This window comes from Orcinus orca, chromosome 2 (genome assembly GCF_937001465.1).
Source record: "Orcinus orca chromosome 2, mOrcOrc1.1, whole genome shotgun sequence".
NCBI lineage: Eukaryota > Metazoa > Chordata > Mammalia > Artiodactyla > Delphinidae > Orcinus > Orcinus orca.
In genome coordinates, this window is record NC_064560.1 from 73,651,364 (window position 1) to 73,723,452 (window position 72,089).

The window sequence follows — 72,089 nt, forward strand, 5'->3', positions numbered from 1 at the left end:
TTTTTTTTACAATTGTAATCATTGCTAAAGCCATACCAGCCACTAGAAAATTTATTACACTGGTATCAAAAATATATGTACATTTGAAATTTTTCATAACAGAAAGCTTTTTAAAGTATTATGTAAATAATAATATTTTTAGAAATTTAAAATCTAGAGTTCCTCAATAAAATATTAGCAAATTTTTAAAAAAATGTCACTGTCTTTATAAAGCCCATCCTTTTCCCTTTAAACAGTCCAGAAAGGGGTCCTTCATTCCTGTAGTATTCCCACCTCCTCTACATTGTATCTCAAATGGCATTGCCACATTTTTTGTTTAAACATATGTATTTGCCACAAGATTGTGAATCACACATGGGGGGGCCCTCAATTTTATTCAACTTGGTTTATTCCAAAGACAGCTCAGGGTCCAACAGATAATAAGGTCTCAGTATCTGCTCAATGAATGAATGGCCAAACAATTCATTCTTAAAGAAGAGTTCCTTCACTGTTAAAACCTAAGCGGTCAGGGCACCTTCAAGATGGTGGAGGAGTAAAATGTGGAGATCACCTTCCTCCCCACAAAGACATAAAAACTACATCTACATGTGGAAAAACTTCTACAGAAAACCTATTGAATGCTGTCAGACAACCTCAGACTTCCCAAAAGGCAAGAAACTCCCCACATACCTGGATGCCCTCAGGTGACCTACATGCAGAGGCAGGGCCAAATCCAAAGCTGAACCCCAGGAGCTGTGTGAACAGAATAGAAAGGTAAATTTCTCCCAGCAGCCTCAGGAGCAGTGGATTAAATTGCCACAATCAACTTGATGTACCCTGCATCTGTGGAATACCTGAATAGACAACGTATCATCCCAAAATTTAGGCGGTGGACTTTGGGAGCAATTGTAGACTTGGGGTTTGCTTTCTGCATCTAATTCGTTTCTGCTTTTATGTTTATCTTAGTTTAGTATTTAGAGCTTATTATCACTGGTAGATTTGTTTATTGATTTGGTTGCTCTCTTCCTTTTTTTAATTATTTTTATATAATTTTTTCCTTTTTCTCTTTTTGTGAGTGTGTATGTGTATGCTTCTTTGTGTGATTTTGTCTATATAGCTTTGCTTTTGCCATTTGTCCTAGCGTTCTGACTGTCCATTTTTTGTTTCCTTTGTTTTTTAGAATAGTTTTTAGTGCTTGTTATCATTAGTGGATTTGTTCTTTTGGTTTGGTTTCTCTCTTCTTTCTTTCTCTCCTTTTTTTTTAAATTTTTTTGTGGTACGCGGGCCTCTCACTGCTGTGGCCTCTCCCCTTGCAAGACACAGGCTCCAAACGCACAGGCTCAGCGGCCATGGCTCGTGGGCCCAGCCGCTCCACGGCATGTGGGATCCTCCCGGACTGGGGCACAAACCCATGTCCCCTGCATCAGCAGGTGGACTCCCAACCACTGTGCCACCAGGGAATCCCTCTCCTTTTTTTTAATTATTTTTTTATTTTTAATATTTTTTTCTATTTTAATTATTTTATATTATTTTATTTATTTATTTCCTCCTTCTTTCTTTCTTATTTTTTCTCCCTTTTCTTCTGAGCCATGTGGCTGACAGGCTCTCGGTTCCATGGCTGGGTGTCAGGCCTGAATCTCTGAGGTGGGAGAGCCGAGTTCAGGACACTGGTCCACCAGAAACCTCCTGGCCCCATGTGATATCAAATGGCGAAAGCTCTCCCAGATATCTCCATCTCAATGCTAAGACCAAGCTTGACTCAATGACCAGCAAGCTACAGTGCTGGACACCCTATGCCAAACAACTAGGAATACAGGAACACAAACCAACCCCTTAGCAGAGAGGCTGCCTAAAATCATAATAAGTTCACAGGCAACCCAAAACACACAACCAGACATGGTCCTGTCCACCAGAAAGACAAGATCCAGCCTCATCCACCAGAACACAGGCACCAGTCCCCTCCACCAGGAAGCCTACACAATCCACTGAACCAACCTTACCTACTGGGAGCAAACACCAAAAGCAACGGGAACTACGAACATGCAGCCTGCAAAACAGAGACCCCGAACACAGTAACTTAAGCAAAATGAGAAGACAGAGAAATACACAGCAGATGAAGGAGCAAGGTAAAAACCCACCAGTCCAAACAAATGAAGAGGAAATAGGCAGTCTACCTGAAAAAGAATTCAGAATAATGATAGTAAAAATGACCCAAAATCTTAGAAAAAGAATGGAGAAAACACAAGAAACATTTAATAAGGAACGAGAAGAACTAAAGAGAAAACAAACAATGATAAACAACACAATAAATGAAATTAAAAATTCTCTAGAAGGAATCAATAGCAGAATAACTGAGGCAGAAGAATGGAGAAGTGACTTGGAAGATAAAATAGTGGAAATAACTACCACAGAGCAGATTAAGAAAACACAATGAAAAGAACTGAGGACAATCTCAGAGACCTCTGGGACAACAATAAACATACCAACATTTGAATTATAGGGGTCCCAGAAGAAGAAGGGGAAAAAAAGGGACTGAGAAAATATTTGAAGAGACTATAGTTGAAAACTTCCCTAATATGGGTAAGGAAATAGTCAATCAAGTCCAGGAAGCACAGAGAGTCCCATACAGATAAATCCAAGGAGAAACATGCCAAGACACATGTTAATCAAACTATAAAAAGTTAAATACAAAGAAAAAATATTAAAAGCAGCAAAGGAAAAGCAACAATTAACATACAAGGGAATTGCATTAGGTTAACAGCTGATCTTTCAGCAGAAACTCTGCAAGCCAGAAGGCAGTGACAGGACATATTTAAAGTGATGAAAGGGACAAACCTACAACCAAGATTACTCTAACCAGCAAGGATCTCATTCACATTAGACACAGAAATTAAAACCTTTACAGATAAGCAAAAGCTAAGAGAATTCAGCACCACCAAACCAGCTTTACAACAAATGCGAAACGAACTTCTCTAGGCAGGAAACACAAGAGAAGGAAAAGACTTACAGTAACAAACCCAAAACAATTAAGAAAATAGGAATAGTAACATACATAACTATAACTACCTTAAATGTAAATGGATTAAATGCTCCAACCAAAAGACATAGACTGGCTGAATGGATACAAAGACAAGACCCATACATATGCTGTCTACAAGAGACCAACTTCAGACCTAGGGGCACATACAGACTGAAAGTGAGGGGATGGTAAAAGATATTCCATGCAAATGGAAATCAAAAGAAAGCTGGAGTAGCAATTCTCATATCAGAACAAATAGACTTTAAAATAAAAATTATTACAAGAGACAAAGAAGGACACTACATAATTATCAAGGGATCAATCCAAGAAGAAAATACAACAATTGTAAATATGTATGCACCCAATATAGAAGCACCTCAATACACACGGCCAATGCTAACAGCCATAAAAGGGGAAATCGACAGTAACACAATAATAGTAGGGGACTTTAACACCCCACTTTCACCAATGGACAGATCATCCAAAATGAAAATAAATAAGGAAACACAAGCTTTAAATGATACATCAAACAAGATGGACGTAATTGATATTTATAGGACATTCCATCCAAAAACAGCAGATTACACTTTCTTCTCAATTGCTCATGGAACATTCTCGAGCGTAGGTCATATCTTGGGTCATAAATCAAGTCTTGGTAAATATAAGAAAATTGAAATTGTATCAAGTATCTTTTCCAACCATGTTATGAGACTAGATATCAATTACAGGAAAAAATCTGTAAAAAATACAAACACATGGAGGTTAAATAATACACTGCTTAATAACCAAGAGATCACTGAGGAAATCAGAGAGGAAATCAAAATACCTAGAAACAAATGACAATGAAAACACAACGACTCAAAACCTGTGGGATGCAGCAAAAGCAGTTCTAAGAGGAAAGTTTATAGCAATAAAATCCTACCTCAAGAAACAAGAAACAACTCAAATAAACAACCTAACCTTACACCTAAAGCAATTAGAGAAAGAAGAACAACAACAAAGAAAAACTCAAAGGTAGCAGAAGGAAAGAAGTCATAAAGATCAGACCAGAAATAAATGAAAAAGAAATGAAGGAAACAATAGCAAAGATCAATAAACCTAAAAGCTGGTTCTCTGAGAAGATAAACAAAATTCATAAACCATTAGCCAGACTCATCAAGAAAAAACGGGAGAAGGCTCAAATCAATAGAATTAGAAATGAAAAAGGAGAAGTAACAACTGACACTGCAGAAATATAAAGGATCATGAGAAAATACTACAAGCAGCTATATGCCAATAAAATGGACAACCTGGAAGAAATGGACAAATTCTTAGAAATGCATAACCTTCCAAGACTGAACCAGGAAGAAATAGACAATATAAACAAACCAATCACAAGCACTGAAATTGAGACTGTGATTAAAAACCTTCCAACAAACAAAAGCCCAGGACCAGATGGCTTCACAAGCAAATTCTATCAAACATTTAGAGAAGAGCTAACACCTATCCTTTTCAAACTCTTCCAAAATATAGCAGAGGGAGGAACACTCCCAAACTCATTCTACGAGACCACCATCACCCTGATACCAAAAACAGACAAAGATGTCACAAAAAAAGAAAAGTACAGGCCAATATCACTGATGAATGGATCACACACCATGATCAAGTGTGGTTTCTCCCAGGAATGCAAGAATTGTTCAATATACGCAAATCAATCAGTGTGATACACCATATTAACAAATTGAAGGATAAAAACCATATGATCATCTCAGTACATACAGAAAAAGCTTTTGACAAAATTCAACACCCATTTACGATAAAAACCCTCCAGAAAGTAGGCATAGAGGGAACTTACCTCAACATAATAAAGGCCATATACGACAAACCCACAGCCAACATAGTACTCAATGGTGGAAAAAAAAACTGAAACCATTTCCACTAAGATTAGGAACAAGACAAGGTTGCCCACTCTCAAAACTATTATGCAACATAGTTTTGGAAGTTTTAGTCACAGCAATCAGAGAAGAAAAAAGAAATAAAAGGAATCCAAGTCAGGAAAGAAGAAGTAAATTGTCACTGTTTGCAGATGACATGGTACTATACATAGAGAATCCTAAAGATGCTACCAGAAAACTACTAGAGCTAATCAATGAATGTGGTAAAGTAGCAGGATACAAAATTAATGCACAGAAAACTCTTGCATTCCTATACTCAGAAAACTATAAGACACTGATGAAAGAAATTAAAGATGATACAAACAGATGGAGAGTGATACCATGTACTTGGATTGGAAGAGTCAACACTGTGAACATGACTATACTACCCAAAGTAATCTACAGATTTAATGCAATCCCTATCAAACTACCACTGGAATTTTTCACAGAACTAGAACAAAAAATTTCACAATTTGTATGGAAACACAAGAGACCCTGAATAACCAAAGCAAGCTTGAGAAAGAAAAACAGAGCTGGAGGAATCAGGCTACCAGACTTCAGACTATACTACAAAGCCACAGTAATCAAGACAGTATGGTACTGGCACAAAAACAGAAATATAGGTCAGTGGAACAGGACAGAAAGCTCAGAGGTAAACCCACGCACATATGGTCATCTTATCTTTGATAAAGGAGGCAAGAATATACAATGGAGAAAAGACAGCCTCTTCAATAAGTGGTGCTGGGAAAACTGGACAGCTACATGTAAAAGAATGAAATTAGAACACTCCCTAACACCATACTCAAAAATAAACTCAAAGTGGATTAAACACCTAAATATAAGGCCAGACACTACAAAACGCTTAGAGGAAAACATAGGCAGAACACCTCATGACATAAATCACACAAATATTCTTTTTGACCCACCTCCCAGAGAAATGGAAATAAAAACAAAAATAAACAAATGGGACCTAATGAAACTTTAACACTTTTGCACAGCAAAGGAAACCATAAATAAGACGGAAAAACAACCCTCAGAAGTGGGAGAAAATATTTGCCAACCAAGCAACGGACAAGATATACAAGCAGCTCATGCAGCTCAATATGGAAAAAACAAACAACCCAATCCAAAAATGGCAAAAGACCTAAATAAATATTTCTCCAAAGAAGATATACAGATTGCCAACAAACACATGAAAGAATGCTCAACATCACTAATCATTAGAGAAATGCAAATCAAAATTACAATGAGCTATCACCTCACACAGGTCAGAATGACCATCATCATAAATTCTACAAACAATAAATGCCGGAGAGGGTGTGGAAAAAAGGAAACCCTGTTGCACTGTTGGTCAGAATGTAAATTGATACAGCCACTATGGAGAACAGTATGGAGGTTCCTTAAAAAACTAAAATTAGAACTACCATACGACCCAGCAATCCCACTACTGGGCATATACTCTGAGAAAACCATAATTCAAAAAGAGTCATGTACCACAATGCTCATTGCAGCACTATTTACAATAGCCAGGACATGGAAGCAACCTAAGTGTCCATCAACAGATGAATGGATAAAGAAGATGTGGCACATATATACAATGGAATATTAGCCATAAAAAGAAATGAAATTGAGTTATTTGTAGCCAGGTGGATGGACCTAGAGACTGTCATATTGAGTGAAGTAAGTCAGAAAGAGGAAAACAAGTACCGTATGCTAACACATAGATATGGATTCTAAAAAAAAGGTTCTGAAGAACCCAGGGGCAGGACAGGAATAAAGACGCAGACATAGAGAATGGGCTTGAGGACAGGGGGAGGCGGAAGGGTAAACTGGGACGAAGTGAGAGAGTAGCATTGACATATATACACTACCAAATGTAAAACAGCTAGTGGGAAACAGCTGCATAGCACAGGGAGATCAGCTCGGGGCTTTGTGACCACCTAGAGGGGTGGGATAGGGAGGGTTCGGGGAGGCGCAAGAGGGAGGGTATATGGGGATATATGTATATGTATAGCTGATTCACTTTGTTATAAAGCAGAAACCAACACACCATTGTAAAGCAGTTATACTCCAATAAAGTTGTTAAAAAAAAAAAAAAGCTTAAGCAGTTTATTCATCACAGAAGCTCAGTATTCACTCCCACGTTGTTTTCCTTTCCCTGCTCCTCATTTGGACAAAATAAAGAAAAATGCATTTTTCACAAAATTCCACACACACACTTGCAGTTTTTTTCTGCTTGGAAATGACAGTGTGGGCGTGCAGAAACCAGTGGGATCTAGAAGGACATCAGTCACTTTCACAGCTGGAGTCATAGCACTTTCCTTAGGGGAAACTTTCTGCGGCGAGCAGAACTTGTTTCATCCTCACCAGGACAGGACAGAGGTCAGTAGTAGGAAGAGCCAGCATCCCACCCACGAGACTTTTATGCCACTCTTGGGCCTGGTGGAGAAGACTTAGTCTTCTACCCAAGAATGGTCTGTATGCCTCCATTTCCCTTCTGAATTCAAGGAGGAGTACAGAAAACGCCATGAAGCCAGCTCCAAACAGAACAAGGACTTAACTCCAATGTTATTCAAAAGTGGTCCCAAGGGAGAGTTCTCCAGTGGTCTCTCTGTCCTTCCTTCCTAGGTCCAAAATACTTGAGTTGACCTCTCAAAATGCAAAGAAAAGGAAATCCTGAGTGCAGACATCAGGTTCTAAATTACTGAACATCCCAAAAGAAGTATAGTCTTGCTTCAAGCTTTCCTTCAAATGGGAAACGATTCACAAATCACGAGGCCATTGGGAAGGGTTTGGGCAGACTATCACTTTCAAGCATCGAAATCATCAATCCTATCTGAGAGCTATTTCATTCTCGACAAAATCCTGTCACCTCCCAAGATTACACCTAGAGACAATGAAGCCACCAGCCCTTTGGCAGATGGCAGAATCAACCTTTACGGGCCAGGCACCGAGTGCTGGGCTCTAACCCTTCCTCCATGCACTACCCTCACTGACTGTTGGCCAGAGGCACATTCCACAGATGGGAAAAGAACCCACAGACCCATCAGGAGTCATATTTATATGGCCAAGAGCAGGGCCTTTGTGGACAAGTGGATTTTGATTCCAATCCCAGTTGCTTCTTTACCAGGTAAGTCTCAGTTTCAGCACATGGGCCTCTCATACACGGTTCATAGGAAGAAGATCAACTGGAATTGGAATATTTGTTTAATTATATGCCTAAATATAGTTTCTAATTACCTTGTTGAATAAAGGCCGTTAAGTCCAAAAGGAATCCTGCAAATACCCATTGGTGTTAATCAATAAATCTTAAAAATTCTGGTAGTCCAGAGAACATTATTTTTAGAAGAATACCATTGCTGTCTTATACAACTTCTGCTTGTCTGAATTTAGAGCACCCTAACATTTTCAAATCCTATTTCTAACACCTTCAATAGAAATGTGTGTAAAACAGGAGAAATCTGGGAGTACTGTGTGTTATCAGAGTCTGATTATTTCTATTTATCCTTTTATTTGACACACTAGGCGTTTTCAAATCCCAGCATAGGGCAATTCATCAAAGTGAGATTTGGAAGGGGTGAGAGGTGTATCTTTCTATTCGAAAGTGGAGAAGGGTTATTGCACATATGGACCTCTCAAGCAGAACGATTCTAGGGAAACACATATCTGAACGTGGGGGATTTGGAAATAGATTCCCTTAAAACTGTCTATAGATGTGAACTTCCCAGAAAAACTTCAGCTACCAGGAGTACACACACACCCATTTAAAGATTGCAGCTTAAGATACCATGTGCTTTTACTAGTCTTATAGTTGCCATTAAATCTGTTTTGAATAGGTTTCTCCCACTTACATACTTAGCAAATTCATGCTCACCTTTGGGGACACAGTTCAACTATTCCTCAGTGAATGGCCACAGTTAGTTGCTCCCTTTTACTCTACTTTCCACCCACCTTCACTTTAGCATGTACCTCATTGCCTGTTTCCATGCCTGTCTCCCCAAGGGTGGGGTGCCTGCTACACACAGCATCTGGAATACAGCAGATGATCGAGGGAAAAGGCTGTGACATGGATTCAGACACCACTGCAGAAATCTTGGCTAAAGTAATGGTCGTTTGGACAACATTGGGGATGGAGATGATAAGAAATAGCAGGATTTGCTCATGGGTCCTACGTGATTTGAGGAAGAAATAAGAGCTAATGATAACTACTAGATCTCTGGCTTCAACAACTTCTCTGCTTGAAGGTGGTACAATTTCTTGTTGCAGAGAAGACTAGAGTGGGGAAGATTTACCATGTTGAGTAGGCCATTGGCTATATTAGTGTGGAGGACAGGGCTGACAGGTCAAGACTCTAAGTATGAATTTAAGATTTAAAAGCATATAGAAGGTATTTAAAGCCAGAGGACTGGATAATATCACTGAAGAAGAAAACTGTACAGTAGAAAGAGATGAGAACCAGGGCTGGGAAATTCCAACCAGTTGAAAGAGGGTATCGGTAGGAACAACACATTCAGGTATGCAAGGCATTCACTAAGTAAAATATATCACATTTATCTGAGCTGGAGATATAGAATTTTTATTTTTTTAATGCTTACTCTTTACTTCTTTTTATTATTATGTTATTTGTTTATTTAACATTTTCTTCTTACAGTTAACCGTGGTTTTCACGTTTTTGCAGAGAAAACAATACTTTCATTCCAGTAAAGTAAATATCATTTTTCTCACTTATTGTCATGGTTTAGCCACAAAAACATCTTTCTTCATGCATATGTGCCAAACTCATACACAGGAATAGGCAGTCATGCGATTTTCTAACACCACCTGTGAACATTCATTATCAAATCATTACTCTGCCTACAACTACGTTCACTCTCCCATTCCCAAAAAGCAACAGAAAATAGCCTTCTGTGGAATTCTACTTATACTGCCTCCTTTTTTAGTTTGTTGTTATGATCTGCTTGTGCATTTCACTTTGAACGGCAAAACTTTGTCAAACGAATATTAGTCAGTTTTTCCCTTTGCCCACGGAGATGTCAAGGCTCCATGATTAATGGATGGTATTTACTTGACAACAATGTTTATTTAAGTCAGTGACAGATCCTAGTTTTGCTTCTTCAGATCAGGAAATCTTATGAAATCTAGAAAAGCCTTGGGACTTGGCTACAGAAGAATAGGTCTTCTGCAGATGACACTTCATCTTGGAAGCTGAAAAAGGAAAACTTATGTTATCAGTCCCCCAGTGGTTAATTCATATTGAGAAGAATCTATCCTTGTCCTCCTTTTTCAGATTCAGGTTTTGGAGTCCGAATTAGGACTACTGGATTGAGTTCCTTCCACATACCTCTCCCCACCCATTAAACGATTAACATTACCTGAGAGCTTATGAGAATCTCTGTGCTGGAATGGCCACTATTTGTTACTTTGCTGAGTTCTTCCTTCTGATCTCACCAAGTTTGAAAGCAGACATTCAGCAACTAAGGGTTATGTGTAAAGACTTGAAGTTAAAAATTGAGAAGTAGTCATTATCCATCAGTTGGAAAGTGATTAACTTTCCATTAAAATTATTTTAGATCCCCTAACCATTATTATTTAGATCACCTAGCACCCAGGTTGTGGTCTCTAAATACCACTTCCCATTAAAAAATAAACCAGGGTTCCTAATCCCAAGTCTGGAGCAGGAAATGGACAAAATGAACCTAGAACATTTTGTATCAGAAAGTTAAAAAACACTCAAACACCAATAGAATTGTGTCCAAAAGACACAGAAGCCAGCTTGAAGGACCTTCCACTGGCCAAGGAAGGTACACCTTAAGCATAAGAATAACTGCAATGGATTAAAAACTACCAAATGTATTAATATAAGTTCATAGTAATAATTCTTTCTTTAAAACTTACTGGTCATCTTTGGAGGATGCTTGGTCATTAACTCACTGTTTTAAATGTTAGGAAATAAAAGGAAAGAATCAAGTATTTATCCAACCTTTCTATATGAACGATACCTCAAGGTACTCTAATAACTGATAAGGGGAAGTATCCTTTTAAGAGGTATTCAAGCTGCTAAAAAAAAATTTTAACGATAACATTAGAACTACATAGTTTTTCAAACTCTGATGAACTAATAGATCTAGGTAACAATCATCAGTGGGCTGCTAAAATCACAAAAAGAGAGACAACCAGTTTTTCTGTAACCCCTAATGGAAATACACACCACCACTGACAAAGTACTTTTGAAAAACAAGTTTGAATTTGAAACAAATCAAGCCTTTAGAATTATCAGTTTGTGGGAAAAAAGTGGATACAGTAGAATATGTTAAATGACACTAAAAAAATGTAATCAACAAAACGCAGACTTGAAATTCTACAGCAATATTATTCAAAGTGTGATCTATTGACAATGTAGTCCATAAACTGTTTATTACTGATCTATGATAAGTATAGAAATTGAAAGGAAGCATTTAGAAATGTTTATAGCAATTTAACATTATAATCTAACATCCAAGCCTCTGGACAGTGGACTCATCTTATTGAATAGAGTATAGCTATATTCAGGTCACCCGAAATCAGATCTAACTTATATGATGAATCGTATGTACTGTGAACTATTTATTAGTCAGGAGCAATAGGACCATGTTACAATTTATCTCAGTTTAAGTATAATTGGTCAACGGTGACCCCAAAATGTATAAAGTCTGGAATCTATTTCTTTCACCCAAAGATAATTTAATGTCAGAAAACAGATCAGTTGTTGCTAGGGTATGGGGTTAGGGGGAGGATAGGATACATTATAGAGGGTACAAGGAAACTTGATTAATATGGTCATTATGTTGCCTATGAGGATTATTTCACAGGTGTACACATATGTCAAACTCATCAAATTGTATTCTTTAAATATGTGCATTTTATTGTACATAAATTATGTCTTAAAAACTGTAAACTTTTTTAAAAAGAAAAAAAGTTTAGGGATATCTGCTTCTGTTTAAGATTTAGAAAACTGCAAAGAATATTACTCCGACATTAAAAACAAGAAAAAAGCTGAATAATCTACAAAGGCAGAACTTTTCATGAACCCATCATTAAGCTGTGGTCACTAGGCAACCAACTGATCCATTTTTCACAAGTGACTAGTCCTTCCAAGGGGCTATGAGACATGTGAACTGTTCATATTTGGCAGTGCCTAGAAGAAAGAAGTGGGCACCACACAAGCCTGAAAGAAAGAAATCAAATAAATTTTAATGAATTCTTAAAGGCAAGTATGGATAAGCAGGTCACTGTGGAATGGCTGGGGGGCCCTAGACATAAAGAAAGTTTGCAAGTGTTCACAAGTGCTTCTCTACCAGCTTTTGATGAGAAAGATTGGGGTTGGGCAGGAGACTGGGGAAAGACTCCCTCAGTAGCATGCAGGCAGCAGGAGGTGATCAATGGAAGAAAAAGACAGGTAGGAAACCTCACCTTCATTCCCACACCTTCCCCTCCTGTGAATCAAAAGCCTAGGCCACTGGGAAAGGGGCATAAGCCCTTTGACTCACAAGGGCACAGACAAAGATCCATAGTTCTGGGAGATACATAGAAGCAAAATTTGTCTTCTTTGGGGGAAAAGATAGAAAACTCTTTCCAAAGTACAGGCAAAAATCCCTCACTGCTGGAGGAATGGTAGAATCAAATCCTCTACCCCTGGGAGGGCCAAGAAATATTCACACTCAGGATCTTACACTGATACAAAGCAGAGGGTTTTGGTTTTTAGTTTTTTAGGTTTGTTTTTAGCTTTTTTGTTTTGTTTTGTTTACCACTAAGGAAGGATTATCATACCTTCCCACTCAAGACTAATTCTAAATGTAAGAGGTAATGTGTTGGTAAAGGTTTAAGTACCAGTGCTCCAAGGCTAGAAAGTCCAGATTTGCAGTTTTGTGGGAAATTTGCCTGAGGATTTGTAGGAAATCTGGCCAATCTCCATGATGCAAGTATGACCATAATCTCCTGTTTCAAACTATGTCCTATGACATCACTGAACATGGAGTTAGAAAGAGAGGTGCACATCTGGCTTTCATGAGCCCATATGAGACAGCTCCAGCACATCACTGAATACAAAGAAGAGTTTAGAAGACTGCCTTTCACCCTCCCACCATGCTTCAGGGGTACAGAGACAACTTATAGCTAATTCAGAAGCAGGAACACTGAGAAAAAACCTCCAACACTCAAGCCCCAACACTAAACACAAAGTAAGAGCAACCTACTGCTACAAAAATTTGAAGCCTTAGATGCACTAAAGATAACAACAATGAAAAGAAAACCCACAGAATGGGAGGAAATATTTTCAAACAAAGCAACCAACAAAGGATTAATCTCCAAAATATACAATCAGCTCATGCAGCTCAATATCAATAAAACAAAAAACCCAATCAGAAAATGGGCAGAAGATCTAAAAAAAATTTCTCCAAAGAAGACATACAGATGGCCAAGAGGCATATGAAAAGAGGCTCAACATCACTAATTGTTAGAGAAATGCAAATCAAAACTACAAAGAGGTATCACCTCACACCTCAGAATGGCCATCATCAAAAAATCTACAAACAATAAATGCTGGAGAGGGTGTGGAGGAAAGGGAACCCTCCTACTCTGTTGGTGGGAATGTAAAGTGGTACAGCCACTATAGAGAACAGTATGGAGGTTCCTTTAAAAACTAAAAAGAAAACTACCATATGATCCAGCAATCCCACTCCTAGGCATATATCCGGAGAAAAATTCAAAAGGATACATGCATCTTAGTGCTCACTGTATCGCTATTTACAGTAGCCAGGACATGGAAGCAATCTAAATGTCCATCGACAGATGAACGGATAAAGAAGATGTGGTACATATATACAGTGGAATATTACTCAGCCATAAAAATAAATAAAATAATGCCATTTGCAGCAACACGGGTGGACCTAGAGATTGTGATACTGAGTGAAGTAAGTCAGACAAAGACAAATGTCATATGATATTGCTTATATGTGGAATCTTAAAAAATGGTACAAATGAACCTATTTACAAAACAGAAATAGAGTCGCAGATGTAGAAAACAAACTTATGGTTACCAAGGGGGAAACGGAAGGAAGGATAAATTTGGAGATTGGGATTGACATATACACACTACTATAAATAAAATAGATGACAAATAAGAACCTACTGTATAGCACAGGGAACTCTATTCAATACTCTGTAATGACCTACATATATGGGAATAGAATCTAAAAAAAGAGTGGATATATGTATATGTATAACTGATTCACTTTACAGCAGAAACTAACACAACATTGTAAATCAACTATAGTCCAATAAAAATTAATTTTAAAAAAAGATAACAACAGCAACAACAAAACTCAACTCCAGATCAAGTTCTAACTATATTGGCTCAACACCCCACACTAACAGCCTAAAAGCCTAGGTGTAACAATTTCCAGGCTACTATTACCTCAGAATTTACTGTTCTTCTAGACATAATGTCTAGCATTCAGTCAAATATACACAACATACAAATAAGTCAGGTAAATCAAACCATTGTCAAGAGGCACAGCAATCAATAGAACAGATGTTGCAACTACTGAACAGTGACTTTAAAATAAATATGATTAATATGGTAGTAGGCCCATTTTTAATGGTGGACAAAATATTAAAACAGGTAGGAACTTTCTATTTCATTATCCTCTTTTCATTATAGAAAAGAAAAATATCTTTTGCCATCAGTAGTAAAATATGTGTGTGTGTGTGTTTTCCCCCCTTCCTTCCAATTTCTGGTATTATTATTTCTGATATTATAAAACCAGAAATTGGAAGGAAAGGGGGAAAACACACACACGCACACACACACACACACACTTTGGCTTTGGAGCCAGAGAGGAATTTGTCACCACTAACTGTGTAAACTTAAGCAAGTTCATTTAACCTCTGAGAATTTCTTTTCCTTATTTCTGAGTTGCGTATAATTCAGAGAGTTGTTAAGTTAAAACTACATGGTACATGTAAAGTCTTTAGCACATATTAAATGCTAAAAAGAAAATGCACAGTAAACAGTGGTTGCTAATGCGGTCATCGTTAGCAATTACTGAGTTTGAGTTCATTAAAAAGCAGAAATGGTTGACTTGAGAGAATAAGTGCTATAGTCAAGAATATTAATATCACACATCCAGTTTGGAAAATACTGCTTTGTGTCCAATGAATTTGGTGAAAACAACACAGTTTGAGGTAGTGAGAGAATGGGCTTTATGTACAACAGATGTCCGGGGGAAGCCCAGCCTTCCCACCGACCAGTGGTGTGGTTCCGGGAAGTCCCAAGGCCCCAAGGCCTCCAGGCCCTTTGAGGATGCTGCAGGAGCAGGCTCAGTGACACACGTAACCCATGGTAGTGCCTCTTCTTCTTGCCTCCCCCCAACCACCAATCACCTCTGACCTCTGACTTAGCATGAATTGTAAGGGCCGCTCACCCTGACGGGCCCCCCTAAAAGACAAGCCTCTTCCTCCCTGAAGCTTATCAGTGGAGGACTAGATGAGAAAAAGGAATTTAGTCCATCCGGTGAACTGAAAAAAACACACAGATAAATGACAACTCTCAATTTTCTTATTAAAAGCAAAATCTTGTGTTTTGAAGTTTGATGAAATATCCACATGCACCCTTAAAATAACTGTGTTTACCCAAATGTTTCCAAATCCAAAGAAAACGTGAAGAGCAGTCACCTGAACGCTTTGATTTCTTTATTCCAAAGACTGAACTGATTCTCAACACTTCTGTTTGAAATGAGCAACTGTAATCCACCTCTAGTGGGCTGGATGAAAGGGGCCAGAAACAGTTCAGTCATCTCCAGAGATTGCCATAATTTAAAAAAACAAAACAAAACAAAGAACTCAAGATGTTCAGCCATGTAGGAAGACATCCTCTTGATAATAGAATGATCTCTGTATTTTCCATATGACTAATTTATAATTATTATCATGCCAGAGTATTATACTTCATCAGTAATAACAATTATAACAACAATAATAATAATACCAAAAATTGGAAGGAAAGGGGGAAACACACACACACACACACACACACACAGCTGTAAACAGCTTTATTACCTGATTTTTTTGGTTGTCTTCAAAACATTAATGATTTTTTTAGATGTCATGCTTTTCTCTAGAAAATGTTCTTAAGCATTTGGCGTTTGCTAACAAGCGCAGATAATAAAATGAAAGAATAAGCAGCCAATTAATTTAATAGAAAAACTCAGAAATATTAATTCTTAGAAAGTGTTGGGAGTTGCAGAGTATCTCTATGCACTTCTGGCTGACTTACTTTCTTCTAATACAATCGTTTCTAGTTGGTTGGAATTACATATGTTAATGTTAAATGGCCCCTCGGCCCGAAGCAGTTGGAAATCTTTGGACCAGACCTGGAGTTCACATTCAGGGAGCATCTCTACCAGAAAACTCTGCCCACCTGGCCCCCTTGTGGCCGCAGGAAGAAGCTTAAGAGAGGGAGGAAATGGAAATGGTGCTGGAAGCAGAAGCCTTATCTTCTTTCCTGCCTATCCTCCCTTCTTTCCCTACCTTCCCTCCCGCCTGGGAGAGGATGGAGAAAGAGCCAAGGTGAATGGGCCCTAATGCTGGGCCGCCTGGGGCCACCCCTGCGTCCTGACTCCCGTGCAATGGAGCCTGGCCCAGGGGACACACCCAGCCCGGCCATATATCACCACATTTTTGTTGTAGTCCACTTTGGTGGAGACTTCTGCCCTCAACTTTATGCCAGTGTCTCATAAAATTTAATTTAAAACCTAAGAAAATGAAAATCAATCACTAAATGGGAAACCTCACTTGACTAAACTATTCTAGTATATTTAACTTAATGAGCAACATCTTTTCATGAGAAAAACCAGACCATATATTAAAATGACCTTAGAAATTTAAAGAGCATTAAAATATAAGTGCTGAATTGGGGTTTTTTCTTTTAATTTCCTAATTGGAATCAGTTTTTCACTGGAAAGGGAAGAAAATCATATATATATATATATATATATATATATATATATTTTAGCATGCAGGATCTCAAAATTTATGAAAACTTTGAAGATCTACCAACAGTCTGGTCTACAACTGAGAAATGAGGAGGAAAGGAGGGCACACTGTCTAGAGTCGTGTCCGGGCCCTCCGACCCCCAGACACAGGCTGGTCACAGCACCTCTCAGAATCTGCATTCCTAAAACTAGAAGAGACGGCTTCTGTGCAAGACAGAGAACAGTGCTCCTGCTTGGGAGTCATCATACTGCTATGGTGGGAAATACCTACTCTTAACAGTCACTCGCTGTGCAACTCTGGACAAGACCATAACCTCTCTGAGCTGTTACTTCCTCATCTATAAAATGGGGAAAAGAGTCATTACAACATGGTGCTGTAGAAAAGATTAAACGAAATACTGTAATGGGAGACATATGGTACAGATCCTGGCATCCTGCAGAAACTCCATCCGTGGTTATTAATGACCCCTCCCTGAATTAAATAGGCATGGTGAGAGCAAACATCTTTGCCATGTCACACCTCAATCTTAATTATGATGTCCACTGTCAATTTTTCTTTGTTAGCTAGATTTTTGTTTTACAGTAAGGGAGCTGTCACCTCCCTATCTTACAAGATTGTTGTGAGAATCAATGAGAGCACTTTGTAATCTACAGGTTATTGTTCTTTAGTTATCAGCATTCATTAACTCCCAGGAAGCAAAGGAACAAAACAAAGAAGTATAGAACAGTCCATGCAAATACAATTGCCGAAATTATGTATCGCAAAAATACAAGTTGAGAATAGATAGCGATTATTGTTTTTACTAATTAATAAAGTGGACCTATTATTTCCTCCACTGGTGGCTATTGGAAATTGATGATCCATTCAGAGCCAAATACTTTTTTTCATCAAAGAATGTTGTAATTTTTAAAAGCCACTTTCTGTCAACCCTCCGCTAAAGAATACAATTTAAGGCCAAGTCAGAGTTAATCATTTTGGGGTATCTGGCATGCCTTTTCTTGATTCGACATTTGATGAGAAGTCAGTGTCTGAGCCGACTCTGCACAGGAAGAAATGGTCACCTAGTCCTGGACCTGATCTTAGCATGAGGCATGCTTTCCCTTTTTATCAGTCTCTATCTTAAGGCCATATTTTATCTCATTAGAGCAACATTCAAACTTGTCTACACATAGGAATTTAGTGTTTTCTACTCTCTCATTGCCTTGGTGAAACTTTACTTTCAAATCTATATTTTTTTTTCCCTTCTTACATAGTTGGTAACAAAAAGCTCTTCTTCCCTTAGAAGGAGGAAAATCTCTTTGATGTCCAAATTTTCATTTGTGATTCAGAAACCTCCATGGCCCCAAGAATACTTTTAAATTCAAAGAGAAACTAGTTTGATAGGATTTTGCCTGCTTTTGTGTGTGTGTTGGGGGGAAGGAAGAAACTTTTTTTAATAACGATCAAACACAGATATAAAACACTGTAATTAGCTAATTCAATACCATGCCATCCAAGTGGTGCTCGCTTTGAATTTTCAACCTTCATAAGGCCATATCTTCATGGCTTTATAAAATTACCCATTCTCACTCGAATATGCTGCCTTGATAACTAATTCTGCATGATCAGTGAAATCCGTCGTGTCATTACTGTGGTTATTAACAGGAAAGCATGCTAATTGGCAGCTGCAGTCCAGAAATGAGTAGCCTAATGAAAACAGGTACTAAAAGGTAAAAGAGCTACCTTTCTGATGCCGCCAGGACAAAGTCTGAGAAGGCAGTGGAGGGAGGTGACTGGAGCCACGACATCTCAGCAGCACAGGTGTTTCTGCTGGACCTGCCAAGGGGAACGTGTGCTTCCTGGGAGGGAGTCAGGGCTCAGTCTATGCAAAAGCTCTCCCAGTGCTATAGCGGGGCCCCAAGAGCAAGCCCTCCAAGCTGATGACGGGGGCCGGGGCTGGCATTGGCAGGAAGTACACACTGGAGGAAAGCAAGACACTGTGTGTTTCAGGAAGGTCCCTCAGCACCTTGAGTCTGGGGACAGTTGCTATTAACTGTAGGTGGAGAGACTAAGGATTCCCCACACTGGGTACCGAAAGCACCAAGAAAGCAATTCATGCACACTTAGACTTGCACAGGAGGTGGGTGATGACACAGAAGACCAAAAGAGTCTTGGCAGAAATATCCACCAGGCTGAGTTCTCAATGGGGCCAGGACAGTCCTGGAGCCACAGCAGGGACTGGAACTCAAGAGGGATCCATGGTTGATAACAGAAACAGCTAAGCACTTGGGGGCCCAATATTTGTTGAGTGGAATTTAGTCTGTTTTCTGAAGTAATAATTAGAAAGCTCCAAACTGCTCCAGGTGTTGACAAAAATAAGCGCTTGGGCCATCTGCCAACTGAGTCAGTCTGTTAACGTTCCCTTCTGAAAAATGTTCAGAAGGGACCTCAGGGCTTCCCTGGTGGCGCAGTGGTTGAGAGTCCGCCTGCCGATGAAGGGGACACGGGTTCGTGCCCCGGTCCGGGAAGATCCCACATGCCGCGGAGCGGCTAGGCCCGTGAGCCATGGCCGCTGAGCCTGTGCGTCCGGAACCTGTGCTCTGCAACGGGAGAGGCCACAACAGTGAGAGGCCCGCGTACCGCAAAAAAAAAAAAAGAAGGGACCTCAAATCCTGGCCTCTCTGGTTGTTTCGTGGGTTTCGAAGTCATTCCCACTGAAAGCTCCCTTCATGCTCCTGATGGTGGGAGCACAGGTGTCACCTGGCCCTTACTTTCTCAGCCAAGATTCAGACAGGATTCACGGGAATTAACCTTTCTCATAAACCCCTCAGGGAAAGGTCCACGGGAGGGTCTAAGCAGTTTCAGGTGGAGACCCCACACTGCAGGGGTCAGGGGGACAGCCCTGAGGAGTTGCCCAGTGCACGGCCTGACAGCCACCACTCCCACTGCACCGTCGCAGATGCTGGAAAGCAGAAGGCTCCTAATTGTAATGTTAGTACAGTTAGGAGGATTCAAGGGAGGTTTCAACGTGGACCCAGTTTGTGCCCATGAATGAATCTAGATCAGCCCAGAAGACAGTGCAGTGTCACGTGGCTCTAACCTGTTCAAAACCCTCATTGGCCTGGAATCAGCCAAAGGAGACACGCTTAGCAAAATTGAACGGATCTGGGAGGGAGAGGAAATATATAAGTGGAATAGAACCAAAATCCAAAAATGAATGTCCATATAGACTGTCATGATTGCATACAATGAAGTCTAAAATATGGATGAATACAAAGTTGTTCATGGGAATGTGAAAAACCAGGACACAATCATAGGAAGGGAAATGGGGGAAGGAATGGGGTCTCCAAGGAGGATGCGTGAAAAAGGCTCAAGGGCTTCTGATATTAGTGAACTGCAAATCTAATCATGCGACTTCCTTCTTACAAGGGCCTCCCTGGCTTCAGCAGAAGGCAGAACCCTCTTCTGAACTCACAGGCCCTCCCAAGGCCATGCTGGCTCCAGTCTCCTGCCTCATCCTAACTCCTCCCTTTGGTCCAGTTACTTCTATCCAGGACCTCTAGCCTTTTGTTCAGCACTCTCCACCCTTCCTCACCTCTGGAGTTTTGTACGTGCTGTTCCCTCCCCAGGAACACACGCCACACGTCACTTACCACCCCTGCTTCACCCAGTGAGCACCTGCACAGCCTGCAGGTCTCAGCTTGAACATTTATTCCTCAGGGGGTTTTCACGCTCCACGGAACCTCATCTGAGCCCATGCCCCGTAATCCCATCAATGCCCAGACCTCTCCTTCCCTAATGCCCATGACCGATTCCTCCACCCACGTGGATCTTCCTCGCCACACTGTGAACTCCATGCATGCAGGGGGCATGTTTGTCTTGCTTGTCTCATTACTTCCAGTGCCCAGCACTTCACAGGACTCAATTTAGAGGGAGTAGAAACTGATGATGTTGTTCAGTGCAATATACCTGGCAAAAAAATCAAGATGGTCTTGGGATACACTAAAAGAGGTATGTGTCCTATGACAAAGGAGGTGATAGAAAGGCCATTTTTGTGCCAGTCAGGTCACACACCAGGGTTCATGCTGGGTGCTACACCAAGATGATGGTTAAACTGGGGAGCTCAAAACCATGGCCTCCCTAGAACATTAAAGGAACTAAGCACGGTTAGGCTGGAAACAAGGCAGGGAAATTATGGCCAATGGATGCAGATATCTGAAGTGCTTTTACATGACAGTGCAGGTTGTCTACTCAGCAGAGAGAGGCATAGGTGTGGGATGATACAATAACACCTCCTGAGGCTCCCTGTTGCTGAAAGTGTTCAACCTGAGTCTTCCAGACACTTGACAAAGTTCCCAGTGTGGGCTGGTCTATGAGACAGTTTCTCTTTTCCAGTTTGTGGGGTCTATGCATTTCCAAGGTACTCCATTCTGGACCTCAAGATCTAATCAGCTAGATGAGAAATCTGGGCCAAATTCCCCCTGCAGTGTTCTCTGAGCTCTTGCATCTGGTAGGCAGTGATTGGGGATTTATAATCTAGCAAACTGAAATAGGCACTGGCCACTCAAAACTATCCCCACATTTAGAGGATCCTTTCTTTAAATGGCCCATTCGTATCTGGTTTCTGGGAATTAATATTTGAGGAAGAAAATGATCAATTTGAATCCAAATCTCTGACCAAAAAATGTGTCCCCACTCAACATTTGCAAAGCATGACAATGAGGGAAAGCGTTCTGTCTCTGTTACTTTCTGGCCTATGAAGATTTGGACTCATCCTCCAAATCCCACATGGACCTCCAAACTTAGAGGGCATCCAACTGAGAAGCCTCAAGGCAGAAGCCCAAGAACGCTCTCGTTTCCAAATCACAGGAAATTTCCCTGCAGCTTCCTTCACTTTTGCGCAAAAGATTGGGAGCGCTTGAAATCATATTTTGATTTCAAAGCCATGTTCCCTACCAGAGATCCAGTATTTTCCTCTCCCCAAAATGTCAGCGTCCATTTAAACCCTGGAGATTTGCTGGTCGGTTTTCCTATCTGCTTTGTCTTCCAGCCTGCAAGCCAGGCAGCCCTTCCTAAAAGCCTGTACACCTGACCCAGGAGATTTCTTTACTCCCCCCACCCCTCCCTGTAGTGTTAAAAGGCTACACTCTACTCTGAGACCCATCTCTCTCTTTTCCCCTCTTCAAGTACTTTCATCCCCATTTGTAACAGCCGCTAATATGCACTTCTATTCGATTTTCCTCACCCAGCTTGAAATCCTCTCATTCTAATTACCGTTTCAGTTTTCTTATATTTCTCCCTTGAGATGTCTCAATTAGTGTACTTTTTCATACCGCCTGTCACCTCTGAGCCACAAGGTGGGTCTAACTCCAACCAAAACCAGGCAGAAAATAAATGAGGAGCCGTTCTGGACGGCCGGGCCGAAGGTGGGGTTACTTTACAAACTAGTGCACTCTTAATTGATGATAAATGGACAGGAAAGTAACCTTATTAGTACGGCAGCCCAGATTCGGTTGGCATGTGATGTCCTTTCATTATTCAAAGGTGCAGGAGAGGCAGGCCACACTCAGTCCTGGGTGAGGAACTTCCATTCAGAGAAAGACAGAGCATGAGACTAATTAACATAATTCTGGTCAAAGTCAGAAATTAACTCACCTCTCTTTAAGACCACAGCTCCAAATGCCGTTTGTCTTCTCTGTAATTACACTTGCAGGTAATTATACCTGATTGTAGCACATAGCAAGTTAAATGAAGTGAGGGCTCCCCCACCCCACCTCCATCACATAACTCTTCATTCCAGCCCTGTCAAAAGACTAAACAAAAATAAAGGTGCCTGCCTTGGTATATTTCTTCCATTAATGAGTGCATTTTTGTCTTTTTTTTTTTTTTTTTGATGTGGACCATTTTTAAAGTCTTTATTGAATTTGTTACAATACTGCTTCTGCTCTATGTTTTGGTTTTTTGGCCTTGAGGCTCGTGGGATCTTAGCTCCCTGAACCAGGGGTTGAACCTGCACCCCCTGCATTGGAAGGCGAAGCCTTAACTACTGAACCGCCAGGGAAGTCCCTTGTTTTGTTGTCTTAAGGCTTCTTGAGGAAGCGGCAATTGTGTGGTGTTTATTCCTTCATTCCCCTGGGAGTCCAGAGTCCTTATCTGAACCTTTCAGAATTTAGAAACACACAGAAGGCAAGTTGAACTTGAAAGCATTTTCCATTCACTAATACTAAAGGACAAGGACCAGGAAGTTACCTTCCCTTCTGTCCGTGGCTGTGCAGTAATTAGGTCTTGCTGACATAGCATCTCTAACTGAAACCGGGGTACAACCCCTTCCCATCACCTTAACTCTCTTCTATTACTATTATCTTTCTAAGGATCTCTGAGGGGCCAAAGAAATGAGAATGTGCATACAGAGGAGTGGCATTTAGCCCCATTCCAGCTGGCTGTGTGCACACGGCCCTTATATCTAAGATACTAGTGTGGGGCTCATTAGCCATGGCGGGGCTCAGCCCTCCGAGAACCGTGGCTGGCAGGGTCCCACTCCCCATATGTCACTAGGCAGAGAGTGAGAGGCCCATTTAGAATTCCACAGCTCCCTAGAGGATGTGGTGGTATCCTCGACTAGTCCCACAAATTAGCCCCTCAAGAATTGAAAGGGTGCAGTTTCCAGTGGTAAATCCTCAGAAGAGTTTAGGAATGGGCAAAGGTGACTTTGGGGGCTCCCACATGTGTCTGTTTCCTGCCTATTTCACCCTCTCTTGCCTTCTCGTTTGTTTCACACTGTCAGGATTTCTTCCTCCTCTTGCTTTCCTCCTGCTCACCCACCCCTAGTCCCACCCAGGTCCTTTTTGGCCTCTTCTATACCATTGCAGATTCTGCCAATTGACAGTGAAGTTTGGGCTGAAAGATCAACTTGGGCTTGTCTAAATCCCCACTTGCTTTAAATGTTGCCCTGAAGCCACTTGGCAGCCCAGAGATGCCTCTGACTTTCATCTCGCTGAGCTGAGTGATTCCCATGAAGAAATCCAGAATTAAAAAATAAACATCTCTAGTCACACAATTGCTGGATAATTATATGTATGGCCCTCTCATGAAGCAATTTGGCAATATGTATTAAGAGCAATAAAAAATATTGACTGTGAAACTTTCATGAGGAAATAATCTTCAATTCAGAAAAGCGTTCAATACAGTGTAATAGTATTACACAAAAGCCGTGACAAAAAAGAAAATAACCTAAGTGTTCAAAATTGGAATATGTTCACTTAAGAGGCACATTCACATGATGGATTGTTATGTGACCATTAAAAAAGGATGATTATGGAGATTATGCAAAATCTGAAAAATTGGTTGTAATATTAGGTTTCAAAATTCCGAATAAAAATCAGAAAAAAAAAACCTGATCACAAAAGTCATACCAAAATACAAATAACAACTGGTTTAAAAGAAGAGGATTTCCCTTTCCTTTATTGTCCAAATTTTCTGCAATGTGTTTAATATTCCTTCTAATGGAAATATATATATTAATCTGGTATGAAAAAGAAGAAACTCCATTACTCTTGTAAATGTGGCTTGTGCGAGCCTGTCAAATGAATCTAAACTGAGGGGTTGGTTGATGTATCCATCCCTGAACTGGGATTGCTGAGACCTGCCTCCTCTTCCACTGACAAGCTGGGTGATTAGAGGGAATCATTTAACTCTCTGAGCTTCAATTTTGTCATGAAAAGGAACAAACTCTTCTCAAAGGTGGTTGCACCCTCTCTGACTCTCCCTCAACCACCTGGGCTGCCCCTTCCCAATCACCTTCATGGAACTCTTTCCTCTGTCTGCCTGTTAAAAGCTGGGATCCGCCAGGATTCTGTCCTTTGCTTTCTCTCGCTCTTCCCATGTCCAAGGTGTCACCAACCCACCACCCACAGCCCATCCACTCTGTCATCTCCTCTGTCACAGGCCTCCAGAGCATCAGACCTTAATTTCCAGAGGCCATCTGGCGATCTGCACCCAGCATCTTCAAAACCAAACTCCTGAACTTTCCCCAGCAAGCCTGTCTCTGACCTCACATTCATTATCTGATGACAGAACCACTACGCACTTTCTCATCCCACTTGGGTAAGCTGGGATTCCACTCGGTCCCAACCTCATCACCTCTGAGACAGCCTGCTGACAGTCACATCATGTCTGCCCCTCATCTATCCAGTCCTCTTCTCAACTGTCTCCAGAGGAAACCTTTCTAAAGTACAAATTGCCCTTGTCATTTACCACCCAACACCCTTGGGTGTTTCCTGATCACATGCAGGGGGAAATCCAAGGTCTAGGACACGACATCACAAGGCTCTTCCTAGATTCCCAGCCCTCCCACCTCTCACCTCTCAACCCACTAACCTGGATGGTCTCTCACCTCTCTCACCTTGTGTCTCTCATCCAGCTGGTCCTCCTGGTGCCCACCAAAGGCAAGGCAGTCCCGGATATTGGAGATAGTGCTGTAATGGCCTGGCCTCCTAACAAAGCCCAAGTGAGTACCCAGCCACCTCCCCTCCCCAACCCAGTACTCTTTCCCATGAGAAGATACTCTGCCCAGTCTCGCCCCCTAGGAAATACCATTGCAGAGTAGGTCTGTGCCTTCTCAATGACGTCACCTCTCTGTGACCCTGGGAATGCACCATCCCCCAAGGGTGGAATCTTCCCAGTGGTGCCTTAGTCAGAGAGACAGCCTGAGTGTGGTGGGATGCTCAACAGGTCCCATCTTCAGGGCGGAGCTTCAGGGAGTCTTCGAGGGGCTGGTCGACACAAGCGTGGGCCCCCCTTCTCCAAAATAATCAGCACAGAAAATGGAGAAACAGGAGGACTAGCCCCTTCCCTGTGACCTTTTCTGTACCCCAGGTACCTTTGCAATGAAGATAGGGCTTTACTACCTAAAATGCTTGGGCCAGTGCCTGGGGCAGGAGAAGGGGAGAATCTAGTCCTAGAATTCTCAGGTCACATAACTGGTCATTTTGCCACTTGGGTCTTGAATGCAATTCCATCCCCTTTCTAATGCCCATGTCTCTCTTCCTCATGACCCTGTTCTATTTTTTGTAGCACTCCACTAGGAGTGGCTCTGATAAAAACTTACTTACTTGTCTGTTATTCATCCCTATTCAGTGCCTAGTAGGGGCTCAAATATCTGTCTGTGAACAAATAGTCACTGTCTCCTGAAAACAGGCCACTCTCTGGTCACAAGCCTTCACCCCTATTGCTTCTTCTGTCTGATGTGCCCTTATTACCCACTCAAGAAAGTTCTACTCATCCTGGAGCAAACCCAGATCAACCCCTATTCCTCAGGGAGGCTTTCCCTGTGCTTATTCCCCAAACGGGATTCCCACTATCCCCTCTGCAATCTCCTGTCACCTACAAAGTGATACCCCACGTCTCAACCCGGGCCACAATGGTGGCACTTCAAACAGGGTATCATAACTCTTTACTTTACGTCTCACCTTAGGTAGACTATGAACCTTGCCGGGCCAGTGCGTCCTATTAGGATGTCCCCAGGACCTGGGGCACATCAGCCACAAAGCAGGTGCTCAGTAAATGTGGGTTGAAGGGGTTAACAGCTGACTCAGTTGGGGTGGCCACCTCCCCCTGAATGCAGGGTGCTGGGAACACTATCACTTTCCAGCTAACACAACAGAATAACAGGGAAGCGGTTGCCATTTGAGGTCCTGCTAAGCAACAATCACTGCTTTAAAAATATCCGTCCCTAGAAGAGTCCACCATGGCCACCCTGCTATCTACAGCATCTACACAGGGCCAATCTTTCCTTGGTAGGTGATGCCAAGGAAAACTTCAGCCTCAGCATGGTCAAATTCTCAGATTCCAGATTAATGAGGTCTTACAATGCACAAGGTTAATTACCTCCCTCCTGAAGATATTCTGTTTCATCTAACACATGCTTTCTTAGGAAGTGATCAAGTTCCCACCTCCTGTAGGACACAGTGTGGCTCGTGGAAATGGTGTGGGCTCTGAAACAAGACAGATTTGTGTTCAGATGTGCTACCTGTATGAGTTTGGGCAAGTTACCTAACCTCTCTGAGCCTGAGTATGTCATCTGTAAAATGGGGATAATACCCACTTCAAAGGTTCATTGTGAAGACTGAACATGGCATGCACTAATCTATGAGGAGTCTAACACAGAGCAGGTCCATGGGTGATCAATACAAGTCAGTTCTCAACATTTTCCTCGCTGTGCTAAATCTTTATTTTTTTCCTTCCAGAAAAGAGAAAGCCTAGAGCAGGGTTTCCTAACTCCAGCACTATTGGCATTTGGGGCCTGATCATTCTTTGTTGGGTGGGGGAGAGGGAGCCTGTCCTGTGCATTATAGGGCATTTAGCAGACTCACTGGCCTCAGTAGCACACCTCTCCCCAGCTATGACAACCAAAAAATGCCTCCAGACTTTGCCAAATACCCTTTAGGGGGAAAATTTCCCCCAGCTGAGAACCACTGGTCTAGGGTTCTCTAACTCAAATGTCACCTAGAAAGAAAAGTTCCTTGATTTTCCTTTAAGACCTGTTCTGAAGGGTGCTGAAGGCACATGTGATGGAGTCCCCACCTGTCAAACTTCAGGACAAGAAAGGATGCATTCTTGATGTCACTGCAGTAGGATGCCACTGCTGTCAACAGCAACATCATTTGCTATGGACTGAATTGTGTCCCCTCAAAATTCATATTTAAAACTCTAACCCCCAGTGTGATTATATTTTGAGATAGAGCCTTTAGGAGATAATTAAGGTTAAATGAGGTCACAAGGGTGGGACCCTGATCTGACAGGGTTAGTGTCTTTCTAAGACAGCTTGTTCTATTTCCATGCACACACCGAGATTAGGCCATTTGAGGACATGGTGAGAAGGTGGCTGTCTGCAAACCAGAAAGAGAGCTTTCACCAGAAACCACATTAGCCAGCACCTGATCTTGGATTTCTCAGTCTCCAGACTCTAAGAAGATAAATATCTGTTGGTTAAGCCATACCACATATGGTATCATGTTAGAGCAGCTCAGGCAGACTCAGACATCATCCTTTCAAACTGAAGATCGAATCACTCCATCCCATGTGTGCACCCCCAGAGACGGCTATATTTTGGTCTTACCCACAGGTTACTCCTACTCATAGTAACTAAGATAGTTACTAGAGACAAGAGGGTCCATCAGAGAAAGAAAAAGTCTGCATTGTCCCTGCACCCACCCTGCAACATGTTGGTGGTACCAAGCTGTCAAAATTATCTTAGGGAAAAAAAACTAAAAAGCACAACAGAGCACATGGGTGCCAGTCCGTCCTGGTTTATTCAATATAAAGAATATCATAACCATAGCTATACTGTTTTTTTTTAAAAAAAAAAAAAAGTGGAATTAACAGTTGGCCTGCTTTTGATTGGTGGGATTATAGTTGAATTTTACAAATTCATTATATCTTCATTGTTTAAAATGTCTACAAGGAGCATTATTTCTTATAATTAAAAAGTCTCATAAACTTTCTGAAAAGCAGGACGGGGTGGGGGGTTCTACCGTGTCTGGTTTGATACTGATTTATAACCAGAGATTCTCATCGATGGAGGAGGTTGCCACAGGAAGGAGGTGATTTACAACAGAGCTTTGTAATGTTTAAACATACAACATAGAAATGGAATTTTTAAAGCTTGAATTATTGGGTCCAACCCAGTGGAGCCATTCGAGCCAGCAGTGGGAAAACAGAGGGCACTTTTTAAAGTCTTTTGATCTGAAAGATTCCAATGTCTCCTTTTGAAACTATTGCAATGACAACTTAAAATGTAAACCCTTCTTAATTTGCAAATTATTGACCCCAGAGCGCCTCGGGGTTGCAGGGCAGTATCACAGACAGCACCCAGTGCAGGCTCGAGGCTGGGCTGGCAACCCCAGAGGGGTTCAATCCCACACATATCCCGCTTCACTCCAGGAACAGGACAAGGGAAGGGCCTCACCAAGCCATCTCCAAGCTGAGAGCCAGTATGCTTCTTTTTCAGGAAACAGTGTCGCTCCATACATACAGTAGCCATTGGACTCAGAACAGCTTCATTTTCTGTCCTTCTTTTCAACTGCAGATAACATTCTACTTCACAGTGCAGACTAAAGGATAAAAATGCACCCTCTGAAATACAGAAGGCAGAGGACAGAGGGGAGCACCGTCTTTGGCTTGTAACTTCTGTCAGTTTTTCTGTGCCTGGCCAAGGCGCTGTGCCTGTGGCCTGGGGCTGTAGGGCTCCTGATATCAGGCCTTTGGGGGTGACCCCAGGGCCAGGGTCCCCATGGTGGGCTGGGGCATCCAGGCTGACTGTCTTTAGGCGTATACTCCCCTCCCCCCACATGCAGTTCCAAGAACAGCTTCTGGGTTTACAGGCTACATGTGGGCAGACCCTGACCTCACCTCCTTCACCTGCTAGCGTCTGAGAACCCCACTGCAGGAGCAGCTTCTCCTCTCCACCCGAGTGGGGCCCTTGGGGACATCAGAACCCAGAGGCTCTGTGCTCTGTTCTCTGATTCCTGTGCAGCATCCCAGCTTCTAGTCTGCACGGGACTGTTAAGAACATAATTATTTTAAGAATAATTATGCATTTCACAGGAAAATATCAGTACAAATTATGTCAAGCTTTGCGAATGTTGCTGGCATGAAAGAGAGAAAAAAATCAATTTTTTTATTACTGTTTCCCATTTACCTCCTCATTTTCTCTTTTTCAGTAATTGGCCAAAAAGAAACTAAAATGAGCCCACTTTTTAAAGTTCTTCAGCTGTGATGTAAATTTCTTGCCAACCATTGCTCTTTGTCTCCCCCTGACTGGACCCTGATTATTCCTTTAGCTTTTTCTATAATAATACATTTCTGTTGACAACTCTCTAATATTTTTGGCTTTGTGCTTTTTTTTTTTCAAAAAGCATCCTCCCCAGAAGCTTTCTTGCAATCACTCTGAATCTGGTAGAGGTAATTTCTCTTAAGATCAACTGTCCCTTCCTCTCACACCCAGAGCATTTTGCCCCTAGAGCCACCGTCCAGTTCTGTGTGGCATATGAGTCATTTCCAAGGGTGTCTTTCCACTAAACCAGGAGATCCTTGAGGGAGAAGCTTCGCGGATTCTCCATGCCAAAAACAAGTTCTGATGAACAGAAAGGGCTCAAAAGTAGCCAAACGAACAAATGCTCAAAAGAGAGAGCCTTTGGATTTCCTTATTTGAAATTGACAATGTAGTGGATGCCATTTTGCTACAAACAGCAACGACAACAAAAGTCACGTTTTTAATTAGAAGAAGCAAGTTGAGATTATTGCCACCAGATGGAAAGGACTAAAGTGCTACCAGAGGAAATGACTCTAAACACTCATCTCAGCCTGGTAGTTCCTGCAACCACAGGGCTCCGTCCCCTCCACAAGGACATTGGATCCATTGCCTGAACTCGGAGGTTTGACCAGGAGCTCCAGTCCCAGCTCTCTGGGCAGCTCAGGATGGGGTCACACTGACTCCGTAGGAGTCCAGGCAAGTGCTAAGCCCCAAGCTTAATCCCAACCATAATCACTGAAGTTCATTCCTAAAAGCCACAGAGTGGAAGTGAAAAGAATAGAGGCTTGGGGATTCAGCAGATACAGGTTCAAATCCCAAGTCTACCACTTACAGAAGTGGGCCCTCTTCTCCATGCCCCAGCTTCCTCATCTATAAAATAGGATAACAATGCAGGATCCAACTTTCAAGAGGTTTCCAAGGGTTGGATAAACCATCACACTTGTCTGACATAAGTGTCTATTTCCATCCCATGAGAAGGCATCTGGGGTGAGGCTTGAAGGCTGAGTTATGAGGACATCAGGTAAACCAGAGAGAGAGGGTGCTTGACATGGCCCTTTCTGCCCCAGAGCATTTAGATCTGCACCAGTGCTGAGATGTAGGTGAGGACAGGGGTGCTGCCTCTGAGTAACTGGCCACAAGAGGATGTGCAGTGAGCACGTGGTCAGTAACTGACCCTCCTCCTGTTCACAGTTCAGAGGGCAAGACAGACAAGCGAGGGGGGATATAACACAGCACAGCGCGGTGAGGGGTCCAAGAACAGTCCATCACAGTGTCTGGTGGCCTTCGTTAAATCCACAGTGTCATTTTCCAACCTGTCAAATGCATTCTTGTCATACAGCTGAGGGTAGAGCTGCAATCACAGCCACAAACTTGAAACTGGTCCATTCATTTCATCATCATCGTGGTCAAAACGAATCACTAAACCTAATCTACATAAACATCGAGATCATTAAAACTGCCCATATTTTTTTGCCCAATAATTTTTCTTGTAGAATTCACCTAAAGGAAATAAAGTGTTCACTCAGAGATGTGTGTATAAAACTGGGTTTCTTCTCATCATGATTTATAAAATGAACCAACACTTGGAAAGAGCATATAAATGCCTGAAGTTAAGAGACTGATTTTTAAAATATTCCTGTACACCTCCATAGGAAGGAATACTATGTAGTCATCAAAAACTTACTTATAATAACAATACGTAAAGTTATATGACAAAGCACACCGCAACCCAGCACATAGGATATGGTCCTGAATTTGTAGATATGTATTATGTTTATATTCACTTTCAGAGGAAGAAAACCACATATTGTCTGTAGTCTCCCACAGAGATACTAGAGCTGCGTGGCTAAAAATGCAGGTTCCCAAGCCAGATATCCAGGGTTGAATCCTGACTCCATCACTTCTTAGTGGGAGACCCTGGAGAAGTTGTTTAACTTCAGTGTCTCGGTTTCCCCGTATTAAGAAAGTGGTTGCTAGTTGTTTCTACTTCATGGAGGGTTAGATTAATGTGCTAATAGAGCAATGGTCCTAGACAAAGCACGGCACCTACAGGCACTTGTAAATGTTATCTATTGTTATAAATTATTATTCATGGTGAGATTACTGGTCATTTCAAGTCTCTACTCTCCTATATATTTTCTGCATGAAACTGTATGACAATCATGGAAACGAAGGAACTTTTTAATCCATTTCAGTCAATAAGATGAATTCAATGAAGAGATTAGTGAGAACTACTTTGCAGTAATTGACACAACAACTGCTATTTCTAGGGCTAAATCAAATAAAATAAAGTCAACTTTTGATTCTACGCAAGGCACGTTCATTTATCTGCGGCTAATCTTGCTTTCCTGTTTTTACTGGCCTCATTAAACAATGGATAGAACATCATATGTTTCAGCTCTATCTAGCGTCTATTTACTTTCTCTCCCACAGCCAACAGCTCAGCAAGAGCCTTGCAAACCATTTCTCTTAATGATCTTTCCAGTTGGGGAAGGTGTGAATCAATGAAACAGGGAACTCGGAGGCAAGGCCAGCGGCTCTAACTCAGAGAAGGGTCGCTGTGGCATCAGTTCATAGGGTTAGGACAGAAGGCTGAGTGTGGCACTTTGTAGGCACCTGTCAGAGCCATCCTGGTCACGCCCACCTGGCCACACACAGCAGTGACTGGAGGTAAAGGGTTTTTAACTTCGTGCTGTATGGAGATAAAGATGGAGAGGAAATGATTGACCCCACAATCAGTGATGAAGCTCCACGCTATTTACAACACATGAATTTTTATAAAGCGTGTGTTAAAATGAGCAATTTCTACTGAGTTTCTGTTATCAGTGCTCCAGCCTTCTCTATTAAGTACACAGATCCCCTGCTCCTGGAGCAGACCTAGAAGGGGGCTGTTGCTTCTCATTTCAGAGCCCACATTACCGGATTTTCCATCTTTGTATCATCCACAATTAAGGTTCCCTGCAAAAAGAGTTTGCCTGGAGATTTACTTCCCTCCCTCCTCTCCGTCCACCTCTTCCTGGTGGAAGAGGCCAGCCCTGCATCTTGGCCCCCATTGCTGTTCTGTGTGCTGTGGAGATAAGGGAGGCTGTTCAAGACTGAGTATCAGACACACCACACTCTCCTTGAAGTCAGTATACACTTCCCCCTGGCTGCAGCAGCCTCGCTGGATTAACTATCCTCCCTCACAGTGCTGGGCTGAGCATCTCCTCTTGACAAGCAATAGAGACAAGGGCTCTGGAGACAGATAAAACTCACTGGAGATTTGATTCTTATGTTTGGTAATTGGTCCTTCACACTAAACTAGTTGTTTGAACAAGGGACAATTATTCAATCCCAGTTTTCTCAACTGAAATGGTAATAAGGACACCAGTGTCTCTGATACTGCTTGAAATAACACGAGTCAAAGCTCAGTGCCTGGCTCGTGGTAGATACTCCAGAGAAATATGGTTTTCTTCCTGGCTCTCTCCTAGTCAGCTTCTCACCATAATGTTCCATTTGAAAGTGTATTTGTTAAGAAATATTTGCCTACAAGTAACAGGTAACCTACTAGTGCTTTAAACAAATAGAGGCTTTCTTTTCCCCCATAATAACAAATCTAAAGGCAAGTCACTTCTGGGGTTGACTTGTTTAATCCATGGTCTCTCCTTTTCTCTTAGACTTACCCTCAAGGTTTCAAGATAGCTACATGAGTTCCAGGCATCACATCTACATTCAAGGCAAGAAGAAAGGGAAGCAGTGGTAGTCTTCCACATCTCTTTTAAGAGGAAAAAAAAGCCTTTCCCAGAAACACCCAACAGTGGACTCGTCCTTACATTATGTTGACTAGCTCTGTGTCACATGGCCACCCACTGCATTTATTTTGTTTCCTTAGTTTCTGTACTAGGAGGGGTCAAGGCAGGGAGTGGCTGTCAGGCTAGGCAACCTGCAGGGTCTTCCCAAAGGATTAGACATTTTCAGATTAGAATTACCCAGGTAAACGTTAAGTAAAGTAAAAATAAACACACAAATAATAAACATGTCAAAGCCGAAGTATATGGTTTACCACCTACCAAGTGGGGCTCTGTCCTTCCTTGTTCTCAGCTCAGGAAGTTCTCCAGCCAGGATGCGTTTTATAATCACCCGTGGAACTTGTAAAACTCACTCACGTCTGGGTCTCCTCTCAGACCAACAAACCCTGCGGGCATGGCGCCCAGGGATTGTGACTCAGCGTGAAAGCTCAGGACCATAGGTTAGGAGCCCACAGAGAGTGTGTAGGTGAACCACCAGAGGGCGCAAGAGATAACTCAGCCCTGAGGAATCCTCTGTCAAGGAGACTGCAGAGCAGGGATTCAGGTCCCTTGCGGCTTCCCATTTCCCTAGGGACAGTATCAAAGACACAAAAGGCATTCTAACCTACATAAATTCACCCATCTTCCAGAACCCCTCACTAAGTCTTACTGAAGACTTACTGAAGACTGGCCTGCGTTGCTATTTTGTACTTTTGGTCATTTGGTAAACTAAACCCAGAAAGGCTCAGAAGCCTACCCCACATGAGCTGGGGCATCAAGCAAGGGCTCCAATTAGCAGACATCCTCTCTTTGATGCCTCCCCTCCATCCCACAGAGAGCAGCCTGTCCCCTAGGTGCACCCAGCCGTGCCTGCTGTTCCTGGCTGCGTCCATCAGCTGCAGATTCAGCAGGGCAATGGGTGGCTTCCCTACACAAACCACCTTCATCTCCATCATCCCCACCTCCCTCAGAGCTAGTTTGCTAATTCTGCCTGGAAGCTCACCTCCCAGTTTCTAGGTGTAGTTTTCTCGAACAGAGAGAAACGGGTGGTAAGAAGCCTTGCTCAGCACACAGCACTGTTTCTGATACGCAGGAAGCTCCCAACACTTACGGTTTCTGTGAAGCTGCGAAGCCAGCATGAGAAGACCTAATTACCACGTGAATGAGTCAAAAAACAGATGCGAGGTTTACAGAAATATCTGCGAGTACTTAGTAAATGGCCACAATTAATAGAGATATTGCAAAGACACACTGGAAACAAAGGCTGGCTCAAGGCACCGTCGCAACCTGAAATGTGCTGTCAACAGAGGCGCACTCTCAGCCCCCACCCCCACCCCCAGTTCTGTTAAGTGAAAGAACTGGAAAATCGTCTGCAGGCAGCCATGTAATAGTCTGGTCCATGTGAACTGCAATTACCAACAACAAGCGCCACCCACAGACTCTGCAGGAACGTGTTCATGGTTAATCGATTCGATTGATCATTGTTTATTAAGTAAAAACCTGCTTCCTAAACTGTTCCTCCCTGAATGGTGTTTTTACAGGCTGCTAGAAAACAGGAGACTAATTAGAGCTTTTAATTTAAATCCAAGCAGAGGGATGCAAGAATGTACAATAGTAAAAGCTTTAGGAGGGGGGCATGGAGATGAGCACCACCCCCCAGCTCTCCAGAGTAGCAAGGCTAAAGCTGACACGCTTCCATAAAGATCTCCCAAAGCTTCCTTTCATTCTTCAGATCAAGAAGCCACTGTGACCAGGTCAGATGAGGACATCAAGAAGGCAGCCCACTGGTAATATAGATTATAGGAATGTTTGAGTTGCACCAGCGCTGTGAAATGGATCGGCTCCATTCAGCACCTTGCTAATCAAGATAGGAAATCAATGGTTGGCAGATGGGTAGGTGCCGAGATAAGTGCCTATAGAGTATTTTTGTTATCTCTTTACAGAGAGTAATGATCTCAGCCTCCTTGAGCTCTAAATCTAAGCAAAATATACACACAAGTCCAATCCAGGCTTGGATGTGACACAGAGAGGTCAGGGCGATTATGTGACTGTGGCGCAGTCCATAGTCTGGCTTGCCCATGGTGAAGGTCTTTCTAACTTGGAAGTGCATGTCCTGTGCATTACCTGCCTCTCCTGCGAAGTCCTCACCTACAACTCACAAAGCTACCACAGAGTGACAAGCTTCCGCTGTTCCCATTTTTTCTCATGAAGTTTGGTATTGAGGTCTTCGATGCCTGCCCAGCTTGGAAACCCCACCCTCCCTGAATGAGGATACTGCAAAGTCCCTCATATGTCCCATCCATCACAGATAGAACACTGATGAATAAGAGGCATTAATAAAAGGAAGCACAAATTTTTGCCTGCAACTGTACATGAAATTTCTGCAAGGACAAATACCCAAAACCTCAAGAATCCAAACCAGAAGCAATGTTAGTTACTCTGAAAAGGCTCAAACCAAAGGAAATTGAAATTTTCTAGTGATGCTGACGTAAGTATTTTAATTTCCAATCGATAAGCCGTTTTGAGGTTCAGACTCCCAACTTCAACCGCCTCAGATGCAAATAACACTATTCCTTATTTGAGATACTAGTAGTAGTGTACTAGTAGCTAGTCCAAAAACAGGAATGAGAAACTCTGAAATTTCTAGACCATTGTTTCCACACAGTTTGGTCCTCCTGGGGTCTTTGCCAGCCCATATCCAGAGTTGTATTAAATCCATCTCTACTTCAGTTTCATAAAGAAATATAAACCAAATTATCACCATTTGATATCAAAGTGACAGGTACTTTTCTCCAGCTGGAAGAATGAACATCAAAAAATCTGGAGGGTAAGGAGAGGAGCATCCTCAGTTAAACTGCCTGAAATGTGACATTTTCGCTAGGAAATTGTAGGGCTGGGATTGAAGTATACACGTCACACTAACCACAGTTCTGCCGGAAAGAGGGATACTTTCAATAGGAGAGAAGCTGCATCAAAGCAACTCATAATTAGGTACAAATTTGGCTCATGGTTCAGCAATTTATACAGATTAGCTGTGCTGACCTTCCCGGCCCCAGGGTGCTTACTTCACATCTGCGGTGGCACAGTGACCTCTAGTGTTAAAAGGGAAGGAATTTATTTTTAAAATAACATCCAAATTCACCATCTCTTACAAGCTTACTGTGCCTAGGAAATCTTCATAATGTACTAAGATAGAGATGTGATCTTTTCGTTCAGTGTTGAAATCATCTTTAGTTAGAGAATGTTCTAAACCTTCTGTCATGGAAATTTCCAAAGGGTTTGTATAGTTCTTAGAAGAACTATATAATTTTTTCTCTTCATGATGTGTTGAGGTTATGTGAAATTTTATGCTTATAAATACACATGCCTAGAGTACTGTGGCCTCCAGACAATTAGAGGCCTTATTATTCCTTCTTAAGGAGAATTGACACAGCTCTCACCCCAAACTAAATATGATGTTAAGGGAGTGTTTTGAAAATTCTCCTAACTCATTGAAAATAAGCGTGGAGTCGGGGTAATCACAGGGGAAGCTCTCCGGGACAAGGGAGACTCCTCTATTGTCCTGACCAGGCCTTTACTGGAAATCCCGCATGAAACAAACACTACTGTTTTCATTTCACTCCCTGATATGTGTACATTCCACCCAGGCTCTCTGTCTTTAATGAGTAAGGCAGGCTTGGAAGAAAAATCTGGTTTCCCTTCATGCCATAACTTCTCAGCACAAATGATTGGCTAACACAGCCAAGCAACAGGGGTTAGAAAGTGTATGATGGGTTCCTTGGCAGTTGGTGGAGAACATTCACCTCCTTTCTGTGTTCAAAGCAAGTTCTGGTTCAAACAGAAAGTGTGGCCTCTTGGAGCTGTCAGTGCCCCATGCACTAGGTCACACGTAGCAGGCGAGGGAAACCATTCCTTCCTTTAGCAACCTTGTCTGATAGCAAACGGTGAGAGTGGTCCCAATCCCCGCATCCCACCTGCACCTTGGTCCACCTGTTACTAAGCCAAAGAGAGAAGGCTGGCATTAGGTTCACCGGATAGACTAAATGACATTGCAGTGGATTCTAAATGAAGGGAAGGGACAAAAAAAGCATAAAAATACTGAATGCCTCTGGGAACACCAAGTGCCTCTTGGGAGAAAGAGACAGAGAAAGAAAAATCAAGAGTGCTGGGGGCAGAGAAATGACCAACTTCACCTGGGTCAGGTCCCTTTCACTTGCTGTTTTAGAATATACTTGGGATTTGTTTTAATCAGGTATGGTAAGACATTCAGACAAAGAAATGTTTGTCATGAAGAAGTTGTTACTCACGATTTCCTAGAAGGAGTGCTAGGTTTACTCACAACACACGGGGCCACAAGGGGAAGCACCAGGGTTGGTCAGGAGGCAGAAGGAACAAAAGGAAAACATGGGCGAGAGTCTTTACTGTGGTTTCTGCTACGAGGAAGGGGCGAGGTGGGGTAAGCAGTCTTAGGACTGGCTTGTTAAAATAATTTCAGGGCTCTGGGTGTAGGCCTGTCCCTAGCAGTCTGGCACTTGGCCCTGGGATGTTAGGAAACGTGGATAATGGCCCAGAGTATAAGAGCCTAATTGTTTGCGGGGGGCCGGGTGGGGGGTGTTCTGAATTGGTTGGTTTGCACATGAATGATGCACTCACAGGTGACTCCTCCACTATCTCTAGAAATTAGCTAGTCTTGGGAGAGTCAGGCTCCTCAGGGTCAAAAAGTCCCCAGATGTCAAAACATCAGAATAAAAAGACATGCTTGATATACATTCAGGGTGCCCAGGCATTCCCCCTCACCTGGCTCCCACTAACAGGCCATCGGGTTCTTAGCTCTGCCGGGGGTGAGCCCCTTTCTCTGGATCCCACTCCACCCTCTCTTTCCAGGTCCATGCGGTCCCTGGGCCCTGCAGACCCTCCTCTCCAGGACCCCCACTCTCCTACTGGACCCCACTGAGCTCTCCTTCAGCTCTTTAAACCCCTTCAAAATATCTCCAAAGCCACATTTCTTCCCACTCCCACCCAAGTACCCCTGATGCTACCAATAAGAATAAGGAAAGTGGGCTTCCCTGGTGGTACAGTGGTTGAGAGGATGCAGGGGACACGGGTTCGTGCCCGGGTCCGGGAAGATCCCACATGCCGCAGAGCGGCTGGGCCCGTGAGCCATGGCCGCTGAGCCTGCGCGTCCGGAGCCTGTGCTCCGCAACGGGAGAGGCCACGACAGTGAGAGGCCCGCATAAAGCAAAAAAAAAAAAAAAAAAAACAATAAGGAAGGTGCCGTTTTATCTAAATATCTGTTCAGGAAAATGTCCTTCTTCTCCTCAGGCTTCCATTATCTGTTTTACAGGTTCATGCTCTTCCCTTCTTCTGGGGTGGGGGATAAAGTTGGGGGGCTGGAGGAAGTAGAGAGGTGGACCTTCCATCGAGGCTGCCCCCATCCCACTGCATCCCATCCAAACTCACTCCCCACATACACACAGCTTGCTCTGTGTCAGCGTGTGCTGCGTGTGTATGTGTATGCATGTGTGTTACAGGAAGAATTCAGAAACAAAATTCTGTTCAAACAGTTTTGTCCAGCTGTCTCCACCACTGGCACCTTTTCTTATTTTAAGCAGTTCTACTATAAGGAAGAGATTCTTCAGCCACACTTTCCATGAAGGCAGCAGAAGACAGGGCAGGGCCTGGTTTTTAGAGTCGTCTTCCTTGGGTGTCTGGAGGGAAATGCAGGTTCATAGATGAATGGTGACTATACTGCTTTTTCTAGACAAGCCCTGATTTCAAATACACTGACCTATATTCTACATAGGTGCTCTGAGACCCCAAAGACCATATGCCCAACCTATGGACTCAGGAAATACCACCACTTTAGACCTGAGTGGGTCATTAATCTCTGTTTCTCACTGGAAGAGAAAGAACAAAGTGAATTAAGATCTGTGCACTATGAAAAAGTAAAGAATGCTACAAAGCTATGAGACCTCAACCAGCTTTCTGCTTCCGTTAGAAAAACATGGGAAGTAACTCTTCTCTATCCTGTAAGTTTAAAATGCTGGCTACAACACCACCAGTATTCTAATCATAGATTTGCACAGGCATTCTTTATGGGGCATTGCTAATCACAGTAACTGAAAACCTATCCCCAAAATAAGAATAGAATGTCACCAAAAAGAGGAAAAAAATGCCTCCAGCCATTTCCAACTAATGCAAACACACTGGTGTGTGTCCATCGATTGCATATACATAACAGAATTGTATCAAATTGTACTTGTTCTCCTGTCTTCTGTTTTTTCCCCTCAGCATTAGATTCTGAACATTTCCCCAGGTACATTCGTGATTATTCATGGTTATCCTGACTTACCATGATTTTCTTGATCCCCTTTAGTTGTACATCTTAGTTGTTTCCTTTTATTTTTTTCTCTTCCTCTCCATAACAGTATTACAGTACTACAATGAACATCCTTGAAAATGCTTATTTGGCAATCTCTAATTAATTCCTTAATAATAGATTCCTGAAGTGCTGGAACAAAGGGTATCAGAAATTTTGAAATGCCTTCTTTTTTATTGTTGATGAGGCCATCTTGGTAACACACACCTGACCTTCAAATATGGGTGATAAATACAAAACACATCTGGACTCTGACAAGTGGACCCAACAACCATGTGGCCCCTCCTTCTGACCCCAAAGTGCCCAGCCAAGTCCCGCTTGTAATTGGAGAGCTTGGCTCCAAACCATCACTCTTCCTTGCTCAGATTTGCACCACTGACTTGGAAACTTTAAAACCCAAACTGCAGGGGCAAGTGCCCCCAGTGCCCTGCAAGGAGCCCCTACTGGGTCCGATGGACTCTGAGATTGTCTCCCTGTGCCAGGGTGTGTGTGGTCAACTGGATTTGGTTTTGGAAAGGGGTAGAAGCATTTATAATTATATGTATATGTATAACTGATTCACTTTGTTATAAAGCAGAAGCTAACACACCATTGTAAGGCAATTATACTTCAATAAAGATGTTAAAAAAAAAAAGAAGAAGAAAAAGACAGGTACACATATATAGGGAAGTCCCCATCTCCTGAAGAGATGGTCTACCTTTCACCTAGGAAACCCAGAAGAGAACACCCATCACCCACAATGGTGGTCACTCGGCTTCTCCTTGGGTTATCAACGCCTGTAGTGCTGAGAGGCCAAGGTCACAGAGCAAAGAAAGAACAATGGATACTAGCAAGTGATTCCCTCCCTTAACACTCTAAGAGAAGGGATGGCAATGAGAACGCAGAGTATCCTCAGCCTTGAACTTAGGTCACAGGTTAGAAAGGGGATTCAGTCAGAGCAAGCAAAAGACAAATCACAAGCCAAGTGCCACCCATGCGTGGATGGAGAACCTTGGCTGGTGTGGATCTGCCCCCTGTTTCCGGAAACAAATTTGATGCTCCTCCCACCTCCCCATTCCTGTGCGAGGAGGCATCACTGAGAAGGGAAAGTGCAGCCCTTGAAGGGGAGCTGGAAAGGGAGAAGCAGGACACCTCTGAGCTGCGGCAGCAGTGAGGAAGATGCTTCCTGGTACCAGGGAACAGCAGGACATCATCACTTCTGCCTCATGGGAAATCTGTCTTCAGCTCAGACTTAATCTCACCAAAAAGACATTAGATACAGCCTTTCCATAATCAAGGATGGTGCGAACAGGTAGCACAGGGTGTTCACCCCAATATTGTTGGATATATCAAAAGTTTGGAGCCAACCTATATTGTCCAACAGAAGTCAGCTATGTACAAGCCTTCCATACAATGACGTGCTAAAAAATACAAGAGAGAAAAAAGATATCGCTACTTAAATAATAACTCCCCAAAATACAGTGGCTTAAATTTTAAATAAACAAATTTTTTAAGTAGAGAATGACCTTAAAATAGGCTCAAGATGCCACTTAATTGGAGAGAGCAGATTACCAGATGGCAGAATCAGCACGTGATGGAGACCAAAATGTTGATGTTTCTGATTCTGGGATGAGACTACAGAAGATACCCCTCTCCTGTCAGCTCATCTGTATTTTCTAACTTGTATAGTGCTTGTATTTATTACATGTATGCTAGTGTATTTTTTAGAACTGTGTAATTGTATTATCCTTTCAATGAGTGAAGGAAGTGGCTGGTTCTGTGTGTTTGCTTTGCCGTCATCCTCCCTTCACCCCCGTGCCACAGAGAATTCCACGGGCCACAACGCTGACCCGGCAGACGGCCCGGGTCAGAGCACAGAACTGAAGTGTCAGGCAGGTTATTAATAAGCAATCAGTGGCTGGTACTTCTCAGGGCACTTTGGAAGAAAGTAATGCCTCCTTGTAAGCCTCACACAAAAGACAGCAGACTTGGAACGTGGAGCAAGTTTGAGCACAGACATCCACAGGGAACCATCCAGCCTGAGAGAATTTGCTTCAATACAGAACAGCATGAAACCCGGGAAAAGAACCCAGGTAAGGGCAAACAGAGGGACCAGGGCAAGCCCTGCTCCTCTGAGAATACTTCAGCCGTGTCTTAGAGGGAGCCGGATGCTTCCATCAGGACCTGACTGCATGGCATATATGGTCTGTGGCATGGGCACCAAATGGATCAATAGATCTGCCTGATTTGGACAGTCATGGCTTTGGAACCCAGAATAAGTAAAGTAGGCCCTTACAGTCTGTTGCTTCAGCAAGAATTATTTCTCTCTGGATATACTATGCTTTACAAAAACAGTTTGTTAAAGTGTGGATTCTACATAAGTACAGTTCTCATTCTACCTTTATTTTCTATTTCTGGAAAAGTATATATTTCGCCATTGATTCTGTGTTCATTTGAATAGCAGTGTAGGAAGAGAGGGGTCCCCAAGCACCAGTCCAGCTTGGTGGGGGGTGATCCCCAGGGACTTGGACCCTAAACTGCAGGGGGCCACAGGGCCACTGTGACATTGCAGCAGCTCCTTGCTGCTTCAGAAGGTATCAAAGCCTCAACTCAGAATGCAGCCCACCCCAGAGAGATGATCAGCCCTGCAAAGTGATTGCAGTAAAATAAATAAAGTAAAATAAAAGAAATGCAAAAGGAAAGTGTGGGGCAAGGAAGTGGGGGCATCATTACAATGAACGTAGTCTTCCTGATTAGGTTATTCAAAACAAAATGGAAAAAGATTTCTTTAGCTATGCTTAAACCTCCCCAGAATTCCCCAAACCTCAAGGGAAAACTGATGTCCATGAATCCTCCACTCAACGATGCTATGATGGTCTGATTCTTCCCAGGATGGGAGGGACATAATTATCGTGGCTTTACAAATGGGAACTGGAACTCCCAGTTCCTTAACTGGAGGCGTTAAGGAACCGTCCCTGAGCCAAGGGCTGGGCTGGGACCCAGGTCTCCCAGACCCTAACGCATGGATGCCCAGGAGCTCAGAAACTAAGTTTCCAGAAAGAGCACCAGGGCTTCTCTGGTGGCGCAGTTGTTAAGAATCCACCTGCCAATGCAGGGGACACGGGTTTGAGCCCTGGTCCGGGAAGATCGCACATGCCGCAGAGCAACTAAGCCTGTGCACCACAACTACTGAGCCTGTACTCTAGAACCCGCAAGCCACAACTACTGAGCCCACGTGCCACAACTACTGAAGCCTGCGCCCCTAGAGCCTGTGCTGTGCAACAAGAGAAGCGACTGCAATGAGAAGCCCGTGCACAGCAATGAAGAGTAGCCCCCTCTCGCCGCAACTAGAGAAAGCCCACGCGCAGCAGTGAAGACCCAACGTGGCCAAAAATAAATAAATAAATTTATTTTTTTAAAAAAAAAAAAGAGCACCAGGTTTTCCACCCCATTCAAAAAACTTTTGAGTGACAACAGTATCACATTTTATTAAGTGATTTTTTTTAATGAGTTGCAAATAGTAGGCACTTGACCTGAAGCCTCAGAGAGACTCACAGATTCAAATCGCTTTATCATTCAACTCCTTGGGGTTTGTATGTTACAACTACCTGTTAACGGATTCTGTGACCTTCCACAGACCACTTAACCTACTTTGTGGAGTTTCTTCATATATAACAAAATCCCTGTCCATCCAATAATGCAGAAGCCTTGTGACCTAGACTGTTAGTGCTCCGGGACGTTGGTGTTTCAAAGCTCCTCTGAGATTCCTGCCAAAAATGCAGACTCCACCTCCCAGAATTTCTGATTCTGTAGGTCTAGGTAAGGCCTGGAGAACTGCATTTTTAGAATAAGTGTCTCTGAAAGTATGGATGCATGTGGTCAGAGAACTTCGCATGAAAAAACAATTCATGCCTTTTTCTCATCCATCGTTCTGTGGATCAACAAATTTGTAAACTATGGAGAAGAGAAAGTAACACAAGCGGTAATAACAAATCAACACTGTCTGCATAACTCTTTCATAGGAATGGTGAAAATGTATTTTGATAGTAAGTCATGAGCCTGGCAAACAATAGGAGTTCGATAACTGCTGAATAGACGAGTCTTCCTTTTTTAGTGCTTTTTTAAAACGTCCACAATCCCCTCCTCTAAAATACTAAATTATTTATCACCAGCAAAAGCAAGTTGAAGAAAGATTATGCAGGTCCAAGAAAAACAGACTGGATTTCACACACAAAAGCTCTCAAAGAGAATTTTGACCCAACACCAATGACCTAATCCCAGGCTGCAGTCTTCCAGCTCACAGGTGACAAAACTGAATGACAATATACATTTCATACACTGCCAGCAGTGAGACCCAGGCTGAAGTGACATGTATTTTATATCTCATGAAAACAGTCTTTTATTTTGTTATTATCAATTACATTGGGGTCAGCCACAGGGGAAATGCCACAAAACAGGATTTGAAAGGATAGGAATGGGAAGGGCCAGGATGAGGGTCCTTTGCTCTCCCAGACATCCCTGGCTTCTGACTTTTTTGCTAGAACGCTCAGTGGCTTGAGGAAGGCAGGGGAAGATGGGGCCCAGTGTTCTTGTTCTCTTCCTGGTATGACAGCTGTGTGGAAATAAAGGAAGACCAACCAAAGGAGAAGAGGCAAAGGCATTTCAGAGCTTGCTGTAGACAGTGAATCAGCCACTGTCACTTGCATTTTGGCAGAGGAGTGGGGAAGCTTTATGGTGGATAAAGGGAAGCTTTCAGGTGTGCCCCGACTAGAGTCTGTTGACGGGGAAGCTGGAGGCAGCTAACTAGAAGGGGGGCGTCCTACGTGATAGGTTATGGGGGCATATCTGCCTTTCCCTGCTAAGTCCTAAATTGGAAGCATCAATAAAATTAAGGGAAGCTGTAAGTTATTAATCATCTCCAGGCTATTTGGGGCCAGTTGTTCTGTATTGTCACTAGACATCGTTGTATGGCTTCCTGCAAATCTGACTTGTAGCAGGCTGGCTTCCTGGGCTGGTTACTATAGATGATAGGGTGGTCTCCTGGGCAGATTGCTACAGGTGGTGGGTCAGAGTTTTATATTTATAGATGGTCTGGCCATTGTCTATTTGTATTTTAAGTGGCTCAGCTATACCAAACAATCCTATCTGTAGCAAAGGCCCCTGGATAAAGTCCCAGCAGAGGGGACAGCCATCCCTAGACTCTACTCTGCAAACTACACCTGTCACTCAGGCAGAGAGTGAGACGTGGGGGAGCGTTAAAGCTGGGAGGAGACAGGGGTCAGCTTGCCATAGCCTCGTGTCATAGATGAAGTTCCTGGTCACCAGCTGGGGATGGCCATGCAGGACTAGAACTCCAGCCTCCTGACTCCCAGCTCAGTGCTCCCCAGATCATGACGTGGAGCCCGTGATTCTAACGAGAGAGGCCACTATTTATTCTGAGTATGTGTGGGTTATCTTTGAGTTCAGAAAGGTCCTTCTAGTGTTCCAGAACTCCAAATGAGCCACGCTCTGGAGAGCAAGCTAGGGAGTATTATGTTACAAACATTCAACCACTCCAACCCCCAATTTCCTTCTCTGGAAAGCTACATGGCTGAAAGAATACATTTCTAGGGAGCTTCCCAGGCTAACCTGCCTATTCTGTGATCTAAATGTGTCTACTGTGAGTGTTTCAAAGGAGATTCCTTCTGTCAGGAGCAACTAAAGGAGTTGCCAGTAGGACTAAAACATTCTACTCACCTATTGCCTCAACTCATCTGAGTAGCTGCCCACTTCAAAATGAGGCCATAAAAATACAATTCCCATTTGCCTTCCACTACTGAAGCAACTTCCAAAAACAGAGCAATTTAATATTCCATCCTAACAAGCCACACCTGTGGTCATGCAAAGACGAAGTCTTTCCCAAAAGAGCAAACAACAGACAACGTAAGAAAAAAAAGTAAAATAAAATAATAAAGGGCATCTCTAAATATCACATAAAACTTTGACTCTGTCTCTTCATCTGCTAGCTTATCAAAACGAGTAAATTTGACCTAGTATCCTGTTCCAACAGATCAGATAGTCAAGGAGAGAGAAGGTAGGTGTAGTTCAAGTTTAAGAGATTATCTCTGTATTTCATCCAATTGTTTTCCAATTCCAGGACCGTGGATTTTACTAACAGATGTTCACTGCGTATGAACTGAGAGCAGCTCAGGGTTACATGATCACACAGTCAGAGCAAGTTTTTATATCTTTTTCACATGTTTATATCTTGGAGTTCATGAATGTTCCTTTCATATTTGAGATGGCAACAGGGAATAAACCCACTTATTGCTTTAGGCAAATTCTCTGCTGGTCTTGGACCTTTACATCTTCTTATTCTTTAGGTTCTTGTTTCCTTCTCCCTTTCAGTTTTTACCACATCCGCATTTACATCCTGTTGTTACCCTTTCATCTTTTCATTCTTTTATCCTTTCCAAAAAAAGAATATCCTCCCCCCAAAATTGCTACAGTACAGAACACAAGCATTAAAATCTAAAATAAGTCACACATAAAAAATATTTAACAAGTGGCCATGTGGATAAATCTAAGTAATTGTAGATTGATTGACAATGATGGTGACAATGATGATGGTGATTCGGCTAATGTGGGAGATCTAAAATAAGGAGTTAAATCCTAGAAAGTGTAACATGGAAGATGAAGAAATGTGAAAGGAATTTAAAACATTCCAAGGTCTCTGTAGTCTTCAGGAGAAGGCAAGCTATGACTATTACCTTTAGACTTATTAAGTCAAATAGGCACGGTACAAAATTAAGGGTAGAAAAAAAGAAAATATATAACTTCAAGACAGATAGATGAGGAAAAAGAATTTTAAAAAATACTCAGCCTCTGGGCTTCCCTGGTGGCGCAGTGGTTGAGAGTCCACCTGCCGATGCAGGGGACACGGGTTCGTGCCCTGGTCCGGGAGGATCCCACGTGCTGCGGAGCGGCTGGGCCCGTGAGCCATGGCTGCTGAGCTTGTGCGTCCGGAGCCTGTGCTCCACAACGGGAGAGGCCACAACGGTGAGAGGCCTTCATACAGCAAAAAAATAAAAATAAAAATACTCAGCCTCTAATAGAAAATAAAAAGCTGTTCAAAACAAAGCATGATAAATAGATAACCAAAAAAATGTGGTAGAAATACATCTAAAGATATTCACACTAAATGTAAATGGGTTAAACTCTTCAGTTAAAGATCAATTTTTCCAGATTGGATATTTTAATTCACCTACATGTAAAAATGAATCTACTAGATTTACTTATAAAAACATTAATAAGTATCATAAATACAATGTTCAGTGAAAACAGCAAATTGAAAAAAGAATAGAGCCCAATTGTGTGCAATTTTAAATGTATTAAACAGTACTGATATGTTGTTTATAGATACATGGAGAGGAATTTGATGGTGAGGGTAGGGACAGATGTGAATTTTATCTGTACCTGTAAAGTTGTACTTTTTTTAATTCTAGAACAAACATGCAGCAAAATGTTAAAGTGGATTATATCTGGATGATGGGTTCATGGGTAGCTGTTATATTCTATATTGGGGGGTATGTTTAAAATATTTCTTGATTAAAAAAAGAAACTTTTTCAATAACTGAATAAAACAAAGATATATATATACATATATGTGTATATATATATATGTGTATATATATATATATATATATATATATATATATATATATACACATATATATATATACACATCACAATCCCAATTTGAGGTTTTATTTTCAAAGTGTTTTCTTGTTAAGAAAATATGAGAACATGGATGTTAGCTGAACCTATTGTGGTAATCATTTCACAATATATGTAATTCAAACCATCATGCTGTGCGTCTTAAACGTATACAGTGATGTGTGTCAATTATTTCTCAGTAAAGCTGGAAAGAAAGAAAGTATATGACATGATCCTTATACTCTTCTGTATTTTCTCAATTTTCCACAATGACAATGTTTTTTGTACATTTTAAACATATCAGTTTTAAAATACAAAACATCTTCTAGGCAGATAAAAGTTTTAACATATTTTTCAAACGTTTTCACATTTTATGTATAAAGACCCTTTATACTTAAAAATAACCATGGGAAGCAATTCATTCACTTTACCTCATCAAGACCAGTACCTTTACTGATGGTGCCTTGACCTAATACCTTTACTGGCCAGAAGGCGGCGGCGGCGCAATGGTCATTTTAAACCAAGAATTTAATATCCAGACCTCATTCCTAATGTGAAATAGTCTTTAGATCACACCCGATTTTTGTACCAAAGTTCTATGTGGCTTATATGTGTTCTCCCCCACATTCATTCGTTTCTCTATATTCTCTAAGAATGAGTGTTCCAAAGCTATGACTCTTGCCACTCCATTTGCAGAAAAATCTCCTGGAGAATAAAGTTTAAAAAAGCTACAGGTAATGCATCATAGAGCTCCGCCCACCTGGTTCCTTTAGTCCGGTGAAATGTTTCATCATTATTCTACATAAACCTGACCCAAAATAGTGTTGTCGTTTTCAATTCAACACTTACCAGCTCACTGAAAAAATATATGAAACCAAATCCAAAAACTGGTCCTATCCTTCCAGCATTCTATGAAAAAAATAACTCTTTTCACCGTCCAAACATCAACTCTGTACAGCATGAAGTGCCCAGATCAAGAATTTTATGGACCATTAAGTTGTTTAGTGTGTGTTTGACATGGGAACCTCTCAGTCTACACTTGTCTTGTGAATATTGCTAGCTCAGATCCCACATTAGCAGAGCTAACATGCAGAAATGCAGTGTTTATGTCAACCCAGAAACCGGCAGCAGAAGATGATGGTTCCCTGCTCTGCTCTCCCTGATGGGCTTCCTGACTGTGCAAGCAAGGTGCTTCCCCGTAAATTCTCTGTCCGCCCTCCTAGGGTCCTCCCAGAGACCCCTTCCACCTCCTGTCTCCCTAGCTCTTAAAGACACAGAGAATTTTAGACTCTGTCCCGGCCTCTTTGCACACTAACAGACCTAGAGGCCCAAGGCAGCATCCAACCAGCTTCCTCAAAAGAAGGGATTTTATGTTTGTTCTTATCATTCTCTCTCTACCTCTTTTCTTTTATCTCCCATTAGCCACGTCCAAGCTCCCTTGGGTCCTCTCTTTCTAACAACCTTCCCTGAGCTTCCTCCGATGGTAGTTTCCCATCCATAGAATGAGGATAACAGAAGTGAACCTTGTTTGCAACCACTGAAGCTGTTTTGAGCACGGTTGTGTGTAGGAGAAGCAGGTTATAGAAGTAGTTCACAACTGACAACCCACATGACTGGGCGACTGGGCTCCAGGACTCAGAGACCCGATGCAATGTCAGTGCAGCCCACGGATATGCCCCCCCATACAACCTCTTGCCCTTGGGTTCCGTATTCATCCTCCTAGCTGCTCTATGAGGCGGGTACTACAAGTATAGCCTACCTGAATCTCACTAGTAGAATATGTGTTAGAAAGCTTTGCAGAAAGATTTACCCAAAAGTCACTGTTTGATGCTCCTGCATCTAATAAGAGGATGTATGAAGCTGTTTGCAGTCATAGGACCGAGTCATGGTCACTCACTGATTTAATTTAAACATTGTTTAAATACGATGTGCCTTATTGCTATCATCTTCCTTACATTACAGAGCAAAAACGCCTGCTAAGAAAGTAAACAATTCTGTGAGACTAAGAGGTCTAGAAAAGCACATACATTGGACAAAAAACATGGAAGTGCAAGAAATGGACACATAAAGATATAACTCTGATCACATGCAAGCCCACAATGGCTTTATTTTTCTATGCACAGAAAAATAAAGAAAACTATAAAAGTGTGGTTGGTTGTGGAGAGCTTCACTATGCTACTCAGGAAATCATGATATTTTTGAGAAACTGGAAAAAAACAGGTGAGGGGCTTGCTGGCCACCATGGGATGGCAGAACATTCTGTGGGAACAACAGAAGAGGCTAAGCATCTTCAAAGGTCAGAAGAAGGAGAAAGAGCATTCTGTGAAGAAGCTGAGTTCCAAACCAAGGCCTGGATAGTTGGAAAGATTAAAGAAAGTATGAAATGTGAAAGAAAGGATATTTTTGAGATCACAGGTGGCAGCAGCTGCTGCGATGGTGAGGCTGCAGACACCCTCCCCTGAGAACGGCAGACAACCCTGAAGAAAGGTAGTTTACTGTAAAACAAAATTTTTATGTGGATGAAACTAGGTATTTTTTTAAATGGTTGACATTTTATATGTGCATTTCGGAAGACAAGAAAATGTGCCAGTTCATAAGGTCTCTAAAGAGAGGCTAACACTAATTTTTGGAGGAAAATGTAAGGCTTAAGCTCTGATTGGTGTATTCTTCCAACAACTCCAGTGCCCTTTAGAGCCATGTTGAAGAGAATGAATGTGTTGTCTGCCGTGAGGCATCTGAATCCTAAGGCCTTTAGCAGTAATGATGTTAGGAGCTTTCTGTCACCATCCACTAAAGACTGTTCGAAGAATGAATTTCTGCAATCGGCACCCTTTTATTGAAGGAGGTCACTCCTAATGCTGCTTATTATGAAGATAATGTCCAAGTCACTTTCCAGCCTATGGACCAAAAAGAGTCATTATATCTTCCAGACACTTCACACCCAAAAGAGACCACAACCTCTATCTCCCTCCTCTCACCTTCAAACCTTGCTCACCTTCAATCTGTATGACTTCAGTCTGTAAGGAATCATTTTTTTATTTGCCTCATTGTTTTTTTCACTATGTGTTTTTGGTATTTTTATGTGTTTTTACCATATTATTTCATTATTCATTTATATCAGCATAAACGTATGATGAAGTAATAGAGAGGAAATAATTCCTATAGCTGCAACATGTTTGGACAACAAACATACCCACAAATGAGTTAAGTGATTAAAAAGTGAGATAAATTTTTAAATACTTTTGCGTTGTGCAAAAATCATTAGTGCATTGTTATAAGGTGTTTGATTTTAGTGATTTGAGGGAGTCAGCTGGGATCCTCGGATAAGCTCGAAATGTACTCATTATTTTTCCTATTTTAAATAATGTGGTATAGGTTTCTGCTCTATGAATATTCACTGTCATATGATTTCAGGAACAAATTTGGTTTAGATAATAAGGCATGCTTGCACTATTGTCCTCTTTATGCAGTCAGTGCTCTACCCTGAGCTATACCCCCTCTGATCTTATCCTGTTTTTTATAATAGAAGAAATTAAAGCACAGAGCATTTTGTAACTTGTCCCAGATCACCCAGAGCAAGTGGTAAAGCCAGGATTTGAGCCGCACTCAACTGCTTCTACGGCCCAGGCTATTACCACTACACAATACTCGCTCCTGGGTAACAGGGAAACATTTGCCAGGGTAAGAAAAAAAAGTCAGAGTGATGGCCCAATCCCTCAGGACTCACCAGGTTAAGGATAGGGTCCATCTAGTTTAAAAGTTTTCAGTAGTTGAAAAACCAAAGTGACAAGCTCCTTTGCAATGGGCAGAAGGGATTTTTTTAAATCATTGTTTGTCCAAAGGATTTATTTTAAAGTGCCTTGCCCAAGCATTCCTGGTTTGTTTAAACAGTAAATTGGTTATTAAATAGCACTATAATTTACCACAATCTAACTACACAGAACTTTTAAATTTAAAATTTAGGTGAAAGTCATAACTAGGAAAAAAAATTAATTCCTATCATGAAGTTATCAAAAAGTCCAAACTTCAGAAAATGTCATGGAGTCAACATAGATGGGTTCTAACTTTACCTTACAAATCTAAAGGAGACAGCATTCATAGCTAAGATACCAGGTTCACCGAAGAAAAAAATAAAACATGCTTTGTATGCTTTAATTAGTATATCACTGGGGAAAGACCACATTATTTTGTATTTTCTACTTGATGTTAAATGTCACTGACCTCTCTTGTCCAGAGCCAACAGACACAGTGCCCGGGGCCCATAATACTTCTAAGGGCCATGAAAATATTTTTGTTTCTTTTAAAATCAGAAGAAAACCAACACAAACCTTTAGGCAGAAGAAAAAGCTTTATTATATAATATTAATAATGTCATCTGTATAGCAACATGTAGTGAAATACACTTTTTCATATTTTTTTAATGGAAAAAGAGTCCCATGAAGGCAAAAGTGCATAGAGCCCACAGAGTTCACATTGGACCCCTCCTCTTCTCCCCACATCATCTGCTCCACGTTCCAAGCATTTGGGGTCAGTCTCCATCTTACTGTTCCGGGCAGGAGGGAATAAGAGACAAAGGAAGGGAGTCATCTGGTGAATACTGATGCCCACGGGCCAGTGTCTTATAGTCAGCATCCTACGTGGGAGGACTGGGGAATTATCCAAGAAGACGAGTCTAGTGGGCCACGCTGCAACTGGATCATCAGTCTAAAGAAAAATTAGCCTTTTATATCCAGAAAAGACAAAAACTAATTCCATAAGATACACACACCCCAATATTCATAGCAGCAATATTTACAGTAGCGAAGATACGGAGGCAACCTAAGTGTCCATTGACAGATGAATGGATAAAGAAGATGTGGTACATATATACAATGGAATATTGCTCAGCAGTAAAAAAAAAAAAAAAAAATGAAATGGGGGGCAGGGTGGTGGTTGTGGGATGAATTGGGAGATTGGGACTGACATATATACACTAATATGTGTAAAATAGATAACTAATAAGAACCTGCTGTATAAAAATATAAATAAAATAAAATTCAATAAATAAATAAAATTCCAAAAAAATAAAATAAAATAAAAAAAGAATGGAATAATGCCATTGTAGCAATATGGATGGGCCTAGATATTATCATACTAAGTGAAGTAAGTCAGACAAAGATCATATGATGTCATTTATATGTGGAATCTAAAAAAAATGATACAAATGAATTTATTTACAAAACAGAAACAGACTCAGACATAGAAAACAAATTTATGGTTACCAGAGGGGAAAGCCTGGGGGATCAATAAATTAGGAGCTTGGGATTAACAGATACACATTACTATATATAAAATAGATAAACAACAAGGTCCTACTGTATAGCACAGGGAACTATATTCAGTATCTTGTAATAACCTATAATGGAAAATAATCTGAAAAAGAATATATATATATTTATATATATAATATATTTTATATATATATATAAATCACTTTGCTGTACACCAGAAACTAACACAACATTGTAAATCAACTATCCTTCAATAAAGATGATTAAAAATTTAAAAATTAGCCCGAGAGCAGAATGTCTGCCAGTGGGAAATGATATAGATATTGATGGGTACCTTGATTTGGGTGTAAGTGGAGGTATACACCGAAAAGCCAAGTCAAGTGGTCATGGACACCCCACCATAACCAGCCACTGCACAGTCAAACCCTTGGACACAAGGCAGGCAATGTGGACAAAAGAAATCCAGAGCCTTATCAGAAACTATTTGAGTCTTACACACCGTCTCCTCTCCTCACACACAGTTTTATGTTCTTCTTGGAGAGAAAGGTCTCGCGGGGCCCTCACTGCTTTTTCCGCCCAACGTGACCCACCCTGACTTGAGGCTCCATTTCTGCAATGTCACAGTTGACCGACTGAACATCAAACCTGGTCCCCACGTGGGTGTCAGCTGTAAGAGAAGCGTCACCCTGACATGGACCCCCCACCCATCGGCTGTGTGTGTCACCAGCCAGATCAAGCCCACTCTGCTCCACATGCTTAGAAACCAAGACTAATAAATCATTTGCCCGCTCTCAGCCCACAGATGGTAAAGTGTGGTTCAATGCAGGTAATTATTTAAAAAATGACTTTGGGAGCAAAAAATCAAAACTTGGGAGTCTGTGTCTAATAGAAAAGGCCTGCAAAGAGATTTGGGAGTTCTAACAACGCCAAGGAGCAGGTGAAAGGTCTCGAAGCCTGACAGTAGCTGGGCAGCCTGATTGACAGAATCGATCCTTCTCTCCAGCATCACCAAGCCCTGAATCTGTTCGCCTCTGGGACCCCGTGCCAGGCGGCAGGAGGCGGGGCGAGAGTATTCCCTCCTGCTTCAATGCGTCTGCAGAAAACAGCCCCACCAACCGAACAATTACCAAGACTGTCAGCGCGAGAAGGTGTTGGGACAGTGACAGGGTTACGTAAAAGCCTCAGGGGCTAAGTTGAAATGTTCCAAGGAGACACATTAAACCACTCTTTATGTTTCCACCCCCATCTTCCCTCCAATACCTCCCTTTTCAAAACAAGTATTTTTCTTGTCCCTTTAACTTTCACAAGGATGTTATGGTTTCTGCAAAAAAAGTAGCATGAATGACATGTCTTTATTATCTCAGCTGTCACTATTATGATCGGTCCTCCCCTAAGCTGGAAGCTCCCTCTCTGTTTCCCAACGTGAGCCGTTGGTTGATGCTTTGACCTGCCGCTATTTCATAATGAAACCATCCTCTCCTAAGAGACTTCAAGGATTCCCTTGCCATGTGAGAGGTAAAAGACTCAGCCTCTTCTCAGATTCCCTCTGAACATTTTGTTTGTTTACTGCAGAAGGAGATTTTCTGGATGTCATTCAGAGCTGAAATTTTCATATCAATTATCAGAAAGTTCTAATCCATTGTCTAGTAGAAAATGGCATTATGCCAAAGCAGAATTCAACCATGGTTCTTTGGGCCCCTCGCAATCGAACAGCTCCAACAAACATTGTTAACCAAGGTGATTGTATTTTCTCCAGAAATGGATGAATATCCCCGATGCCCAAAGCAGCCCTCAAGTAGGTTAATTCAGTCAACCAATGAATTATGTGCATAAAATTAATTCAATTGATTGTTTGACAGAACTGTTCCATCTTTACATCATTCAATAACTGTCTTTAATTTTCAAACTGTATATATTTAAGGTATACAATACGATGATTTAATATACATACACATAGTGAAATGATTACTACCATCAGGCTAATTAACATCTTCATCTCCTCACATAGTTACCATTCTTTCTTTCTCTTTTTTTTTTTTTTTGTGGTGAAAGCGCCTGAAATCTACTCTTAGCAAATTTCCAGTATTCAAAACAGTATTATTAATTATAGTTATCATTGCTGTACGTTAGATCTTAGACTTAGCCATCCTACATAAATTCAGCTTTGTACACTTTGACCAACACTCTCCCATTCCCCCCACCTCCCTGCCCCCGGTGACCACCCTTCAACTCTCTGCTTCTCAATAACTGTTGAGTGTCTGTTTGGTTCTGGTCAATGTGATAGGCATTCAGGATACAAGGATTAAAATGTTCCAGTCCCACCTAACTTCAAGGAAATCACAATCAAAAGTTTCACATCTATGTGGAGAACTTTGGCAACTTCTTTTAACCACAGCAAGAAAAATGGGATTCATGTAAACGGATGAATGGGATCTCAGAAAAATAGTGCTAGAACAAGGTACATTCTCACCCCAAGTGAAAGAAAAAAATCCTATAAATTCATGGTATAGAATTTACCTTGAGCTGTGAAAGGTATGGAGTGGTGTGCTTTAGAAACTTGCTGACACTACAAGTTATATTCAAAGGCATGGAAGCAAACCTAAGTACTTAGCTTCAGAAGAAATGCAGTCAGTGCCTGGGAACCAATTCCGGGGAGAATGTCATGGTTATCACCATCCAGGGGTGAGCGCACAGGGCCAGGCAGGGGCGTGAATTTACGTCATGTTTTAGACACTGATGAAATAGCACTCTCTTCATTACCATTCCCAACATTAACAGGGCAAGGTGAGGAAGGAAGTTAACACCTGTTTTCAGAATGCACATACTTCTCTGTAGATTCAGAAAATATTCAGATTTAGTGGGTGTGGAATTAGGACTACCACAAACTGCACAGCATGTAACTAACTGCCAAATTCCCTTTGAGTTGCTTCAGAGTCAACCCCATAGGTTGATTGAAGAACGTGTTGTGTTGATAAGCTCTAAACTAATTCTCACTGGTAACAATTCCTCAAAAAGCTGAAAACCAAACACACACACACACACACACGCACACACACACGCACACGCACACACAAGCTAACCCGGGTCTTGTGCGTCCTGGAGCCACACCAACGACAGGTACAATAATTGTAGCTTAATTAGCACCTTTTCATAGCAAAGCCTGTCAAGGTGAGGAGCAGAAGATGCAGTAATCATGAAATCACTCAGCAGTGCCAAGGCAACAGATGAGAGGGAACAAAGGAGAAAGAGAGAGGCTGCATCTTAAATGTGCCAAAGGAAGATGGCAGCAAACAAGCTCGAGTGTTTTTCAGGTGTATTATATGAATGGCACCCCAGAAAGAAAAAAAAACTGTATTAAACGGCAACAACAACAAAACAAGATCACATATAGACCAATCAAAACATTCTTAGGAAACAGCTCTCTGAAAACTTTTGAGATTTTCTTCTTGGCCACCATCTGGACTTAACCTGGGAGAGAACCAACCGTGGGAATGCAGTTGGGATTGAGCACAAATAATTAGGAGGCTGTGTAATTCACTCATATTGCACATCTCACCTCCGGGGTGGGAGGTTACCTGGTTCAAGACCTGGAGTGCAACTCAAGGTCACTCCCAGTGAGGTCATTCTCTCCCCTCCCTGACCATCCAGGTAGAAATTAAAGATCCCAGGATATTTTTCAAAATAGCACAGAGGATCACTTAGCTGCCTGGCTTCAGTCTCAATAAAACCCAACTTAATGTTCCTGGCTGGGAATGAGTCCTTCTTGAATATGGGAAAGTCTGTGTTCTAGTCCACAATTATTAAGCTGTCCTTCGAGCACTGTAATTACTTTATAATCCACAGAGGACGTTAAGATACTTGGAGAGTGAGGGATGCTATGACAGCATTCAATTCTATTGTAATTTATAATTGAATTTATCCACAGAGAAACAGTTGGTCACTAAATGACAGTGTCGTCTGGGGAGAAAATTTACAGGTGTAGGCTTTACAACTATCAGAGGGCTTAGCTCCAAGAAAATTCAAACTCCAAAATAAGAACTTTCAAGAAAAATGTAGCTTTTGTGTTGAGTGTTCATATTTTCAAAAACATATTCTCCAAAAGTAACATTTTAATAACTCAATTCCCTATTAGTTTGATATATACTCAAATTTGGGGGAAATAGACCTGATGTGTAATGAAGATAAACCTAAACAGTTTCCATTAATTTCTCCTATTGAGGAGAAGTTTATCCCTTGAATAACATTGGCTAGATGTATGTGCTTTGTTTTAAAAGAATTAAGAAAATTAAAAACCTACAAAATGCATTAATTTCATACTAACTTGTTGCAAGGAAAATAATAAGAGGTAATAAGTAAGAATGTCTTAAAGTAAAGTAACCTCATTCTATACATCAGAGTTCATATGAACAGCCATAAAGGACATGTTTAAACTTAAATATTGCATCTGTAATCCATCTTTCAACCTGCTGATCTGAAAGATATTTCCGTAATTGGAAATTAGCAGATTTCTAAGAGAAAAGAGCAAAGGATAAGATAATGTGGTGTTTTATCTGTTGATTCATGAAAAAATTATGCCAACACTTAGCAGCTTTAAACAGCAAGCATTTATGTTCTCATAGTTTCTGTGGGTCAGGAATGCAGGTGTGGCTTAGCTGGGTGTCTTGAGGGAGGCCAGGGTCTCTCACAAGATTCAATCAAGATGCTGGTCAAGATGTTGGTGTGGGTCTCATCTCAAGGCTCAGATGGGGAGGGTTCTACTCTCAAACTTGCTCATGGTTGTTCCCAGGACTCAGTTCCTCACAGGCTGTTGGATTGACTAAAGCCCTCAGTGCCTTGCTGGCTGTTGGCGAGAGGTCTCCCTCACTTCCCCGCCCCGTGCCATGGGCCTCTCCATAGGGCAGCCCACAACATGGCAGCTGGCTTCATCAATGCAAGAAGGGAGGCAGCAGGAGGGAAGCCGGAATCTTTCTCTAACCTAATCCCAGAAGTGACATCCATCACTTTCCAGAATTCTATTTACTAGAAATGTGTCACTGGGTCCAGCCCACATTCAAAGGAAGGGGATCACACAAGGAGGGGGGGATCATTGGGGGCCATCTAAGAGGCTGCCTGCTGCAAGCATGTACCTATGTAGTGAAGAATGAACTTTTCCCAAAGAGAGGTCTGGCTCTGTCCCAGCTCTGTCAGAGTTCATATGAACAGCCATAAAGGAGGTAACCTCTAAACCTGGGAATTACCTGAGTGACAGCAATGTATTTGTTATTCATGGTAGGTCCCTGGATAGTTTATTCTAAGAAGGTGACTCCGGATGGGGTACTGGCTATGAGAAGGACCAACCATGTGATTAGAGAGTTTAGGCTTTGAGCCACCTGATACCAGCAGGCCTTCCAAGGAGAGGAGGGGGCCTAGAGATTGAGTCACATGGTCAAGGATTCAATCAATCATGCCTACATAATGAAACCCTAAAAAGAACTCTGGACTCTGAAACTTGATGAGCTTCCCAGGTTGGCCATACTCCATGCATATTGTCACATGTGTTATCCTCCTGTAGGAGGATAACACATCCCTGAGGACACTGAAGGTTTACATGTGAGACATTCCCGGTCTCAGATTCTGCCCTATGTGTCTCTTCCTTTGGCTGGTTCTGATTGGAATCCTTTTGTTATAATAAAACTTTAATTGCAAGTATAGTCCTTGCAAGTATAGTGCTTGCAAGTATAGAGTTCTGTGAGTTACTCTAGCAAATTACCAAACCAGAGGAAGCCCACGAAGACCCCCAAATTTATAACTAAATGGTTTCATGTGAGGGTGGCCCTGAGGACACTCACTCTTATAGCTGGTGTCAAGAAATCTTGGGCAGACTTGGCAGTGTTGGAGGACCGTGCCGTTCACCTTGAGTTTGGCTAACTGCAGGTAGTACCTAAGAGACTTTTGCCATTCTATTATTCCAAAAGGAATTGTCTATTTTGCTTGTGGGTTCATTCGTTTGGATTTTGGCTCTGTTTCTGTTTTTTAGGACAATCCCCTCCAAAGATGTCCTAGGTAAGAAAGTGGGGAAACTATTGCTATCTTTTAAAAGACCCCCGTCCCATCGAGTGAGCATTCCCAGTCTAAGGGAGCCTCCAGGACACTGGTGACCACTGTGTCAGAGTAGGAGAGCTGGAAAGTGAACATGACAATGATATGAGTTTATCAATCCCACCAAACAAAATGGCAGCCAAATTATTGAAATGTTTGCCAGTTCAATAGCATAGTAAATATTTTGAGATTTCTATCTCAGTATATTTTACTGAATACATTTTAGACAATTTGAAATTTAGATTATTCCTTCATCGTATTCCCCCACAAAATAAATATTTACTGAGAGTTTTCTATGTGTCACGCACTGACATAGTGCTTTTCCAGCATGCCTCCATTTAACCCACAAAAATTGTGCCATGAGTTAGTTATTATTACTGTATCTTACATTATATTTTACGTATGAGGAAACTGAGGAACAGAGAGATTAAGGTGGCGAGAAAAATAACGTTCTAAATTCATACTGAAAAGCAAGTTAGCAGATCCTATACCAATTCTTAGTAAGATCATTTTTACTTAGGATGTAAAACTGATTGACAAACATTAGACTTTGACTTTTCATTGCTGTGGACAGATCCCTGTAAACTTAATTGGTTTTTACAGGCAATTGAAATTATGCATAAAATTTTTTAAAAAAATTTTTAACTACCTTCTTATAACAAAGATTGCAAACTCAGAGGATGCGAGGGTTGGACATATGATGTGAATGAGTGAGTGGGGCCTTGGTGAACCCAGGAATGCCACCCCATCTATAGGGAGCAAAGACCACATGGCCCCCCATTGCAGCCTGTAGGAACTGGGTCCAGCATTTCCTGACTACAGGTTTTTCAAGAAAGTCCCAAAAACCTGGAGTTTCCTGTGAAAACTTCTGATTTTTAAATGTTGCCAACAAATTCATTTTTTTAAAATTCTGTAAGCTAAGCAAAGCACATTGGTGGTTCAGAGTTTTGACCTAGAAAAATTAGCAAAGAGAAAAGAAAGTTATTTTTTGTTCATTTGATCCCTGTGAAGAATCAAATCAGATATCCTGGTCCAGGATTGGTGCCATAATAGCTTGACTCCATGGAGTGGATCACTTCATAGAGTAACTCTCCACCTCTCAAACGTTGCAGACACAGCACTGACAATGGAAAGACAGCTAAGAAAGGTCCCATGAAGTCATGAGCTCTTGAAGTTGGGAGAAATCTTAGAAGATGAGCTAGTCCACTGAAGGAATCCCTTCTACAAGTATTTCTAACAAATAATTACCCGGCTTCTTGAGTCTCCTAGGGGACTAATTTGAAGGCAGCCCATCTCACATATAAAGACCTGCAAATGTTATAAAAATTCTTCCTAATACTGGCTTGAAATGTGCCCTCTGCTCACTGGTCCTAGTTCAGTTTTCTGGAGCCACATGACAACGCTTCTGATATTCATAGACATCTGGTATACCCTAAGTCTTCTCTCATCTCGACTTAGCAACTCTCAGCCTTTCCTCATACAAATGCTCTGGGAATTTCTCAGTACTCTGGTCACCCTCTTCTGGGCCAACTTCATGATGTAAGTCTCCCTTTTAAAACAAAGTACCTAGAAATAAACATGCAGATGAGCTCAAACTGCCCCTCGAAATAACATGACACTCCATACAAAGCCAGGCTACAGTCCCAATGAGAAAAGCCTACAGCACACCGTGTGACCAATGTGGATATATAACTGAGGGGTCAAGATGAAATAGTCAAACATCTACCTCAAATTTTTAATTTTAATTTTGTAATTTAAGAATTAAATGCCATGCTTATTCTGAATCCCATAGTTTATTATAATAGATTCACTTAGAACTGTGGCTTCTAAGAATTCCTACCCACTTGTCTTCACAAAAATTATTCACTCTCCATTTGTATCTTTGACGTCATCTTTGCTACCACTAGAGCCTCTTTTGGAATCATGTAAAAAAGTTTCCCAGAGCACACCATCTTCTGTTCTAAGTTGTTCAAAATGAAGTCTTTTTAAAACATTTCACTGACATACAACATGCATATACAGAAAAGTACACTAATTCTTGTATGGCTTGTTGGTTTTGCACAAAGTGCACTGACCCTTGCACCCATCACATGGCCATCACCCCGGCAACCTCTCCCTTTCCCTCTTTCAGAAGGTGATCACTATATTGACTTCTAACACAGTTGATCAGAGCTGCCTGGTTTGGAATTTTATATAAGTGCTTTTTTGTGTTTAGCTCCTTTGGTCAATGTTCATCTATAGTGTTTCATTTTGTAGTTGTAGTTCAAGGAATATGGCACTGTTTAAATCTGTGTGGTGCATTTACTAAAAATGTTCACCCAAGCCACAAAAGTCCATTTGCATAAAATTAGGCAATTAGGCTTTTTAAATTCATCTCATAGGTTTGGGTGTGTGATTTCCACAATATAACCCCTTACAGGTTGGGTTTTGTAGAGTGATCTCTAAAACATCAGTGAAAGACTTGTTTAAACTAACATTCAGCTTTTAAAATTGTGAGGTCATACACCTGGGAATAATCACTAAATTGATGTAAACTTTCTTTGCCTCCTTTTTAAACTGATTCTATCAAGGGGCTCTGAAAGCATCAAAACTAGCATTAACTGAGGTACTTTTAAGGTAATATGTCTTCTTAATAATATTTTCTTCCTATAATATGAGAGACTTTGTTAGAACCTGAATATAAGGTGACATTTTTTTCTGATGGATAACTTTGGTAAGAAAAAAAAAAAACATGCATTCAGGCATAAATAGTGTCTCATATTGACCTCTTATCACTTGAGTCCCCCCATTGTCTCTTACTGAGTTTGTGATCAGTTAAAGTACCCAGATGTTTTGCATATGAATTCCTATCAAGCTATTATCCCCAAAGTATGTACATTTATATTTATACTCATACTTTTAGCTAAATATAAATTTTTACATTAAAATTTTATATTGAGATCATCTTGCATGTATATAATGCTTAGGATTTTTCAAAGCACTTTGAAATGCATTATCACAATTTGATGCAATAGCTCAGGGAATGAATTATTACGCACATTTTATAGATATGAACATAATTATCACTGCTAGGCTTCACTTTGTTTAAAGGGATAATTCTCATGTTTTATAAAAGGCTCATTCAAATGGAAAAAAATACTATATAGCAAAATCAGCAAAAAGTCACAGTATTTGAATATTCACCAAAAACCCACAAAGAGTAAGCAAGCGCATGGGAAAATACCATTGCTATAAATAAAAGAAAAGCAAATTGAAATAATGAGTGCCATTTCAGACCTAGTACATGAACAAAAGAATGAGGCAAAATCCAACACTGATAAAATTGCAGTGAAACTCTTAAGCTTATTACTTGCTGGTGACAATATAAATCAGAATAATTCTCCTGAAAAAGTAAGTTGACAATATATTTTTAATGTCAAAAAAAGTCATATCCTTTAATCAGTTATTTCCATGTGTAAAATTTATACTTTAGGACATAATTTAGAAGAAGAAAACAAGTTATTTGCAGGAAGATGTTCATTGAAGAATTATTTACAATAATAAGAAAAGGAAACGATAATATTGTTTAAAATATTTTATTTTAAAAATAAACAATATTTATTTCAAATAAATAAAACAAATAAAACTTTGCTCAAATGACCTGATCACCCTATCTCTCTCTTACCCATATAATTCTATACTTTGGAAATATAGGAGAAAAAAATTGCTGTTTCTCCATCCTACCACAATTGTTTGTGCCCAATATTCCCAAAGAGGAATGCACTGCATTTCATACAAATACTTTCTCATCAAACTTCCTCATCTAATTATGCAGTTAAGTTTGCATTTGTCTCAGAAACAGTCTCTGTTCAACTCCTAGCCGGAGAAGGCTAATGGGTTTCAAACCCACATGAGAACAGTGCTCCTCAAGCAGAGAGTGGGCAGAGATGTCTGCCCACAGACAAATGAATTGTGTGATGAAAATACATTGGCATGAACCTCCAGACACCCTGAGCAATTACTTATCCGATGACTGCACCCTCTAAACACTTCAGAGGCTCATCATGTGAGCATGCACCCAGAAGGGACCTCTCTTGTGGTGTAAAATGCACAGTAGCTTCCCAACACCTCACTCTTGGGGGAGAGAGGGCTCCATCTATACCATTCGTAACAAGCAAAGACAAAAGAGACATCATTTAGACTCTAACATGAAATTTGATTCTCTCCTAGAAGGGAAAATGTTTGGTTGTTTGGTATATTAGCTGGGATGTACAGGGACTACCTGGAGGAGGAAAGCAGGGTATTCAAGGGAGTTTTGCAACTCAAACAATCCAGTGCCTTAACTTCCCTTCCTTCCTAGGGCACAGCAGAATCCTCTCAGACCACGGAAACACTGTGCTCAAAGTCCCAACTGCACAGGTCTCTGGTCACATCATGACGTGTTGATTGTTCTTGACAGGCAAGGAATAGAGCAGGAAACTGCCACCTTGCACCCATCTGACTTGTCTCTGGGCAGACGAGCCTCGGTTTGGGCTTTGTTGAGCTCTACATGATGGCTGGAGCCCCGCCTTCTGTTAACCCCCCTCACATCTGATTCACTGTAAAACTCAGACCAGCAAGTCTAGGGCAGTTAAATATACAGCTTGGGTAATTAAACGGGTTACAGATGAATATTATTTAGTCTGCAAACTACCCTGCAAAAGGTTCCAGAGGGTTGTGTCTTGAGGGTTGTAGCTCATTTGTGGGGTTTTGCCAGGAAATGGCTAACACCTGCAAGCGTTTCTGTGCAGTTGGGCCCCTGGGACTGGCTACCTTGTATATACAAATCAGCCACGCCTCTAGGCCCAGGAGTCACGATAGTCTCACATGGCTGAGGATGGCAGTCAAACAGGGCCTTATTAGCAATGCCTTTGGAGAAAACAGCTCAGCTCACTGTGTGTGGAACTAGCATTTTCCACACATGTATGTCTTCAGGCAACCAATCTTAAGGACATTGGCATTAAAATAAGCCCTTTGCATGCTCCCTATCTACCCCAGGCCTTCTGAAAGTGCACAGGTTTTTCATGAAAAAGCTACCTCACAGACTGGACCATTTTCAGAGAACAATTTCTCTGTCCCTCAAGATCAGGGTTTCTGCCTACAGCATCTGGGAATGCTCCCTAAACCTGCAGGTAGAACTGGTATTGGGTATAACGATGGGGAGAGGTTCTGTAGCTTTTGTTTCCCAAAGACTGTGACTTTGCTCTGCCTGGTGTAAAGGCTCCAGTCTCTCAGAGCAGCGGGAATCTTATGAAAGACTTTAAGAGAGTGTGAGCCATCTCCTCCTCTTTCCGGGCATGCAGCAGACCCTGCTTCCCAGCATCCCTTGCTGGCAGGTGTGGCCACACGACTGGGTCCCAGCCAGTGCGATGTGGGAAGGAAGATGGCGTCTGACTTGGCCAAGGCTTTTAAGAAGTGGCTGACCCTCTTTCACATCCTTTCTCCTTCTACCAGTGCTTGGAGAGGATGGAAAGTGTGTAGGGCATGTGGAACCAGAAGGCAAAAGGAACTGGATTCCTGAAACACTGTGTGGAAGAAAGCTTCCTGCCAGCCAGGAACAGCTGCCTCAAACTATGGAGCAAAAAATAAAGTTCTAAGGTGTTGAGTCATTATACATGTTTGTATAGAGTAGGCTGATCTACTTTAACACAGAAAGTGAGCAACATGGTCAGATTTGCATTTTAGGATGGGCCTCACATTTCAAATATAGTTTTTGTGGTGAAGAGAGACATCAGGCTTTCATTTTACTGAAATACTTTTCGTATTATCAGTTTTCAAAGAGCCCGATACATCCCATCATTCCCAAAGCGCCAAAATCTTAGACAACAACAAAAAAGCATTTTATTTATGGATTAGCTGCTGGGTCATCTCCTTCAGATATCGAACACAAGGGCAAAGAGTCTTCCCATGCTATTTCCCTAAGTATTACATCCAATTTTCCCTTGAATATCTCTAGTTCTAGTGTCTTGACAGCTTCCTGAGCAAAATTATTCTACTGCCTGATTGACCTTCATGGTTCAGAATGTTCTCTTTCCTCCATGTCAGACTTTAGTTTTCCTTCTTCTAACTTAAGACTGGCCAGACTCCAGTGAATGAATTAGCTCTATAGTAAAACTCAGAAATATGGTTTTAAATGACTTAAATTAGTCTTGATTAAGTTCTCCCTGGATGAGATCTAATTTAATCATCATAACAAGGGTATGAACACGATCTCCATTTGACTGGCTCTGGGATTTCAAATAACTCGGCCATGGCTACAACACAAGGAGTGAGATCATGCCAGAGATGAGGGCTGATGAACACAAGCACAGACCCATCCCAACCCACTTGGCTTCCTCCCATGCAAGTGATAGAAGCACTTTGGCCACTGACTCATGTTCAAGTTCCTCAACAGTCTGGGGAGATAAAGCTTTGAATTCATTGAGTATTTTAAGAAGGGTCCATTTCCCAGGGTTGGAATGACCTTGTTTTCACAAGCACTGTAATTCTTTTGAGAGTGGACCAGGGAGAGCATTTTGTAAGCAGGAGGTATATGAGGCAGTAGATTGAAAAAAAATTACTGTCTCATGGCTCAAAATGAGCTTCCAGAACTGATCTGAAAAGGAGTTGGGAAATTTGGAAATTTTATGTTGGTCTTGATCGGGTCTCTCTGTTTATGAGTTAAGAACCTGAGACTGGGGACCTGGGTGTCTCTTGTCTTCTCCTCCTTCTGTTCCTTGCCCTCCCATGAGGAAGAGGAATGGTCCCCCCAGCCTCCAGCACACCCTCACACTCCAGCAGTCCTTGTTCGGTGACCACAGCTGGTCTCTGCTGCGGGCAGGATCAGCCTTCCTAAGTCAGGAGAGAGGCATTCACATCCACCACGCTCCCCTCCCAGGACAGAGGCGCCAGGACTTGGGGGCCAGGCAGCCCTGAGCAGCCGGTAGCTGTTAACGAGGCTGTTCCAAGCTCCTCGCCAGGGCTGGGTAATGAGGTCAATATGAAAACAATTGGGAGACACGTTCACCAGGAAACACAGGCAGAGTGGAAACAGCCCAAACTTATGTCGTAGAATCCAAACCCATGGAATCAATTACCAGGGAACATCGCTCGGAGAGCAGGCTGCCCTGCTCTTTTCCATTTCACTGCTGCCCCCGAGGCTGCAAGTCACTGTAAATAATAGTCCAGTCTCCAAATTTGTGCTCCTTTAATGAAACACGCACATGCAGCATCGAGTTTGACACTGGGGCACACACACGCACACACACAAGCATACATGTGTGTATATATGCATACAAACATACATGTATATACATGTCCTGTGTATATACATTTTTTAATTTATTTCAATCCCTTCCAACTTAATATTTTATATCCTTTATTAGAATATTCATCCTAGCTTATATTTTGAACAGAAATCTTTGGGAGCCAGTGCATATTTTCAAATGAGAAAATAACCTTTACATCTTTGTACAGAGTAGGCTGATCTACCCCAATGCATATCATTCTCAGCAGAAGCCAGTGATCCCTGTATTGAGATCAGCAACAAAGCCATTTTCCAGACCAACACTGATCCAGCCCAGAAAGTCTACTCAGCCCTGCACTTCCCTTTTCTATCATCTTTCTTCCTTCCATCTTCTCCACACCCTGTTAGAATCCAGACCCAGAGCATTTTCTTCACTACCAGCAGTGTCATGTGTTCTCTCTTCAGAAAAGCTGTTTGTTAACTCTTGTGGTTGGGGTCTAAACCTCTAGCCAGGAATGCTTGCCTTGGAAACCTAAACAGGTTATACAAAGAAGCAGGAAAAAGAGCTAGAGCATTTCTGATCAGGAAACTGCTTTATGAATAATGTTAAGTCAAGGCCCACTACACATTACTATATACCCTTCGAAAGATTTTCAAAGAATCTATAGCTCTAAACTTTTTAACAGAAAAATAGTTTCTCATAAGAAAATGGAAAATGCTAACACTTCACTTGGAGTCTGAAAAGTATGATCCTATTTTTGAAAAAAGAAACTTGGCGGGCTTCCCTGGTGGCGCAGTGTTTGGGAGTCCGCCTGCCGATGCAGGGGACACGGGTTCGTGCCCCGGTCCAGGAAGATCCCACATGCCACAGAGCGGCTGGGACCGTGAGCCATGGCCACTGAGCCTGCGCATCCGGAGCCTGTGCTCCACAGCGGGAGAGGCCGCAGCAGTGAGAGGCCCACGTACCGCCAAAAAAAAAAAAGAAAGAAAGAAACTTGGGGTGGGGTAGTGGAGTCCAATAAGCAATTCACACAATATATTCCCTATAGATTACAAAATACTTTGAGCAATCATTAGAAAATGTAATCACTATTTTATCATATAAAGCTGTTTCTCACTGTTGGAAGTTGATTTTTGTAGGTTTAATATAGATCTAGGTCATGCTTTATGGATTGCTCTGCAGAAAGGCTTTGCTGGAAGTTTTCTATCAAGGTTAGCTCAGCAACAAGGAGGGAAGGGGGCCTGCGCAGGGGTGTGGCGTTCCTTCCCACCAAGCTGGAAGAAGATCATAATTCTTGGGCCCCCTGAGAGGACTTAGCTTTGGAGATACGCCTAGCAGAGGAGCCCTGCTTTTTGTAGGTTAGCCCCGTGAAATTTATAAAATCAACAAGTAATGGAAAAATCATGTGGAGTCAGATTTGCCCTTGAAAATCCCTTAAGTAACTTAATGAGTTGAGTAAGAATAATTGTGATAATACCTAGCACCCAGTGAGAGCCATGTGCCAGCACTATTCTATTCTATCCTTAAGAAGTAGGTATGATCATGAGTTCCATTTTATAGCTGTGGGAAACTGAGGCACAGAGCAATTCAACTACACTCACCCAAGGTCACAGAGCCACCAAGTGGTGGAGTCAGGATTCGAACACTGGGAGTCTGGCTCCAGAGCACTCTCCCTAATCCCTCACTTTATTGCCTCTTAGCACACGTGGTTGGGTGTATACTACCCAGTACATTATTGTGTTTGCATAAAGTTTGAATATCTGATCAACTGTGTGAATGCAGATGAATCCTGTGTATCTTCCAGGGATGAGTCTCTCCTTCCAAAAATGCCATCTTGGAAGGAGCTCATCGAGTTGAATTTGAGTAAGTTAGGTGTTCATCCAACAGGATTCCAGTGTGCATGATGTGATTTTATCCAGCCAGAGATGAATAAAACTGTAGACTGCCTGGGAGACAGTTACATCCTGCCCAAACTGGGGCCATGAAGTCAAGGGCACAAGGCAGCACGTGTGGTCTGAAAATGCATGATGGTTGTGACAGGGACTCTCACTCCTCCTCTGAAAAACATCAGGACCAAATTGTGACTCACGTAGGCATCCTTCTGGCTCGGGGTGCTGTTTGTTACACACCTAATGATAGCAGCATGCTTCATAAGCCCTTCTATTTTGAAGAGGTCGCAGTTAACAGTGTTACCCCCATTTAACCAGGAAGGACCCCTGGGGAGCTTACAGGATATTGTGTAATTATTGCTCTTGTCTTAAGACACCAGGCATGAGGAAAAGCAAAACTCATGCCTAGTTAAAAAAAAAAGGAAAGAAATTAGGCCTCTCCAGGACAACAAGAGAAATATTTAAGTACTTCTTCCTTCATAGACTTACATAATTAATCTACAAAATCTTTTGCTTAATAGGAAGGATATGTTGTTCATTTGGAACACTTCCAGGAGAAAATGGAGTGGGATATCTCTTGAAGAATTCACCAGAGAGCTGTGTCATAACCTTCAGTCTTAAAGGCTCAGAGTCCTGGTCTTGTCAACCCTCAGAAAGATTTGTCACCCAATGGTAGACTCACCATAGTCAAATTAACCAAGACCGATGAATAAACTCAATGCCTGTGGGTTAATGGCCTTGGCATGGTTGGACTGTTTTCTTGGGCATGGCCAGGAGAAAATACAGAATAGAAAATCAAATTACAATCAGAAACAGACTTGAAGAACATGAAATTAGAACCAAGACATGAACCAGATCTATAGAGTGTAGCTCAGCTGAAGTGATGGAGGCATTCTTCCCCATGATGAGAAGAATGTTGCCAAAGTCATCAGCCTAAACTGCTGCCCAGTCCACAGCCCCACCACCCTGGAAACTCCTGCTGTACACATCATCCTTCAGTTACTCTCTTACCTTTACAGGAAATTCCTCCTTCTTGTTTCAGTAGGCTTCTGTCACTTGCAACCAAATAAATTATAATGATGTCAGATGGGATCAGTCATCAGCTGCCTCTATAAGCAGTGCCTTTCTCTGAACCTCTGAACTGACTGGTCCCCCTTAATATAAGTAAACACATTCAAATCAACTTCTGGTCCAGTCTGACTACACTTAGAGATACTTTCTTTAAGGTAACTGTGGGTCTCTGTCTCAGCTGCTATGTGTTGGATTAATCCTTTTAACTCTTTGAATACTGGTTATTAAACTATTGCCACTCAGCTCCAAACTCACCCTTCTGTACTCTGCCCTGTGATGCTGGGTCTAGCACTTCTCCTTTGTTTGATGCCCCTGTTAGGCTCTGCCAATGGGGGGCGATAGTGGGAGATTGCAGGGCTGGAGACAGAATAAAGGACTGGCTCCTTCACTCTTCCCATCAATGATGCCCAAGCCCTGGCACTTCACCCTGGCAGCAGCAATGGTCCCAACCTCCAGCTTTTTTGACATTCCCAGAACCAGCAGCATGCAATCTCTCTTTGGAGGTCTGAGTTCCCACTCCATGGTACCCGTTTTGCATTCTCCTGAAGTTCCATCAGCAGCCAGCTGTGCCTCCTCCTCCAAGATCTGAGTCCCAGCTCTGCAGTGCCCCACCTCTGAGCTCCTAGTTTTGATAACCTGAGGTTCTGGTAGTTGGTATCTCTGTGCTACTTCAGAATTTGTGTTTCACTATTTCAATCTTTCTACATTTATTTAACCCCATATTAAATTATCCCTACTGAAGTATCTACTGTGATTTCTGTTTCTCTGTTTTCTTGACTGGGCCCCAACTATTACACAACTATCTTTATTTCATTTATAAGTTCTGTAATGGACCTCCTTGGTTCTCCAATGTTGTTCCCAGACAATGTGATGCAGTTTGCTTGGGGATGGTGGGGGACTGAACAAAGGGAAAGAAGCCAAAATCTTGCCCTATTTCTCCATGAGATGTGTTGGATTTATGGCCATCATCCAGAGTCTTCTGCAGTGGACCTATCAGAATCACCCTGGGAGTTCATTTAAACACACAGATGCCTGGGTCTCACATCAGATCCACTCACTGAGAATCTTCAGGAGTCAGACAAGGCAGCTACAGATTTTAAAAACTCCACAAATGACTAAGCTTAGTGACCTAGACTGAAAATCACCAAATGGACTGAGTTGTGCGTGGTGACTGCAGGCTACTCTAGACAGCACAGTGACGGACCCATCTCTGGACTTCAGTAGCTCACAACTGAAGACAGCTTAGACCAAACAGACTTCCAGTTCCAGCCCTGACATGTAAAGGGCTAGGAAGCTGTCTCTCTCCTTCTTACAAGAAAAGGCTGAACAAACTAAGAATCAACCTCTTTTCTTGGAACCATCAGAGAACTGAGTTCTAGAAAGACAGGCGTATCCAGAGTCACAGTCGAGATCTGTTCATCTGGAGCAGAAGCCCATGCAGCCATAAACTGGCCGCATCACTTAAATGGCAATTTTGAGGAATTGCTGGAGGCTGGGTGTAGTAGTTAAGAGTGAGGAATTCCTGGGGCTACAGCTTTGGGGGCCTCCATGCTTTTGTGCATTGTGCCATCAAATTCTCAGTATGGATCTGAGAAAGATCCCCTCATGGCTTGGCAGTAGCAAGGGAAGAGTCATCATTGTAAAATACCCCCAAGGGTTCTGAAGGCCAACTCTCCAAGGGGAAAGAGCCTCATCCAAGCTGGGCGAAGGGCATTCCTCCCACTCCAGCCCCTCAAGACTTCCAGTCCCGCCCCAGTGGGTAGGAAGTGGGGGTGAATAATGTACACCACTGGAGAGACACTTGTGAAGGTCACAGCCCAGACACAGAGGCCCACTAAAATACTGAGATTTAATCGTAAGATTAGAGAACACTCCCCATCCCCAACCGATGGGGCTCCAGAAGAACATGAGGGGATTACAGCTGAAAGAGCTGCAAGATTCAGACCAGTACTTATGGAAGCCCAAAGTCAACAGGAGACACAAAAATAAGGCCACTGGGGGAATTTGAGGCCTCTGGTTTTTTAAAACTAAAAACATTTTTTAAAATAATATTATATACTATACAAATGTAAACAAAATAAAGCCTCTGGCACATACAACTATAGCAAACATTAAACACAGCCCAATTCCTAGCCAGATTAACCTAAAATCTCACACCAAAAGCCTATTACCCAATATGACACGTCCAACTTTCAACAATTACTAAATATGCCAAAAGACAAGAAAAACACATAATGAAGAAATAAAGCAAGAATCAGAACCAGACTCAGATATGGCAGAGATTTGGGACTTATCACACCAGTAATTTAAAATAACTACGATTAGTATGCTAAGGACTCTAATGGATAAAGTATACAACATGGCTAACATGAGCAAAGAGATTGAAACTCTAATAAAAAAAATCCAAAGGAAATGTTAAAAATAGAAAACACCATAACAAAAGTGAATGTTTTGATAAGCTCATCATTAGACTGAATATGGCCAAGGAATCAGAGAGATTGAAGAAATGTCAAAAGAAATTTCTCAAACTGAAATGCAAAGAGAAAAAGGAATTTAAAAAAAAAAAAACAGAACAGAACATCGAAGGGGACAATTTCAAAAAGTGTAACATGAAAATTCAGAATACCAGAAAGACACAAAAAACAGAACAGAGCAGAAATATTTGACATAATAATGGCTGAGAACGTTGCAAAATTAATGACAAACACCAAGCCACAGACCCAGGAAGCTCAGAGAACACCAAGCTGGATAAATACCAAAATAAATAATATAAATAAATAAATACCAAATAAATAAGCATATCATATTCAAACTGCAGAAAATAAAAGAGAAAATCTTTAAAGATTCATAGGCAACCTGTGACATGTGGACACAAACATTTTTAGAAATCACAGCAGTAGCATGAGAACCAAAGAGAAACTCAAAATTCCACTGAAGTGAATTAAATCTAACATAGCTCTTAATTAAATTTATATAAGTAATGTTT